The following is a 72089-nucleotide window of genomic DNA, read 5'->3' on the forward strand; positions in this document are numbered from 1 at the left end:
CTTGCTTATTGGAAGTAGCTTTGCCTGAGGCCAGTAGAATAGAGGAGATGACCTCTGGAAGTCCCTGTGAGAGCTCTGATTCTGAACGGTAGTACATGGAATACAGTAGAGATTCATCATAAAACTGTTCTGACATACCATGGGTGAAATTTCACTGTCCAAACTGTAATAATCACACACACACAAACCCATCATTGCACAGTTGATCTACAGAGTGGGTATTAATCTTGTTTCTGAAATACATCAGTAGTTAAGGAATATATGTGTATGTGTGTATATATGCATATACACAATCATCAACAATGTCTTTATACCTACAAGAATATTGAGATGATGAATAAAATCAGGCAGATAGGACTCCTCAGGGAGCTTAAATGTCATTTTAGTCAACAATGTCCTGTTTATGTTTCTCTAGCAACATATGTTGGAAGGGTTTAGTAATTCTACTTGCTGTTAATAAGCATTATCTTCCCCTTAGACTGCAAGTTCACAATTTCACGGACAATGTCTGATTTATCTTTGTATCCTCAACTCCTAGAGCAAGGCCTGTTGACTCTGAGAAAGATCTAGGCGTGAAGGTATGCAAGTGATCAGCCAATCAAACCTACCACTAAGATAAAGCAGGTAGAATGACTTTTCCTTTAATGTTTAGTTCAGCCTCTTAGGATGTCTTTTTCTGCTAGGCCCTAACATTTGTGTTTGTAGTGTATTTTAAAACATCAGGCTGCATGCAGAAAGTTCATGGAGGTAAGGGAAAGGACATTGAAGGGGCAGAAGATACGCTCGTCCTCTGACTTTGAACGAGTTACTTCAACTTTTAGAATCACATTTAAACATTTTGAAACAGAAGAATAGTTTGGCTGATCTCATAGGATTATAATATGTTTTAAATGAGGATGTATGTGAAATTATTTGAAAAATATAAAATGTTATTAAATGTGTTATTTTTTTCTCCCTTTGGAGAGATCCCAGCATGAAGGTCTTACAGGCATATAAGAAAATGTCACATAGTAACATAGAGCTGTTTGGTCATAAATAAGTTCTGCTATTACATTCTGCACGTGGGTTGTCTCATGATGTGATGTTCAATAACAAGAAACAGAATAAAATAAAGAATCTGGTATCCTTTGGAATAGGGTTGCCAAATGTAGCAGATAAAAATACAGATACAGTTAAACTTCAATTTCAGATAAACAATGATTTTCTTTTTTCTTAAGGGTAAGGGTGTCCTACGTACAATTCCAATTTAACTGGGTGTTCTGTGTTTTACCTGGCAAGCCTACACTGGCACCAGTAAACAATCTAACACCTTGACTAATTGTAACTCAGCTTTCTTCTAAAATTGTCTTCTTGATTCCCTTATTAAGTGAATATTATAATTTATGTTTATTTTAATTGTCTGATGGTATAGGTATCTTTTATAATAAACAACCTCAAAACATTTGGGGGGAAATAGAAATCATATGACTAAGAGATAAAAAGAAATGACAGTGTTCTATTTATGTCTGAAAATTCCTTCCTTCCATCAATTGTTTATTTGATGACTATCCCTAGGGCACAATAGGTAACAGGCATTGTGGTGGGCATTAGCTCGCCCTCAGACACACAGTTGGTGTTTCATACTGTCTTTTGCATCACTGGAGTTGGAACTCCGCAAACTTATGTTCCCAGTTCCTTTCACTTAGCTTGCTATTAGGTTTTGGCCAGTGTCTTGTACTTCCTCACTGAAGGTGAGGGGAAGGAAAAAGCTCTTCTTTTTTTCCATCAGTTTTCATCAGCGGCAGTGGCTGGTGACTGAGGAGTGATTGCAAATGGTTATGGGCTTCAGCAGCCTCCATGGGAGTTCAGATTCTTAGTTTCTTTCCCTGTGGCAGCAATGTGATTCCAGCAGCAGCAGTGGCAAAGGCCGTGCCTCCAGATACCTCAGCAGTGAGTGTGGACTCATGGCCGTCATCCCAGAGACGGTAGCAGCTTCCTAATCTTTAGGTAAAAACCGTCTTTTGCCTTGTACCTCCTCTAGTTCCTGCTCATATTCTCGTTCTTCCACTTCTTCCAATTAGTCCGTAATTCACTCCCTGTGTTAAAATCCTGGTAGTTGAAGTACCTAAAGTGGTTTCTTGTTTCTTAGCGAGACATTGACCGATACAAGAATTCATTGGTGGAAACTTTTGAGAATCCCTTTTCTACATCACTGCCAGCTTAGCTGATCTTTGGAATTGTGTGATTCAAGAATAATGAAAGACTCTGGAAAAACATGGCTCTTTTTAACTATAGAGACCTTTTAGCATGGGGATTTTAGGGAGGAGTTTACAATTACTGATAGGCTAAATGGAAATCAGAGACACATCAAAGGAGCCTCCACTTACATGACAAGCAGGGAAGCAAAACATTTATGGTCAAATTTTGAATCCTTACCCATGCATGAATAATAGTTTGGTCAGACTTTCAGTAACAGTAATGCATGTAATGCATGAGAGGAAAGAAAGACCTGTAGATATCATTAATATAAAACAAGAATATTTTCTCTCAGATCCTATTAGGAGGGAAACTTACTGGCAGATAATCTGTATTTTACGTAATTGTTTTGTTGACTTGTTTGTCTGGTTTACTTCTCTGCTCCTAAATGGATCAAGGCCTTAAGAAATAGAGTTTTCAAAATACCTCGTAATTTAATCTGTCATAGTATTTTATTATCCTACAACCAAGATATTATATCTGATCTCTAATTAAATTTTCTCTTTTGAAATTTCAGTCTATTTGCTCTTTATCTTTTCTTTACTTGAAAATAAGTATGCATCTGGATCCTTCCTTAACACTCTGCATATTCCTGAAGATAGTTAGTCATTAGCCCTCTTCCCCAGTTTTCTCCTTTTTTTCAGGTGAAGACATCTCAATTCCATTGGCCTTTCGGCATGGTTGTTTTCTTCAAGTTACATAGTTCTTTGCACTAAGTATAATTGGTGTAAGCTTGTCCATCTTTTAACTGCCACAATTAGAGCTAAGGTTTCTCTAATCCTGTTTAAAAGTGTCACCTAAGAAGTTATTTAAAGGAAAAATATTTGTTTTGCTTTCACAAGGACGCAAAAATTTGTGTGGAGAGCGTCTGACGAAAACATGGATAGAGCTAGAAATTAGGCAGCACTACTGGTCTGATTTTATAAAATTCTTTTTTAGTTAATAGTATCATGGGACAGATGTTCTAAAGTTATCTTAATTCAAACAGCATATTTCCTCTTTTAAAGGAAGCATTTCAAACTAAGTCTGTAACACCAAACAAGTTAAGTATACTCAATAAGAAACCTTTGTGAAAAGTCTGACTTGAGGTAAAGCCTGAACTGAAACAAATGCTAAATAATTGATTGCTAGTTTTGTCATTTTCTCCTTAAATCACTATAAATTTGAAACATTTAAAACTGTAAGAACCAGCAAATCAGCCCCCAAAGGAAAAAGGAAACTTAATATTGATTCTTGTGTCTGATTGTACTGTAGTTCCTGGCTCAGAGTCATGCACATAGTAGGTACTTAATGCAGAGTACAGAATTAATTATTAAATAATGGCAATAACCATGCATTTAAAAGTAGTAGTTTATTTAAGTTAAGATAATAACAATAATGAATTAGAGACCTGTTAGACAATTTTAAAATGCTTTATAAAGAAGATCTGTGGGGAGAAAAGCCCATTGTTGTTTGTGACAAAGTGTTCGTCAGTGCTCTGTATTGTAACAAAATCTTAATATATAATGTTATACAGCTTGTACCATGAAAAATTACTAGAAGAATCTGTGGATCTTGTTTATTTTTAAAGATTAATATATTACACTATTTCAAACATGTATACTAAACATTGAACAAAGTATTATTTTCAAAATAAACTAGTTAAAAAACAAAAATAAAAAAATGAATTTACCCACGCATAGAAATAGGCTCTTTAATACTTAAGCCAATGGGTTTTTCTTTAAAAACCTTTAGTTAATAAATTGTAATATTTATCCATTGTGAAGAAGATAATGTATTTGATTTGCAAAGTACATTTAGATTATTGAATTATAAAGTTTGTAATGTTTATATAGTTAGGCCTTTAATGTGATTTTTCTAGTGCCTGTTGAGATATCAGTATTAATACATTTAGATCAATATTAGGAAGCTTTTTATATTGCATAATAACTTTTATCCTATTGACCTGATACAGTTTACTTAATCTTCTGAGCTTACTAATTAAGAGTCATTGAATAATAATCTGGTAGAACATGGTTTTAAAAATTGCAATATTGGACTGAAAGCAAAGGATGGAAATTAGAAATCATGGAAGTTAAAGAACTCAAAATTTTGAACTGAGGTTTCCTTCTTCTATCCTCCCTCCCTCCCTCCCTCCCTCCCTCCCTCCCTCCCTCCCTCCCTCCCTCCCTCCTTCCCTCCCTCCCTCCCTCCCTCCCTCCCTCCCTCCCTCTTTCTTTCTGTGTTTATTAAGCCCATCAATCAGGGAGTTTAAATATTATAAATTCAACAATATTTACTTACACTGACTGGAAAATCATATACACCAGTAATAATGAGCGGGGACGGGAACTTAAGCTTTGGACTGAGATCTGTGTCATTGCTCTACTCTTTGCTGGCTGTGGGACCTGAACACATTACTGAACCTCTAAGTCTCAGTTTTCTCATCTGCAAAAACACAGAAATGAGTACCATCTCACTTTTTATGGTAAGAATGAGATAATGTGTACAAAATTCTTCACAAGATACTAGGCACAAAGTTTCTGATATTTATGATTACTTTACTGTGCTTCGAATACTGTAGATGAGTAAAATAAAGTGGCTTCTCTCCTTTGGCTTTTCTTTTATTAGAAGGAGATTGTTGAATGATCTTGAAATTTCCTTCCAGCTGCAAATATCTGTGGATTTATAATCCTTTCCTTCTTAAGGATGCTCATATCATGAGGGGTTTCTGAATGGTACCCTTAGTTGACGAACTTACAAGTGAACGTGTGAAATGAGAGCTACATGAGTTAAAGACTGATCAGGTGACCGAGGTTTCAGACCCTTTCACAACCCAGAGTGCAATAACAAGTCTGTAATTTTAAACTACTGAAAGTAGTTTTGCAATTTGAATACAAAGATTTTGGAGTATTCCGAAAATCCAGAAAACAAATTAAAAACAGCAGCAGCAGCGACAGCAAACTTGACCAGGAATATTGTGAAAAATGATTCAAGTGAGATGTTTTTAGTGGTGCACTGAGTGACAATAACTAGAATTTAAAAATACAATTAACATTTGTTGAATTCCTACTGTATATACAGCCTTACATCTTCAAGAACTTAAAGGATGAAAAAAGGATGTGATGCGATTGGGATACTAGTATGCAGGAGGCCCTTCCAGCTCCTCCAGTCTATCTGCGGTACTGTGTTTCCCTAATGGCTTATCATCAAGGGTCCCCACACATCTTGTGGAAGAGGGTCTAGGTCTGATTATTCCTTTGTACTGCTCATGTCTGGCCTAGTTTCCTGGATATGCAGGAACTCCAGTAATATTTGTTGATAGAATAACAACAAAAAGGTGAGTAAAATTTTGTCTGGAACATTCCAATAGTTTTTAGGTTAAATTTCGAGAAGTCATCATTTTCAATCACATGGGAAGCCCGAGGGGGCAAGAAGGATGATCATGTTATTTAGTACACCTTTTAAAAATAAATGGAGTATATTTTGCACATTCTCACAATACGAAAATGAATGAAAGGGATTTTTTTTTCAAGACTAAAAAGTCTTTGTTTGAAAGATGACATGAAAACTTTCAACAAGAGCATCTTTCCCCACCCCCCAGAAGTTAAATATTGAAAAAACCAACCAAACAAAAAAACCCCCAAAACCATGGAGTCTCTAGTTTCTGCTATAAATTAATATTGTACTGACCAATTTGAATTTTCAAACTCTGTAGGTTGAATGAATATTCTTGAAAAAAAGTCAGAATTTATTTAAATCATAATGTTAAAGATTAATTTTTGATTGTTATAAAAGAATATCCTTTGCTTTTTACCAGTCACATCTTAAAAATTCATAGATAAAGCTATCATGATCACTCATGTGAGTCTCAACATAGTTTTTTTTTTCTTTGATGATCCATTGTGATAACTGAACAGTATCTCCCAAATCAGAGAGCCTTTCTTTAAATGCCACCCTTCTCTCCCTCCTTGTCACCACATAACAAAACTACCTAGCATCAAATCAACTTTTGGGAAGACGCTGAAAACCCTCTAAATTTCTACCCAAGATATGAAGAGTGAGAATCAAGAATTAAGACAAATAAAAGTAAGATTAGAGTTACTTTCTGAGACACTGACAGCTAGAGATAGTTTTTAGTCTTTGTTAAGATGTGCTTTTGAGTTTAGGGTTTCCTCACTTCCTTTCACTTATCCAAAATGAATGAATACATATGTAAATAAAACAACTACAAGAATTCTTATGTAAATAAAAAATATAGCATTCAGAGAAAGAAAAGAGCAGTGATAAAGGAAAGCCAGTGCTGTGAGGCTTTGTGCACAGGGGAGGGAAGGATTTCTTTGTGCCACAACAAAACATAACCCTGCCCTTGAAAAGAAGGAGACAGAAGGCTAGTTTTTGCTAAAAGCCAGGCTGTATGTAACTGACCCAGCAGAGGAAATGCTGGTTCTAGCTCTAGGGCTCCTCAACTGTACAATATGAATCTTATGTGTATATACTGTTTTTAATAAAACAAAAAGGAAACCAATACTAATCAGAATCGTATTGAAGCTATTATTGTTTAAAAAGAAAGAAAAAACAAGCAAACAAATTAAGCCTTGAATAACTTTTTGGGTTTTTGTTCTAATGCTGCTGGTTGTTAACCAGAAGACAATGTACCTCCTTCTCTTCTATCCTCTCAGATTCGTGTCCTAAACGTACAATACCAAGATCCCCATGGAGATGGGCATTTTAAGTGTGAACAAAACCGGTACCACTTGAACAAACTATCAATCATCTTTTTAGGTTGGCAGCCTTTCACTAAAATGTTTTAATGGATGTTGCTTTACTTTATGACAATTCACATCCTGGCATAGCTATACTCAGTTACATAAGGGACACAAAGTTCTGGGAAATAGGCACAAACAATTAAGTCAATAATCTGCAATTATAGATATTGATGCTTTTTAGGTTCTGAGCAGTAAAGATAGCTAATCACCATCTTGTGTGCTTTTATAAAAAAATCTCAGATAGAATAAAAATTGCAAAGGTATTGCTTCCTTCTCATGCTACTGACCTGGCATTTGCTACACAGCTATTGTTAGGTTTAAGATAAGTGAATGAGACGTTTCTTTCATAGACTTAATGTTAGACCCTTAATTGAAAACACAAGTCAAATGTTTTACATTAATTTTGCTTCTTCTCTCCAGTAATACAGTATTAGATTTTTATGACCTGAAAGTTAAGCATATTTGCATAAATATTAGAGACTTGGAAAAAAAGGAACTTTATAGACATAAATCCCTATGATAATTATTTTATACATCACTTGTCTGCAATAAATGGTACTAATTTTTTGGTCACAGTTTGGAACACAAAAATACAAACCTGTTTTTACATGGCTTTAGATTTAGAAAAAAAAATTTCAACATGCCATTCAAATATAACATGAAAAATCTTTCATTTATCACACATTAATTAAAATGGTAAGGAAAACTTCAGTCGTTTAAAAAAGCCATTTTAAACAGGTGAAAACAACAATCAAGGTAAAACATAGTCTCACAAAGGGAAAAATACACACACACGTGCACACATGTACATATAAGACTCAACTACCACTCAACACACAGAAATAAGCAAGGATTCAAAGCCGCTATTAAGAGTAGCTTTTATCACAAAGGTAATTGTTACTAGTGCTTTCTGGGGTGGGGGGAAAGTCCTACAGTAACATTTAGTAGGAATCTTACTGACCCTTATAACAACTTAAATGTCTTCTCACTATAACTCAGTTAATAGAAAAGGCATCTTGTTTTCTAAATATCACACCTGCAGTCGTTCACCCTTGGCAATCATTCAATTCATTGGTAAACACAACCCACATACATCAGAAGTTTCCACTTTTTCCAGCTCTTTTTAACACCAAGTCCCTCCCCTCTCCCCAGGCTCCTTGCAGCTATCTAGGGAATCTTTCACTTTTTGTCCTTTCCCGACCCTTCTGGACCACATTTTCTTTTCTTATTCAGGCCATCTGCTCTCGAGGAAGGTAAAACTTCTGTCAGGAAAACAATCATCATCCTGAGCAATTAGTAGCTTTTGTGAACTACCCTTTCAGCCTCTACCTATGAAGACATACCGTGTGCAAATCACAAGTCAAATTATGATAGTAGTTTAAAAATAGTTTGTAATTGATACATTTCTGGCCACAGCCTCCCCCTTTATCCTGCTAGTGGTACAATCTTCTTGCTCTTGACAGAAGTCTTTCTAAAGATCTGCTCAAGCCTCACTAAGCAGCTGTGAGTTAGGTCATTTTCCCAGGAGTTTTACATGTGGAAAACTGGGCATTAGTAAGGCCTCAAAAAGGACACCATCTGGCCCTAGTGAAAAAAAGGATCATGACACTTCCTGTGGTACCAACAGACCCTGATGAACCAGAAAGGAATTCAGCCCTGGACTGTGATCCAATAGAGACCGGCCCCACAATCACCTCCGTGACAGCCAACTCCATTCATCTTAGCAGTTATCTCATAGCACAATGGACTTTTGTGCCATGCTGTTTACTGAAGGCGGAGTACAATCCATTTTGATTTTTGTGTTTAGTCTCAGTGCCTGTCCTCTTTCTCGGAACACATACCACATCAGGAGAGAGTGAGCTACACAATGAACAGTTCTTTCAGTTCCCATTCAAACTTCTCAATTTCCCTCCCACTGTACATGGGACGTAAGAATAAAATGCTGGACTCTTCAGAGGCTTCAAAAAAGACCTTTCCTTGACATGAAGAGCTGTCCCTCCCACTTGCAATAAAAATGATTTTAAACTATTCAGATCAACAGTGTTTGTTTGTTTTTTTCCTTTTCGTAGGAAAAAATTGAAATTTAAACATGTAAGCAAATCTCATATGAACACTTACTAGAAGTGCTCTGGTTCTATTGACCAGCTACATTAGGGGTTAGAATTTGAAAGATCTCGTTAAAAACTACGGCAACAACCTCAACCACAAACCCAGTTTTCTTTTTCAAAAAGAAAAGTGTCTGACCAAAGCAATAGGAGAGCGAATGCTGATGGCAGCTTTCATTGTCTTATGGTTTATTACAGCCTACGAAGTCTTCTCATGTTTCCTTGTAGAAATTGGGAAAGTCTGATCAACAGCAAATCCTTCATTCTTAATTGTTCTCTTTGGCTGAATATATGATAAAAACAGACAACAAAGAAGCCGCTTAATTAATTCATTATCAGCAACTATATATATATGTTTATGTGCTTTTTAAACCTAAAATATTATTTGCAGGAGGTGATTGGAAACCTCCAAACCGGTCATCCCAGAAATGAACCGTTGCGAGTCAGGATAAACAGGGGTTTCCATTGGAGGGCTTTTCTGCCATCTCACAGCAAAATGCAGAGGATTTGCATGTGATGGGAAGGTGCTTTCTTAAATCTGAGAGCTCCCGTCTCAATTCCAATCAGATTCTTCTTCATTATCCACTTTCTAACTTAAAATAAAAAAATGAATTCTTGTAGCTCTAAGATGTTAAACCTCATTTTGTCTGCCACTGGGGTCTTCATCTGTACACAGACTTGAATCCTCCCCCACTGTTGAACCCTTCAATAAAAAGCCATATTGTCACACAAAGGGACCTTGTCGTTAGAGAAAATGATTAAGGCCCATCATTTTTCCTATTCTCAGAATTTAGCTTGGGAAGGGGTGTAGAGAGGCTGCCCTTATTCCAAATCAATCTTCTGCTGCCTAGATTTTGAAGAACTTAAAAGCCAACACAGAATGAGTAGAATTTAATGAAGAAAAACATTTCTCTGACTCTGATTCCCTGATGGAAATGATGGGGCTCTATTGTGGGAAGACATAGCTGCAACTCATTTATTAACATGTGTGTCCAACCCTAATTATAAGCATTCTCCTTTAATGTAGAATAGTCACCACTGGTGTTATTCATAAAGTGTCCATTGAGACAAGTTCAAAACCACAACCTTTATCTATAGCCATCAGTGAAATTTCTCTGGATTCTGTAACCACTGGTAGCATATTATGACTATAAAGCCCAAGTTTTTGTGTATAATTCTCCCCATGTACTGTTGAAAATATCTGTAAGTAATGGCTTGATTGGAAATGAAACAGAGAGATTAAGGAAGAGAGAGTTTCTATTTTGAAAGATCTAAAAACAGGGTATGAAACAGCCAGCATCCCATTGCTGAAATGTTTGCACAATATGCACAGTTATTTATCCTGTTATGAATTCTAGTCATTAATAGGATGCGTCTAATGGCTTAAGTTAGAGAACTACTAAAGAAACTTTGAGGCAAGTTCCAGGAGTTAGGGCCACAGAGCTCAGTGCCTGAAAGCTGGCTACAGAGAGTGGGGGACACTGAGCTGGAAGCATCACCCAGGGAGGGCATGGGATGCAGACATTGGAAAACTACGGAGCAGAGATAATTCCATAAAACGAGGAGGGGAGGAAAAAGGAGGAAAAGGAGAAGGGGCCCCAGCAGGAAGAAGTAGGCCAGGTATCCTCAGTCTGCTGAACAGAAGAACCACTTCACCACCAGAAAAGGGGGTGAAATATCCAGGCCATCAGGGACATAAATGTTCAGTAATTTGGGACACATTCGTTCCTTAAAGATAGCTAATATTCCCTGTAAGAAGAATGAAGGACTTTTTTTTTTTTTTAAGCAAAAGAACAATAAAAAACCTGGTAGATCATAAAATAATTAATTTTACCTATTATCCCTTCTGACACTCTTCTTAGCATTGATTTTTGCAGCATTAACATATTTGCCTAGTATTAAATGATTTTAAAGGATTAAAATGTTAATTAAAAATATAAGTGCTGTCTCAGTTGCTGGGAAGACCTGCGTGAGCATTGTTTGAAACCCTCCTCTCCTCCCCTCTGCAAAAGGCTCTGTTTTCCGGCAACAGTTCCCTAGGAGGAAAACGACAGAACCAGAAACAATTTGCTCCTTTAAGGATTTGAGAATGCGTATGTTGAAATCTCACAAAAGCGGTGTTATGTCCTTGAACATTCTAAAGATCATTGTTAATAGGATCAATTTTGGTGTGTTATTCAACTGGATCCTTCGTAGCCTGTAAGAACCACATTTTAGTAGAGGGACGTGATGGCGATGGGGGTGGGGGCGGAGGGTAAAGGAAGGCCCAGCAAATTCTATGTGATCAGTTCAGCTGCAATAATCTCTTTTCTCCTTCTTGACGAAGCCACACATGAGAGCACTCTGGTGTCTTTCATCATTATTTGTCACCCTTTTGTGCGGAGCAACTTATATCCACAGCCATTCCAGCAATTAAAATGAAAAAGAACCAAACAGTATTCTTATTGAATAGGGGGGCCAGTGCCACCAAGTGCCATCCTACCTATTGAATGTCGGGTATCTAATGCCATTAGAGCTCTGTAAGTGTTCTGTGGAAAAAAAAAAAAATACAACAAATAAATTGTTACATGCAGAATGCAGAGAATGATTTAAAAAGATAAAATCTTTTAATGCCTTGGCAGTAGCTAGATGGCCTGTTAACAGGCTCTCTCGACTTGATAATGTGAAAGAGAACTAACCAACGGACAGAGATTCAGTCTCACATGGAATGGCTGAGAACTTCAAATTTGGTAGACAAGTAGTTATACAGTGAAGTAAATTCAACAGGAGTAAGTCATCTTGTTTTTGTTGAAATGCCTTCGGGAAATAACAATGAGCATTTTGATTATTTAAATACTTTCCCAAAACTATAATGTGTCACCACATTTCTGGGAAAGGTACGTTTTAATTTCTTTTTCCCAAAATGGGCAAGCTGAAAGAAAGTGAAGGTAAGTAAACCAAATTTTCCAAGAACACAGACAGAGTCAGGATTGAGGGATAATGACATTGATGATAATTTCAGATCACACACATACTCCAAAAAATGCACACTCAGTGAGTACCTTTCCTTATTCTACAAGCCACCCATTTTTATATGATTTCCATGGGAAAATTTTAGGGTCATTACAATACCATCAATTTTGGATCAATGTATTTGTTCTTCCATTTAGAGGGAACCTTTGGAAAATATCATTAACAAAGTTCTCTGAAATAGAACGAATGTATTATTCCAGGTGTTACAATACCAACCACCTATAGAACCTCTTTCTGTCATATAATTTAGTTGGGGAAAAAAAAAAAAAAGATTTATGCCTAAAATGGTGATTGGTGTAAATCTAGGTAACGTGCTGCTGAAATTCTGATGAGGCATCAGAATTGAATAGAAGGGTAAAGAACCTGAGTAGAGGATAAAGAACTTGAGTAGAGGATAAAGAACCTTCTAGAGAATGTCCTGAGATCTGAAGGAAAAGAAGGAGGGCCTGCTTGAGGAAAGGAGCAACAGCATGTTTGAAAATGGCAAAAGCAATTAAAATGTAGTAGGCACTTTATGTACAGACACACCCAAGGGCACTAGGGCATCTAGAAAGTGCTTCACACTCTTCTTGCAGTTTCAGTGCTGAGGAACCCTGTTTGTCTGATGCAGAAGGGTTGGAGCCAGAATTCCCAAACAGTGGTTCGTACTTTTGCTTTTATGCCTGGGCCAGTGTAACCACTGAAGGGTTGTCAGTCATGGGCTGGGTTTGGTTGCCTTTGACATGATCGGAAAAAGTGGGCAAGTGACTGAAGGCAGAAGTGAGGCATGTTGTGTAGTTCAGTTCAGAGGTGAAAATTGCCTGTCATCCCAACATGTGAGAGAAATGGCAGGAAGACCTGATCCCCAACAATGACCTTCAGGACCACATAGCCCTGGGAGTGGGTCTACACCTGGGGGACTGGCCACGTTGTGATCCAGAAACGGACTTCTGTGTAACACTCTTAGGATACATTATGACTGAAGAAAACAGCAGAGAAAGGATCTTGAAAAAACAGCAGAGAAAGAGATTTGATGACAATCTCTTTACAACCCTCTTGGGAATGGGAAATTCTAGAACTGGAAGAGTAAATAAACTCTTACATTTAACATTCTCCCCTATAATCGCATAAAGAAAGCTGTGTGGAGAGTCATTGTGGCTTTTACAGATCTCTTTGAAATAAATACATAATATTTTACAAATGACAAAAATTTCAGGTAAAGCCCCATTGAGGTTTTCCCAAATGTCTCTGTTTCTAACAATAATAACAACAAAAAAGAATTTTAATAAATAGCCAGCCTGGGTTGGTCCAGCTGGTTCTGCTGCTAAACAATGATTGAGTTTGTCCCTTTCAAGTGACCATATTTCCTTGGTGCAATTTTTGGCAAAATATGTGACTTTGATTTTATCAGTAGGGAGTGGCTGGCAATTTTGGCTTTAAATTTCGTAAACTTTCGTGAATGCTTAATTGTTTGCTACAATGTCAGCTGCAAGATTAGTGAGGCTGGAAAAAAAAAAAGCGTGCATTCACATTGGCCCTATGTCTATTTTCAGTGTGAAAGGAACTGGCTAGAGAGTGTTGCAAACACTTGAAGCTATGCATTCTGCATTACAATGAAGTGCTGCTGTATTACACAATACCGCTTTTTTTTTTTTTTAAAGGGCATCATATCCACACCCTTTGAATGCAAAGCAAGAGCAACAGATGATAAATACTGGGATGTGCTAAACGCCAGGACAATTACATTAAAATGGACTTCTTCCAGACTGAATCCTCTCCAATTTCTACTTGGTAAATAATTCGCTTAAAAACTATACAAGGACTCTTTAAAATACTGTAAGGAAGCTGTTAGAATTCAAAACCAAAAACAACTTTTTATCTCAAGAACATAGTGTCCGGCAATCTCATGCATGTCAAGTGTGTATAGGTCTGGTGATAGTTAAGACTGCGTCACTTGACTTAGTTTTCCACCTATCTGTGAGAAAGAAAAATGTCACAAAATACATTCACTGTTGGAATTCCTTTTCTGGTTCTGCTAATTGTTGTAACTACAGACCCTTTTAGTTTTGTTGCACTACAGAGACTCCTAAAAATGATGCTGTTACCTCCTCTCTCAATAATTCTCTTTTATCAAAGACTCATAAATGTCATTTTTTTTTTAACAACAAATAAATGAAATTTAGAAAAAGCTCTTAGCATTTTAGGGACAAATAATACTTACATCTATGATGCAGTTTTAAATTTCTGATCATATTTAATACTAAATGAAGGGTCTTAAACTCAGGTCTTTGGACAACTCCAAATTAACCAAAAACATATGTCTGCTATCTGACATATGGTAGAAAAGGGGCATAGAACTATTGAAATTTATATAGAGCCAATGTCAATATTCATGGAGTTAGAACTATGGTTTCCCATGGTATCTTTTCTCCCTTCAATTTAAAATGTCTTTGCTTCTGATCTTCCATAGCACTCTGGTCTATGAGACATTTGATAATTATAACACTTTGCTGTGTTAGCTACTTTATTTTGGTTGTTATTGTTAGGGTAGAGTCTGTCTGCTTTTTTTTTTGTTTTAACCTGGCACAGAGCCCAACACATAGTAGGTGCTCAATAAATGTTTGTAGGGCGAAGGAATGCTAGCAGGAAGGATATGTGCCCGCATTTGGTCTTCTAGATTAAGCTGCCAACTCCTGAAGGGCACAGAAGACATGCTTTGCTTGTGTTGCTATGACAGATTATGTGGGCTAGTGACAGGGAACATTTGATGGTGGTGATACAGAGGAGAGAGTGAGAGAAGGGATGAAACCAAGGAGGGAAAAAGAGAAAGGAGGGAGCAAAGTAAGCAGAAAGGAAAGTTTAGAGCAGAAAACCAAACTCCATTCCAGCCTCTCCCCTCAAATGACCTCAAACTTCTCCCTTGTTTTAGCCAAAGGGAAGACAGAAATTCAGAAAGCAGAAAAGTATAAATTATGGCTGTAATTGTGAGCAGCATTTCAAATTTACTAAATCATTTGCTAACACAGTAAATACAAAATTTTTCTAAAGTGTTACATAGTTAGTGAATTTAGACCCTTATCTTGTATTATAAAGTTGTTGAGAAATTGGAGTTTAGTGGAAATATGGAGAATTACAGAAAAATAATCCCTAAAACTTGAGAAATTATAATTATTTTTTCTAATGAATACACTTAGCAGGCTACAGACTCTCAAATGTGATACATTTGGCAAAGAATAGGCCCCGTCATAAAATCTGAAACAGTCTGTGACATTATTAATCTGCTACCCAGGCAACACTTTTGGGGCCTTAATGAATAGCCTCTAATTGGCTGAGATTGGCCCACATACCCAGGAGCTATTCACCAAATATAGTTTTTTTCAAGACTTCACATCTTTCCTACATCTGCAATATAGGAAGATCATCCTGCTCATATTATAGTATATTTTCACCAACTGTCATCATGACTCATATAAATAATTTGCTCCATTAAGATTTTAAAACTATATTTCCCAAATAAATATATATATAATAAAAGTATATAACCCCAAAATATAAATGAAAATAATAATTTCTAAATTAAAAATAACTAATGCTAAGGAACCTCTGTATTCAAAATATAGATTATTGATTCTTAGAGCCTATGAAACATTGCTACTCAGAAAAAAAACAACTTCCATTTTTAGTGTTAGAAAACCAAGATGCGAGAAGGTTCTATCTTTATGTGTTTAATAATTGACTAAAGGGTCATGGAGGGGATCCTTTGATCCATCTACCAGTGATATTAGAAGCACCCCAAGGGCAAGGACTGTGGCTTCCCCACCTCCCTGTCTCAGGATCTTGCATTGCAATGTTGAGTGCACTTCTAAGGACTCACCCCAGGGTGAGCTGGGTAAAGAAATGGGGTGCAGCAGAGGAGCAGATAGGGGAGAACGCCCTGACTTTCAGCCTCACCCCCATTCTTCAGGAGTCCACTAGGCAAGCTCTCATTAGCTCAGCAATTCCTCCTCTCCTCTCTTCTTCAACACCTCAAAGGCTTTTTTGAATAACTAGAATTATTATTTGTTTATTGCCTTTCACATGCATTTATATAAAGTGTTTGAAAGTACTTAAAAAAATAATCTTTGAGGAATGTAAGCACATTTGTGATAACATGTACAAGAATATGAGTAGGGACCTTTGGGAAATGGTGGTTATAATGACCCCACATTATAACCACCTGTCCATTCCCCTCCATGGGAAATAAAATTAATTCACTGACGTGGCCATAGTGCTTTTCCCATGACCATCGCCCTCTCCCTGTGTGAGGACTTTCTCTACCTCAGCATCAAGGCTTTATTGTCCACCCAGAACCCCAACCTGGGGTGTCCTGTTGAAGGACAAAGATGATGCTGCCTCAGAAAGAAGGGGTGGGCAGAAACAGAGACCTCCGTGAGCAAGTAGCATATGAGGCACAGAGGGGAAAATCAAAAGGAGAAAGGAAAAGAGGTAGGGCAAAGAGAGGGCTGGGTGAGTGATGGAGGAGATGAAAGTATTACAATTAAGGATGGGTCATACGGCAAGCTGCTGTTGTAAAAGATTTTGCATAGAGATGAGTCACATATGATCCTCCCGGCCATCCCAAGGGGTTTGCTGGAGTAGGGCAAAGAGGCATTAATATATGAGTAAAGGAAAAGTTGGATAAATGAAGATTCCATTCGACTTGATTATGATGAACTATGCAGTAAACTTAGACTCGTGCTGCAGTGCCCACTAAGAGTAGTTTTAATCCTCCTGAAGACCCTGGTAGCCGAATTCTTATTCTTAGAGTATCATTGTGACTAGGTCTCAGACCTCTAGAAGGTATAATTTTGTAACTACAGAATGCCCTGTCCCATGGCAGAAAATTTAGAAAGCACTTCCTTCATTTTTTGCAAAACCGTAAGTGTTCATAGCTCATCTAGGAAGGACATGAACTAACTCGACTTTTGTGCCTTTTTGTGAGTGCGAAGGGTGGGGAAACGGGATGGGCAGCAGGGATAGGTTGTGGTGCAGAAGAGGGGGAAGCATCACAGAGTAATTTGCAGAGATCAGAAGTCCACAGAGAAAGAGGCTCTGTTAGGAAATGGTGCCCTAACTTCACTTCATGACAAGATGCAAAGGTGCTTAGCAGCTGCGCACCTGGCAGCCTACTACAGGCTTGTCTGTTATTTTTCTTGCTCTTTAAAATGTCACATCACTTACACTATTTTTTAATTCTTTGTCAGTGGACAGATAATTGGCAGACAAAACCAAGAACAGAAATTTTATGAGAACATTCTGGTTATGATTTACAAGCTTCTGATTTTTTCTTGTCATGGCAAAAGGTACCTGAGAGCAGGAGCTGGGAAATGCTTAACTGGTATCAAAATTCCTTTCTTTGTATTGAAAACTGCAGCTTTCAATCATACCCAAGACTACTCAGGACCAAAATTGGCATAAAATTTGAGGTTGTTCCCATCTAAATATGATTTTTGGGATATTACCTCTAGAGCAATTAGAATTCACAAATTCTAAATCAGCCAAACTCTTCTGATTTGGGACTTTATTATAGACCCACAATACATAAGGCACCTATTTTCTTTTTAAATCATATTTATTATGTTATTTTATAATGAAAAGTAACATAATGATTATAGTATGTGAAATCATATATATATATATATATATATATATATATATATACACACACAGTATATATATATATATATATATATATATATATATATATATATATATATATAAAAGCTACCACCTTCTGCCCCATTGCCATTTCAATGAAAACAACCTTATAAATGCTTGGTGTGTTTCTTTGCAGATCTTTCTCCATGCTCATACCAGCATGTACAAACACATGTACGCATATATATTTTTGCTTTCCACAAATGATGCCACGTTGTACCAATTTCTCTGAAACATGGTTTTATTTTAACCTAATAGTAACACTATCACAAATACCTCCCTTTGTTAGGTACATACCCAAATCACTGTTTTTATAGCAGCTGAATAATAATATTCCACAGTGGAATCTATCCAATCTTTCCTTAGTTGTGGGCATTTAAGCTCATACCATTTTCCCCCCGAGTGCTGTGGTATACCTTTCTGATGCTATTTGTTACTTCTTCATATTAGAAGACATAGCTGAAGTCAGGCAAGCCTCACTAGTTTCTCCTTTATGTGTATTTGGGGTAGGAACGTGGTTTTCAATTTCCTATGTAAAAAGATGTGCATGGCCCTACATAAAGAGAAGCGCAAACATAAAATATATGGTTTGCATTATTGAAATAGGATTTTCATTGACTCAGGAAACCAGTGAACAAACATTAATAGGTAAGCATGATTCTATATTTTCATGGTGCCTTCATCCAAGAGAAACCACTGTAAAGTGTGTTCCCAGCACAAGTGTTGCTCCTTCTGGGCTATTCTCTACCCCTCCCACTACCATCAACACAACCCCTGCCTCATCTGAACGACCCATTCTCACCCTGCAGATTTCAGAGGCCACCCTGTTCCTCAATTTGAAGACAGCATCACCTGGTAAAAACAGTACTTTTCAACAGTCATCCTACTTGCTGTGCATTGGAAATGAGGCCACTTGTACATTAAAAAGAGTGGAGAAGAAAATAATTAAAAAACAAGTTTTCCAATACTCAAAGTAGAACATGTATATACACTGGCTGAAGAACACTAAATATCCTAAATTCTAAACATGAACTGAGACATGGTAATTCACACCCACAAAGGACTCTCCTTTACAAAAACACTTCAGTTCCGAGAGCAATCTACTCACAGTAAATGGCCCAGAAGGAGGGCTTCATGGCGTTGGTGTGTATGGTCCCAGGAGGGACTACACACCAACCTGCTCTGTATCTCAGCATCCACAAGCACCCATGCACGTTCAAAATGAGCAAACGATAACACCGACTCATCATTCTCTTGGCATAGCCAATAATTCTCATAAATAGAAAGCTGTGGAAGTGCACGTGGGATATAATTGATTTAGAACAAAAGAGATTTAAGGCAAAGTGAGGGACATCTTTATTCTGCATTATGAACCTGATAGAATAAGGGGAGATTTCTCTGAAAAGGGGAAACTGCAAATGTGGCAAATTACATAGAGTAATAAAATTAATAGTAGTCCATATTCAGTTAAATAGCCAATGCTGCTCAACTAGAATTTCATTTTTAACTTTAGGTTGGATTGATAATTTTGTTTTGGATTGATTTCCCCCTTATTTTTTTTGTTTCCTAATTTTTAATAAATGGGAGTGGGTGGCAACTATTATACTCCCCCTTTCTGTACAATGATGAAGAAATGTAAGAATCAGGCTTATATTTGCTGGTGCAGCTGAGGCGAGGTGGGCCATTCAAAAGTAGGTGAAGATACCTTGTATGGTTCTACATTCTGTAACTCTGCACGGGCTAGGATGGAATAAGGAAGAGAAAAAGGGACAAAAGTCTACTCTGAAGCTCTTCAGTGTTCCCATCCAGCCAGCTCTGCCTTTTCCCCCCAAGTCCCCAGGCACTTAGGGCGGGACCATGGAGCAGAAATGCATGTACAAAGGAGCAGAGAACTCCCACTTGCTGTTTTGTAGCCTTGATTTTAATTATAATCTTGCAAATGCTGTGTCTACTTCCAGCCTCTCTGACGCAGTTGAATCCAATGTACTGCTATTTCACTGCCCTTCACCCTGTCCCCAGGTCCTGCTGTGAAGGTAGCATAGCCGGTATTTCTCCTACTTTCTCCCTGCCCCCATCCAGTGCAGGCACATGATAGATGTTCAATATATTCCTCATAAGCAGTTGAGTAGCTTATCCTCCTCCTTTCCTTTTGGCCTCTCTTCTTATTGGAAACACTGGTGTTTTTATGTGTGAGGTAAACATGAAGAAAGGAAGCATTTTTGTTAAATTGTTCAGACATTTTTGCCTGTACTGTCTATCTAGTTAATATTTCCTCTCCTCCATGGCTGTCTATGTCTATTTATATTTTCTGAATGTGCCTGGAGCACTCCTAAGGCCTTGGGTCTGCCTTCTGCATCCCCTCCTCTCATCCAGGTCAGTGGTGACCTAGGGCTGGTCCCTAGATTTGAGCAAGTCCTTGCTGAAATTTTCTGAAGGGAACTGAGACACACACACACACACACACACACACACACACACACCAGGATGATTTATTTCTCATCTAAGCTAAATTCATCGAGTTTAAAGAACTATTTTTTATTTTGAGGTTTATTTTTCTTCTTCTGTTTTTAGCGTTAAAATATATCTTTCTAAACAAAATGATGGCTATTTCAGTTAGAATTATTTTGGGCTTTAATGGTATTACTTGGAAAAATCAAGAGTTCTGTAAGTCTCCATTAAAAAAAATTGTCCCATGTAATCTTAATGTCTGGAAATTACTTTTCTAAATGTCATATTTTACAGTATAACTCATGGTCTAGCTCCTTTGGCAGGAGAGGTCAACTCTCAATAACCACTCTGTATTCTGAATCTCTCCTGTATTTGCCACCTGTGTTACTCACTCATTCAAAGCATGTACGAAGAACTTACCAGAACATAGGCCCCAAGCTGAGCACTGTGGATACGGTGGTAAAGAGAATACATGTGATTCCTGTCCTCATAGAACTGAAAGTTTACCAGAGAAATGTAATTACAAACTGGGAAAAACTCTTTGAAGGGAAAAAAAAAAATGCATGTTTCATGAAAGAATATAACAGGTAAGGCTGCTTTCATATTGAAGAACAGGGTCTCTGAAATCTGCAAGGTGGGAGGGTGGAAATGGGTCATTCAGATGCAGCATGGATGTGTTGATGGTGGTGGGAGAAATAGAAAATAGCCCAGAAGGAACCGCACTTGAGCTGGGAACACACTTGGTGAACATTAGGTTCAATAGAGAGAAATGGAGCTAAAGAGGTAGCAGGGGCCAGATTTGCCTTATAGACCTTATAAGTCATTTTTAGGACTTGATATTTTATCTTAAGTTCAGTGGACAGCAGCCAATGAAGGGTTTAAGTAGGTAAGTGATGGTCCAAGTTACATTTGAAAATTGAATGGAAATTTTGGGGGCAGGATGGAAAGTGGGGGTACTAGTGAGGTCCCTAAAAAGTATGTATGAAGGTTTTAGAAAGAAAAAAGGTAGATGGATTTTAAGGAAATGTCTATGGCATACCGTTTTCTTTTTCTTTTTCTTTTTTTTTGGTATGTACCTTTAATGTCAAGGGTTGTTTTTCATGTCATTATATTTCCAAAGAAGCTAAAATTTGAATTGCTTGTTTGTATTGGTTCTAGGTGCTAAGAATGTATCATTAGTTAAGACATGCCTAGTGCTTGTCCTTTGGAGTTTATACTCCAGTGGAGAGATAGAGAAACAAAGAGGCTGTTCATTATCTAGTGATAAAAGCTATGATAAATATAAACACAGGGCATTGTGTAAGAAGAGACTAGTGACAATCTGCACAACTAATTAATTTAATGTTTGGGAGATAAAAAAGGCTTTGAAGTAATTCATGTCTGCCTTGAGACTAAAGATGAATTCTGAAATTAAATAAATTCATGCAATGGAATAAATTACGTATATTTGAAAGAAACCCAAGCCATGAGTAGTTAATATGAAGGTAAAGATGACAGAGACCAGGTGTGCAATGGTTATGTTCTGGATAGAGAGAACTGCATGTACAAAAGCCTGGAGACGACAGAGCTTGGTGTAGAATAGACATCTTTGATTATGACAATCTACTGCTTGTTGGTACTTCCCAAATCAATCCATTGAATTACACAATATGAAGATTTAGTGGTAAATGAAACATATACAACAGGTTTAATTACATGAAGTGAGGGAGGGTTAACTAGTTGTCCAGAACGGTACATTATGATCAACACACTCCAGTAAATTACCTGTAATTAGCTTGCTGCTGAATCATGTAGGAACTGTTTTCTGGTTGGCACTCATAGTGTTGATGAATTGCTACTTCTAATATTTTTGATACTCTGCACTGACTTGGGTGCCGTGTTTGAAACATTAGGTACATTGCTTGTACTCTATGAATTGCAAAGTGTTAATTTTGCAATGGTGACAGGGAAAGGTAATTTACTAGGCTGGACTACCTCAGAAGTAGCCTATGTTATTTTTCATGGACTCCCAAAGGAGTTTCTTCCAAAGAGGAAAAGCTGCAGCAAATGAATGAAAACCATGAAAAAGAGGCAAAGACATGAAGAACAGACAATGGGAATGCCAACTGAAAATTAAAGGCATTCAAAGGAAAAATAATAATTGGATTACCAAGCAGTTTTTATTATGGTAGATTTCTAATATGTTTTAATAGCTAGTAGAACAGATTAGACCACTGTCTTATTTTTCAAAATTTCCCTGGTTATTCTTTCATAAAACCACTATAATTCTTTTTTTTGGTAACAGCTTTATTGTTCACCATAAAATACAGCCATTTAAAGTGTACAATTTGTTGGTTTTTACTGTAATCACAGACTTATGCAACCATCAGCACAATCAATTTTAGAACATTTAATCGCCTCAAAAAATAAACACTGTACCATTTACTTATCAACCCCAATCCTCTAGCCTGTCATCACTCCCAAATCCTAAGTAACCACTAATCCACTTTCTGCCTCTGTAGAAGCCAGTTGCAATAGATTACATATTATATGATTCCACATGTGTGAAATATTCAGTATAGGTAAATCCATGAAAATTCTTAAAATTAGGTGCTTTTATTTTTGGGTAATGGCACTTAAAATATTTCTAGAGTTTCTTTTTTTATTTTTGAAACTGTTCTTCATAAAAACCTATCAGATGTATACTTAGACATTTACTTGCACTCATAAAATGGACAGGCTTAATAGTCATTAAATATGCATTACACAATAGGTTAACCCTTTTGGTTATTGCTTCTACTGAAAAATGTAAATATTTAACAATAAGTTAAATGCACTGACATGGAAACATTCTCGATGTTTTTAGTTTTCACATATTTAAGGCACAGGAAACACAGTTTTTACATAGAACGGGGACACAGATGAGATCAAGAATATATATTTAACTATAAGAATCTGAGAAATATTTTGACAGAGGGTACACATGACCTGCAATTGTTACACTTCACACTCTCCTTTTGTGGTAGGTAACTTCTATTAGCTAGAATAATGCAAGTTATGAACAGTTTCTTTGAAATTGAGCTCCATTTTTGGTGAGAAACAACGCCTCTTTCTCCATCTCCATGCAATTTATACACTCCAATCTTCAGGAAGAAGCCGATTTAAACCGGCAGTTTGGAGTTATAATAAACTTTACAGGTATGTTCAGTGAATTGGAACCTCAAATTGATCCCTAAATATTTCCAGAGTAGATCACAGACTTTTCATCTCCTTTTTCTCAGTTAATGCAGCAACATAATTCACTAGATAGACTTCAGCTATTTGATTACTAGTGAAATGATGTTAGCCTTATTTTATCTGTCTACAGATAGATTTTTGTATTAATTATGACTAATACTTTAAAATTGCGGTTTACTCAGAAAGCTATGCAAAAAGAGCTTCCTTCTGATCTAGCATCTTCCCAAAAATCTTCTCCACAAGGTGAAGCCTTTTTTCTCAGTATTCTAAGTCCTAGAGTGGGGGTTTGGCAGTAGCTTTGTCTATGGGTCATCTTGTCTCTTTCAGGCGTTGAAAAATAGCAGCTGCGGCTACAGATGAAAGGATGATATTTACTTGTGGACAGGATACTTAGCCTTTCAGTGGCCCTTTCACCTGACATTTGCACCCACCAGGAGCAATCAGTGTGGGCAGTTTCATCTTCACATATAAAAAGCATGTTTGTGTGTGTGTGTGTGTGTGTGTGTGTTCATATGCCCACATGCAAAAGATTTATCAAATATCACGTTAACTAATTTCAAGGTTAAGGTATTGATTTAAACTGCATATGTATTTGGTGGAGCATATTTCCCACAGGGTCAGATCACAATGGCTAAAGAAGCTTGTGTGTTTCCTTTCTTTTTTTTTTTTTTAATTTGTTTATTTTTTGCATAGTGTATTCATTCTTTATAATTGGATCACTAGGGGGTTATTAACATTGTTCTCATTGAGGAAATGGAACCCTGATAGCCTAAAAATGTCAAGATACTACTAAATTACCTAATGCGCAGTAACATTTCTTTGTGTCTCTTCTTATTGGGCATGGGTGTTACATGTTCACATGTATGTGTGTGTCTGCGCTGGGAAAGGTTTCAAAAATTGCTAAACAGGATACTTGGACAAATATTACTTTCTCTACCTCTCAGATGATTTTTAGAGCACCTGATATTTCCTTATTTTTCATAGAGACTTTGCTGCTCTGTCAAATCAGACTTTATACAGGAAGCCTTCCTGGCACACAGTCTACTGAGAGTTAAGGTAAGAATTTTGGCTTAGCACTGGGCAGAATCACGGATTCTTATCCCATCCATTTAACTAGCCCCCTTCCTTTCAGTGTAAATAGTGACTAACTTATGTTGTAGTATCAATAATAACAAAGGAAGAGCCGAGTGTCTGCCTCTTGTTACAAAGCCCCTGAAGAAAGGGAGTAGAGCACTAGTGCAGCAGCCTCTCTCCTGCTTTTCCCCCTGTCATCCGCAGACTATCTTGGCCTCTGCTACTGGTCACTTCTGTGATTTTAGGACCAGCTCCTCCCTCAAAACGATACTCTGGTCTTGGCAGAAAGATGGCATAGGGAAGGCCATACTTTATCTTCCTTTCTTTAACGGCCCCCCCCGCCCCCCACTACACCACTAGAACAAAGCTAGCGTCATCAGTAAAAGTATGGGAGGAAACTAGAGGTAATTATAGGGGAGAGGAGAAAAATAATGAAAAAAAAAATTTAATGTGATTTTTTTTTTGTAAGTAAAAGTGCCAAACCCTTCACAAGGATGTCCCTTTATGGGTACTTCAATTCTTAGCCTGTTTCCTTATCTGAGCATGCATTTTGAGAGAGAGGAGAGGAAGGAGAAGGGGAAAGGGAGGGGGAGAGAGGTAGAAAAATCACATAGAGCTCTCTAATCCAGCAGAATGGTCCAGGGTGAACCTTAGTGAGCTGAGTCAGATTTCCTTTTCATGTTTGTGACGGGAAAATGCATCCTTCATTTTTCCTGTGGTTTAGGTATCTTTAGGTTAAAACATATGCACAAGGATACACAGACATAAATATGCACATAGAAGCACCCAGTTACAGACATGGTATGTGGTTACTGAGTGCATGAATTGTAGCTAGTTCAAATTGAAATATGCCATAAGTGTAAAAAATATATGTGAGATTTTGAACATTTGACATTAAAAAATTTAAAATATCCCATTAATAATTTTTTATTTTGATTGCATGTTGAATAATATTTTGGATATATTGCCTTAAATAAAATAGATTATTAAAATTAATTTCATGTTAAAAGAACTTTTTCATGTGACTTCAAGAAAATTTAAGATTTCCTGCGTAGCTTGCATTATATTTCTATTGGACAGTGCTGGTCTAGAGCTAAATTATAGAACAGAAAGATTTATTTATTTATTTATTTATTTATTTATTTATTTATTTAAAATAAATTAAATTTATTGGATTGACAATGGTTAGTAAAATTACATAGGTTTCAAGTGTACAATTCTATAATACATCATCTATATATTACATTGTGTGCTCACTACCCAGAGTCAGTTCTCCTTCATCAGAAAAAAATTTTTTAACAGCAACATAATTGGGAGCAATTTCTCCTGTTTAACTTTATATAAAGTAGTTTTAGTTACTTTTTTCTCATTCTCCTGCTTTCAGACTTTGGGCAACACGGTACCTCAGATTAAGCTCTAAATTTATAATTTTATCTTTACTTTAGGTCAGCTTAAATTTTTAGGTAAATAGACCTTCTCTCAACATATTCGTGTAAGAAGAGGGATAATACATAATATATTTTACCTTCTCAGCAGTGTCAAAACAAACAAACAAACAAACAAAAAAAACGGAGCCACTTTAAAATGGAGTTGGAACTGCCATGCCAGAGGAACTGCTTTGTGGTATTATGCCTGAAATCTTTGCAATGTTAAAACAGGACAAAATAACTTTTGAACTGGGCCTGGGGCAACATTGTGCCCCAAAAGAACTATTTGCAAAGATAACAAGAAAGCAGTTACTGTGACTACTGGACTGATGATTACTGGGCTGAAAATTTAACATAATATTTAGAGTTAATATCGCTATGTTATGTTATCTGCACTGACAGACATGCCTTCCTTCTATTGTTCCCCTTCCTCTTCTCATAAATTCCCATTGTCTTTGTCTCCTAATTGGAAGACTTTTCGGGCTTCTGCCTGAATCAGTGTGTTCCAAATAGCTATTCTTATTGATCTCAAATAAATGCTTATTGCCTCTCCCTTTGAAAGGCCTTCCTATTTTTAACACCAGCAAATCCCTCAATGTTGGTTGGGTAGGATGGGTATAGGGAGAATTGCTGGCACTTTATTAACATTATCACTATTTATTCTTTGCCAGCTCCTCGTAATTTATCTCAAATTCTTACATCTATATTCAAAAAGGTATTGCCATCTCTATTTTAGGGATGAAAGTACTCAGGACAGTAGAGGTGACTTATCCAAAGCTAGGGTCTTGGAAGTGCTGGAATAGCAATGCAGGTGCCAAAGACTCCATTTTCACTGTGCTAAGCACTCTCAAGGCAGAAGAACTGCATTGTGCATTTAACCTCATGATCATAACATAATGATCAATTAATTGTTATTAATTTTTATATTATTGTGCATCAGATGGATGATACATTTGGCATGTTGGCCAGTGGAGGGAAAACTGATTCCTCAAACCATGCAAAATGGAAGAGGGCTTTTTGGGTTCAAAGGCAATAAATACAAATAAAACTTCATACATATTTTGAAACAACAATGATTTTATAAACAAATTAATTAAAAAATCTTCAAAGAAAAAAGTACTGTTATGTTTATTAGCTTGCTTTTGATGTTAACTCTTATTAACTTTTGAAATTATTGAATTAGTTGCATCTTCCCTAGATGAGGTTTTTATCCAAATCTGTGCTTGTTCTATTTTCTAATATGCAAAATGTCTGATTTATGCATACGAACTCTGTAGCATAAATATTTGACAAAACCTTGGTGAGCACCTACCTTATTCCAAGCTTTGAGTTATGTGCTAAGAAGACAAATATGACTGTGACGTGGTCCCTTCTCTCCTAGGATTCAATGTTTGGCAAAGTAGGAACAATGCATTGTGGGAAGTGCTGGAAAGCAGAGTCACTTTGGGAACTGTAAGAGGGACACTTGGTAGGAAGAACTCAGAGATGGCTTCCAAGATCTCCACCTTCTTGTGTACACACCCTGTATAAGCTCCTCCTTTTGAATGTGTGCAGAATTCATGAATATGATGGGATAGATAGCATTTGCATAGTTAGGTTACTAATCAGTTGACTTTGAATTAATCAAAGGTTGGTTATCGAGGTGGGCCTGGCCTAATCAGGTTAGCCCTTAACAAGGACCAGGCCCTTCCCGAAATCAGAGATATTGAGAGTGTGAGAGGTCCTATAGAAGAGGTCACATGGCAAGGACTTGAGAGCAGCCTCTAGAAGTCAACAGCAGTTCCTGTAAGCCAGTTTGCAAGACAATGGGAACCACAGTCCTACAACTGCAAGGTAATAATTTCTGCCAACAAGCTGAGGGAGCTTGGAAATAGATCTCACCCTATTTGAGACTCCAAATAAGGACACAATTGGTCAATATTTTGATTTCAACCTTGTGACACCCTGCCATGCTGTGCTTAGACTTCTAAACTACAAAACTGTGAGCTAATACACGAGTGCTGTCTTAGTTGTTAAGTTTGTGATAATGCTATACAGCTATAAAAAATCAATACATACCCCCATGCCAGCCTAGATAGTGGGTTGGCTCCAGGAAAGACTTCATAGGGAGAAAGCATAGCTGAGCTGTATGTTGCTGGATCAGTAGGAGGGAGGCAACAACGAGTGAGTTGTGAAGTAAGGGTGGTACATGCAGAGGAAGACTCTGGAGCAGACAGTCTCAACCTTGACTGCACATTAGAATTACCCAGGGATGTAAACATAATTGATGCTTTGGCCCCAGGTCTTGGGACTCTGATATAATTTCTCAGGGATGCAAGCTGAGTATCAAATTTTAAAAAATCTACCCAGCTGATTTCTAAAGTGCATCTAAAGTGGAGGACTATGTTTTAGACAAAATAAAAAGAGTGGAACTACCAGTAGCTCAGGTGTCTCGGTCAAAGCGTGGGGTGAATGAGAAGCTGGTTAAAAAACAAACAGAAAAAAAAAACAAAAGTAGACACCAGATAGTAAACGTTTTCTAAAAAATCCGAATCTAACTTCAGCTACTGACGAAAGCCTCGGATAGAGGCTTACTTGGTTAGAAAATGAGGGACGTGTGGTGTGCTAGAGAATGGGAGCGCTAGGACTCTGTGAGGGTAGGGAATGTTGGTAATGTTCACAGTTAAATCTCAAGCCTATTTCATGGCATCGGACAGAGCAGGGGCTCATTAAGTGTTTGTTGAATGAATGAAAATGATTGGGGTACTCAGGAAATAAGCTGGAAGTATCACATACATAGGCTGGAGAAGCTACCTATCTATCTTGTAATCTGGGTGATTGTATCCGTAACGTTCTTTCTTTCAAGGCACAGTACTTTCCCCCAAGATGACTCATTCCAATTGCTTGCCTCATTGCTATCATGTGGAATAGGAGCTGATCCTCCATCTTCATTACTACAAGCTTGATATGGCTAATTGTGCCAACACAAAAGGAAAGAAAAGTAGATCTTGGGTTGCTTTAATAGCTGTGTAATGTTCAGCTCAAATGACAGACCTGCGGTAAGATAGGTAGATGAGCTCAGGATATGTAAGGCATATTTGTGAAAGGGTATTTAAGCAAATTATGCCCAGGGCTCTAGAATGGATGAGGTTAGTTGAATGAACTCCATTCTCTTCCATTTATTAAGTGCTTCCTCTGTGCCCAGTATTGGGCAATACGCTCTGCATTCATTATGATACAACACTTCATTTAATGTTCACCAAACCCATTAAGGTAGAGGTTAATATCTCCATTTTACATATTAAAAAAGCTGAGATCACGTAACTTCTGAGTGATGGAGCCAGGGTTTAAAATGAAATCTGTCTCACTCCAAAATTGGGTCGTTGATTATGATGTTAGGAATAGTTCTGTTTGAAAAGGGTGATACTAAAGACTAGGGAATTCTTCTAATGCTACAAAACATATTCATTCTTTAGACATACTACAGTGAAGAATTCTATTTCTAGAAAATATATTGACTCATTGATTTCCATTTTGTATAAAATAACGATGTAAAATCAGTTTTGGAATTCAGGAGTTAATGTTTGGAGAAGTTTCTGAGCTGTATTAAAATATTTCCAGTAATTTTATAACTTCTGAAACAGGGACAAATAGGTAAGAGAGGTTCAAATGTAAATCATCTGAAAGTAAGTTAATTTTCCAACTCAGATGCTGTCATCCCTCATATCTTATATAAATATTAATAAATACATATGCATGATTTTATAAATACAAAAGATTATTAGATACATCCATTAAACAACTTTGCTCTGTACATAATGAGCAATGCTATTGTACATATTTTCTTTGATATTTAGGCTTTTGAATTTTGATTGTTCATTATATAAAATGGGAAAAAATAAACTAAAAAATGTTTTTGTCTGTCCGATCATCTCTTTTTAATATAAATTCCCCAAAGTGATCCTACTTTTTTATGTGTTGGCCATTTGATTCTTTGGGAAGTACATTTATTAATATGCTGAAAAATAATGACATGACTAGGTGCATTGCTTCAAAATTTGGATCATTTTATGTATTTATGATAGTCATGATATATGTAGCTATAATAATTTTGGTGCATATTAGAGTTATAATCATGTGATTATTATTTTCACTTCACTTTTTAAGTTTATTTGCAGTCTTATTTTCAGTTTGGATTTTGTCACAAACATTCTTTTGTTTAATTCCCACAAGCTGTAAAGTTTTGTCCTAAAAGTCACATGTGAATTGTGTAGAGGTGACTGGCAGAATATGATATTAATAGGTTATTGACTTCTTAGGTCTTAAAGAGCCAAAGGGAACATCCTTTGCAGCCCCTGCAATGCACTAGAGGTTTGTTTCATTGATTGGTCTGTTTAACCCATCATCTCCAGGCGTTTAAACAATGATATACGCTTGACAAACCTAATATTTCATTTTCTATCTGGGGACTGTGGAACAGAAATTAAAGGAAAGAAAGACAAATGGACATATATACAAGCAGAAAATGATGATAAATGTGAGAGAGAAGGAAAAGACAAATAAAAAAAAGTATAGAACAAAATATTTCTCAAGGACTGGTTATTCTGTGGACTTGGTCTGATTAAAATTCCATCCTGAACACACGGTGTCCCTGGAAACAGAGCAGTCACACCCTGCCGTGACTCGGGAACACAGGATGAGGAGGATCTTTCAGGATAACTGACAACACATTCCAGTCACTTTATCTTCTGGAAAAGGCAGGATATTGAGGAAGGAAAAATCTGGGGATCAAATATGCCACGTCTTTATTCATACCTTTCAGTACCTGGAAGTTTCTGTAATAAGTGACTTTTTAGCTTTTACAGTGCATGTCCTATTAAAAAAAACAGCTAGATTTCATCTGCTTCTGTTAACAACTACGCAGCAACAGTATTTAAATACTGAAAGTACGCCAACTATTTCTGAGCTCTTTTAAGAACTTCAGAGACATCATTCTATCAACAAATAGCTACATTTCTGTATGTGTTAGGTGCTGGCGGGTGGAGAAGTGGGGGTGGTGAGAGAATTATCAGAAAACAATGTTTTTGCCTCAAGAAGTGGAGAACTGAACAGAACTGTTTAAGTGGTAATGGCATAGTGTGCGTACATTTTTCAATACGGTGTGAGATAGGAGGCAGGGGTGATAAAATTACTGGGGGAATGGGAGAACATGAGGTGGGTCCTAGGTAGTGGGGTTTGGGTCAAAGGGGAGGAAGAGAAAGCAAATCTAGCTGAAAGAGGTGCTTCTAAAGGCAGAGGGGTTGAAACTAGTGTGAAGTCTGGCAGCATCATTCCCTGAAAGGCATTACAGCTCAGCACAATCCTTGTATCGGCTCTGGATTCAAATCTCTGCTCCACCAGCTGTCCAATTCTGGGAAAGCCGTTTCACACATGTAGATACCACAGGGTGACAGTGAGAAATACATCCTCAATAAATATTAGCTACTGTTGTTTTAGAAATAAATCATTTTAAGGTAGATCAATATAATGGGGGTGTATATGACTGTACCTGACTTTAGTCTTTTTCCTCTGAAGCATAGAGGAAGCACAGAGAAAACCTAACTTTCTAAGGCCATAAATTGACAAGCTTGCAAGCCTCTTGCCTGCCTACCTCTGGTCTTAATTCTTTTTTTTTATTTTTTATTATTATTTTATTTATTTATTTTTTTGGTCTTAATTCTTAATGTTACTTTTTCTTTATCACCTCCCAGTCAATTTGATAGGGATTATGTGAGTATATACACAGGCTTAAAGTCATGAGAGCAGAGGTTCTCTGTTAAGATACATAAAATCATAACGTTTTATCCACATCAATGTTCTGGGGCTTCATAATACAACACACCTAATCCATACACAAAAATCACCAAAATGGTTTATTAACTCGATGAGAAAATTAGACAAACATATTTGACTTCATTTACTTGCAGGAAATAAATTTAGATTTAGAAACTATTATTCAACTATTCATTTGTTCATTTATTCAAAATATTTACCATGTTCTGTATCAAGTGCTATCTCAACACTCAAACACTTCAATTAGGAAATGTACTTTTGTGTCGAAGTCAAAATAACAAAATAGAATTATGACTTTAGATACATGTTTTATGAGAGGAGTGAAATAATAAAATTATCTTCCAAGAATTTAAGATGGAGAAAATAGTCACTTTTCTTTATTAGATCTCTATCAGACAAACATATATTTTGGTTCAATTTCCAAAGTGAGATTTGTGCCGGCTTCCGTTGAATGTTAGGTCAGTTCTCATTAAGCAACACAGTGTCAAATAATGATAATAATATTGCAATACAAACTTTGACATCTGGAACTAAATAGTAAAATCATTGGTACTGAAGATAGAAACAAGGAGGGTATTAAGCCATAAACTTCACCTGGCATCTTTCATTAGAGTCTGAATAAAATTCTTCATTGGAATTTGCAACACTGCTTGTAGTTCATCTTATTACTTTTACAGTGGACAAACATCCATGTAATTAGAGTGTATTTGCAGTATTACACGCCTATTTGTAGCCTGAAGATTAGATACCAATTGGATATTATCATTTAATGGCAAGTATAATTACCATGAAGCTTGTTGTCTGCCTCTAAGAGTTTACATTTTAATACTGCTACAACTATACAGCTATTTTTCAGTGAACTTATATCTGTATTATTATTTAATAACCATATCCATACAGGATGTAATAAAATCATGTTTAAGTCACTGTTTAAAAAAAACGAATCAGCTATATAAAAAAATTACACGATAAATATTTAACATGGCGTTTTCTATTTTTACACTAATTTCCTATGCAAGTTATCATAACCATACTCGTATATCTAGTTTCTTGGGAGCATGCAAGAGTTGTGCCTTCAAGGATTTGAAGCTTACTATAATAATAGTAATACTGCCATATGGTTGTATGGCAGCACTTATTTTCAAAGTGCCTTCATGAAGATTAAACTTCACATTATCCTCAGGGGTTAGTAAAGAGAGGGGATTAAGAGTCTCTTTTAACCAGAAGGCAATTTGGGATCAGAACAGTTATGCTCAAAATCCTGGGAGCAAAGTTAATACTTCTGAGTCATAAATAGTGTCCTTTTTACCTGTCTATATGTTGTGAAGTTCAATAGTAGCATGATCATAGTCTGAACATAGTTTCTGAAGCATTCGTTCATTAATTAATTAATTAATTAATTAATTAATTCAGCCATTTATCTGTGCATTCATTCATACTGTGAGTGACAAGAGCTACGCAATGGGGCTCACCCAGGGCCAAGCTGGCTGTGCTGGGGAAACAGAATGAAGCCAAAGCCATCCAGTGGTCAGACAGACAGTAGAGATTTCAGAAGAATGGAGTAAAGAGGGACAAGAGAAACATTTCTGGTGTCAATTAAAGGAGGCAAATGTGGTACTGGATGGGTCACCGATATCTCTGGACCAGTGTTGGTAAATGTTTAACCACCAGTTCTCCAGGGTTTCAAAGCCCTGATTTGCTGAATTTCATGGTGTAAATTATCCCACTAGGGCTGATTTCAAGCTACCTCCATGATGTCCCTGATGGTGGAATTGGGCAGTCGCACATAATTATGTAGTATTTCCATCATACAGATACAATGGCTGTAAATAGCCTCAAAAGCATAGGTCCTAGTAAAATGTAAAATTATTAATTGGTGATGAGTTTTGAGTATTGATTATCTTTGTTTTATATAGCTTCTTTATAAGTTCATAAAATTTTATTTTGAATAATGGCTTTGTTTATTGGTTAGCTTGCAAAATATCTGAAAATTTAACAACTGTTTCTCTCCAGCTGGTGTTAATTAGTCTAGCACACCGCTTCTCTGGACCACCCTCCCCCCACTTTCTAAAACTTAGGGGGATCCAGAAGATTGGGGCCTGTATTAGTTTGCTAGGACTCCCATAATAAATACTGTAAACTGGATGGCTTGAAACAACAGAAATTTATTATCTCACAGTTCTGCAGGCCAGATGTCTGAAATCAAGTTGTCAGCAGTCAGTTCCTTCTGAGGGCTGTAAAGGCGAATCTGTGCCATGCCTCTCTCCTAGTGTCTGGTGGTTTGCTGGCAAGCTTTGACGTTCCTTTGCTCGCACAGGCATCACCCTGGTTTCTGCCTTCATGGGCACATGATGTTCTTCCTGCGTACATGTCAATCTCTCTGTCAAAATTTCCCCTTCATTTAAGGACACAGTAATATAAGGCCCACTTTAATGACCTCATCTTAACTGATTAATGCAATGTCCTAATTTCCAAATAAAGTCATATTCTGAAGTATTAGGGCTTAGGAGTTCAATACATGAATTTTTGGTGGACACCATTCAACTCATAACAGGCCCTGACTTTGAAAACTTTCCCTTCTCTCTTCTTATCACGTTACTGTTTCCCTCATGAAATAGATTGATCGTTCTAAACTCCTACTCACTTTGTAAAACCCAACTCAAATTGTGCCTCATCTTTAAATCTTTCCTGGCCCTTTTCTGTCCTTTCAACCCTCAAGCCATGGTGGCAGACTTGTGCTTCTCTGCCCTATGTGGTGTGTGGTACAGACTTCTGCTGTGGTGAAGTGCACAGGCTGCTCTGAAGTCACAGCTGCATTTAAACTACTGCTTCGTTCATTTCCTGAACGAACTGCACAACCTCTATGGCTTCTGTTTCTCCATCAAGAAAATGTGGGTTATAAAATTAACTTTCAAGGTTGTTAATGAGAAAATGAATGTAAACATGGGCGCATAACCTACTACAAACCAAGTGCTCAACAAATGCTAGCGGCTGCATTGTTAATGCTCCTTGCACTCTCCAAGGTACACTTGCAGCCGTGTGGTTTGATGTGTTCTTCATTCACTATGAGGCACTTAATTCCTGGTAGCCTGGAGCGTGCTATGCCCATCTTTACCTGCTCACAGGCGTATGGCTGCTACTCGATAAATGTTGGCAGACTGAAACCACATATTTTTAATAATATTTTATGTTTGTTAATGATGATGAAAGTCTCATCTTCTAACTCATAGTTATCTCTCCATTATATCCCAGGCTAATGAGGAAGTGTGTCTTTTAAAGCTGACCTGAGAGTTTAAATATTTCCGCTATATGTCTATCAGTATATCAATGTAAAGTACAAAACATGAAATGATATCATGCCATTTTTAAACTTTTTGAGATAATTGTAGATTTACATGAAGTTATAAGAGGTAACAGAGAGATCCTGTGTGTGTGTGTGTGTGTGTGTGTGTGTGTATATGTGTGTCTTTTACCCATTTTCCCCAAATGGCAACATCTTGCAAAACCATAATATAATATTATAACCAGGATGCTGACTTCAATACAGTTAAGATAATGACAGGTCCATCACCATAAGGATCCTTCAGGTAGCTCTATTAGCCACACCCATTTATCTGTCAACAAATTATGTTACAGAATGTCTACCATTTTATATTCCCATCAGCAATACATGCGATCCAGTTTCTCTGCATCCTCACCAACATTTGCTATTGCCAGTATTTTTTATTTCAGGCATTTTCATAGGTAAGTAGAGATATTTCATGTAGTTTTAATTTGCATTTCCATAATGGCTAGTGATGTTTAACATCTTTTCATGTCCTGTTTGCCCTCTTTGTACCCTCTTCAGTGAAATGTCTCTTCACGTTTTCTGCTCATTTTCTAATTGGATTGTTTTACTGCTGTTTAGGTTTGAGAGCTCATTATATATTCTAGCTACTAGTTCTTTTGTTGGATATGTGGTTTCCGAATATGTTCTCCCCATGTGTAGTCTATCTTTTCTTCTTAACAGGGTGTTAAGCAGAGCAAAAGTTCTTAATTTTGGTAAAGTTTAATTTATCACTTTTTCCTTTTATGGATTATGCTTTTCTTATCAAGTCTAGTAAACCTTTGCCCAGCCCTATATTCTGAAGATTTTTCTCCTATGTTTTGAATATAAGTGTTACAGATTTATATCTTACATTTAAGTTCATTATGCATTTTGAATGAATTTTTGTGTAAGATGAGAACCTTAGTTTGAGGTTTTTATTTATTTATTTCCCTATGGATGTTCAACTGCTTCACTACCATTTGTTGAAAGGCTATCTTTCCTTCATTGATGCTTTCAAATCTTTGTCAAAAATCAGCTGGACCTCCGATAAGGGGACAATATCCAAAATAAAAAGAACTCATATCACTCAACAACAAAAAAAGCAAACTGTCTAATTAAAAGATGGGCAGAGGACCTGAACATACACTTCTCCCAAGAAGATACATAAGTGGCCAACAAGTATATGAAAAAATGCTAAACTTCACTAGCTACTAGGGAAATGCACAGCAAAACCACAATGAGATACCACTTCACATCTGTTAGAATGGTTATTATCAACAAGGCAAGGAATAACAAATGTTGGAGAGGCTGTGGAGAAAAAGGAGCCCTCATACACTGCTGGTGGAATGTAAATTGGTACAATCACTATGGAAAACAGTATGGAGATTCCCCAAAAAGTTAAGAATAGAATTACCAAACAACCCAGCAATCCCTCTTCTGGGTATCTACCCGAAAAATCTGAAAACATTTATCCATAAAGATATATATATATATATATATATATATATATATATATATATATATATATATATATCCCTCTGTTCATTGCAGCATTATTCACAGTGGCCAAGACATGGAAACAACCAAAGTGTCCTTCAATAGATGATTGGATAAAGAAGATGTGGTATATATACACAATGGAATATTACTTTGCCATAAGAAAAGATGGAATACTGCTATTTGTGACATGAAATTATCACGTTAAATGAAATAAATCAGAGAGAAAAAGTTGAAAACCATATGACTTCAGTCATATGTGGGATATAAAACTGAAAACAACAAAGGAACAAAACAAACCAAAAAACAAATACTCATAGACAGAGACAATAGTTTAGCGGTTACCAAAGGGTAAGGGGGAGGGGAGATGGTAGAAGAGGGAAAATGGGGTCTAATATACGGTGATGGAAAGAGAACTGACTCTAGGTGGTAAACACACAATGCAATGTATAGATGACGTATTACAGAAATGTACCGTGTTTCCCCAAAAATAAGACTTAGTCGGACAATCAGCTCTAATGCATCTTTTGGAGCAAAAATTAATATAAGACCCGATCTTATTTTACTATAATATAAGATCGGATCTTATGTAATATAATATAATATAAGACCAAGTCTTATATTAATTTTTGCTCCAAAAGACGCATTAAAGCTGATTGTTGGGCTAGGTCTTATTTTCGGGGAAACACGGTACACTTGAAACCTATATAATTTTACTAACCACTGTCACCCCAATAAATTTAATTAAAAACCTAGACTGGAGACAGACTTTTATGAACTGCTTATATAATTGGGAGGGTCCCATCCCTGAAATGTTTTGTCTTCTCAATAAAATATGTCAAAGGTTAAAAAAAAAAAATCAGATGGGCATAATATGTTTCTGTTTTTTTTTAATTGATCTATGTGTCTATGCCTCTTTTACAGAGTTTTGATTACTGCAGAATCTTGAAATTGGATGAACTAATTCTTCCTACTTTATTCTTTTTCAAATTATTTTGGCTATTCTAGTTCCTTTGTTCTTCCATGTAAAATGTTAGATTAATCTTGTCTGTGTATAAACACAGAATTTTGGTAGGAATTGCATTAAATCTATATACAATATGGAGAGAATGAACATCTTTACTCGGTTGTCTTCTAATTCATGGACAAAATATGTATTTCTGTTCATTTAGAAATTATTCTTTGATGTCCTCCATCAGACTTTTGTAGTGTTCAATGTACAATTACTGTAAATGTTTTGTTAGGTTTACACCCAAGTATTTCATTTTTTTCTGAGTAATTGAAAATAGCATTGTATTTTTAATTTTGGTGTTCATAATATATGGAAATATAATTGATTTTTGAATGTTTTTCTGGTGGCCTTGTTGAACTAATTTATTAATTCTGGGAGGTTTTTTTTGCAGTGGGGGTAGATTCTTTGGGATTTCCTATATAGATATTCATGTAATGTACACGTAGGGAGAGTTGTATTTCTTGCTTTTTCTTTTTCTTTCCTTCTATTAGTTTCAGGTGTACAAAACAATGTAATAGCTAGACATTTCACCCCTCACAACGTGATAACCCTCCTCCCCCAATCTATTTCCCCTCTGACATTGTATATAACTATTGCAATTTCATTGACTATTCCTTATGCTGTACTCCATATTGCATATATATATATATATATATATATATATATAATTATAGTTGACATACATCATTATTCAGCTTCAGCTTCAGGTGTACACTGCAATGGGCACCTATACCACCGATGAAGTGGTCTCCCTAATTAGACATGTACCCATCTGACACCCTACAAAATCTTTACATTATTGATTATATTCCCCAAACTGTCTTTCATATCCCTGTAGCAATATTGTAGTTACCAATCTTTCCTTCTTTTTTTTGATCTGTATGCCTTTTATGTCATTTTCTTGCATTATTATACTGACTAGAATTCGGGCCAGAATTCCCAGGCTCACCACATGGTCTTCAGTAATACCATGGGCAGAATTGTATCACACCTTGGCAAGGTTGAAGTCTACATTTTCTATTCAGCATTTGCTAGTGAAGGTGGGAGTGGAGACATAGTTGTCTCTGTGGTGTTTTGCTGGAGCAGAACAGTTATTATCTAAAAGTTTTCTGTTTTGCTGGGCTGTCCATTTCCTTATCTTTTGGATAGAGACATCGTGTTGTTTTTGTGGATTTTTCTGTCTATACCTGTTGATATTTCAAGATTGCTGAGTTCTCCAGCACCTCACTTGGTAGGAATGATGCAGCAGAATTCCTGGTAGTAATTATGAGGTGGGATACATGAGGGAAAACAAAAGCCCAGTGAGCTATTGACATGGCGTTCCTCAGTTCTGAGGCTGCTAGCAGGTCTGTCTTTTCTCTTCACTTATCAGAGTCTCCTTATGTTTGTTTCATATATAATTTCCAGAGTTTTTAATTGTGCTTAGTGGGATAAATCGAGAAAAGTATGCTAATTCCTTCTTATGGGAAGTGGTAGTCCAACCTCACAGTTTTAAAGACAATGTGCTATGAAGACATTTTTAAAGGTTTAAAAAAATGCTCAATTTCTGTAAGTAGGTAATTTTTAATTCTTTTAATAAGTATGATAGTTTCAGAATTTTAAATTTTAATTAAGAGTGAAAAGCAACTACCAAGATTACCAATGACAAAATAGTAAGAACTTAAACGTTCTAAGTTTCTATAGTAAAAAATGCGATATAATGTGATATAATTAAGTGGGTAAGAAAGGGTAGGTAATAGCATGTAATGTTTTATCAACTAGAAATGCATTTATAAAGTACTTAAAAATTCATAGTTTTATGGACTATAAGAAAACCATTATGGGAAGGATAGTCTGGTTTTCATCCATACATTTCAAATACAGTTTCTTTGGAGATACAGAAGCAAAACATTTGGGATGAGACATAGGGTTTGAATTCTGAGTTCTGCTAATTACTAGCTTTTCAAGCTTAGGGAAGTTTTTAAATCTTTCTCATCTGTAAACCAAGACTATGGTGGTTGTGAGGATTAATTGAGACAATCTATGTACAACTTTTAGCTCATAGCAGCTACTCTACAAATGGTTCATCTCTGTCTTCCACAGGATTAGGAGTTCATGTTGATTCAGATGAATTACATTTCATACTCCTATGCACGAGTCTTTGTGATCTGTCATTGTAGAATAAAGTGTGCACTGAGGAAATACCAAAGGAAATTGCCTTTAAAAACTTGGAAAGAGAAGTGTGGCCGACATGGCAAACAATAAGCCTGATCCTTTCTATTTAAAAATAATTTCATTACTATCTAACACAGAGATGGAAAGAGAGGCAGGGCTCTTAGGTATCTATTGAGGCTGTTAGGTATCTATTGAGTAAGGCCACACAGAAAACTTTAAAACAAACAACGGTAATTCTATTCCAACTTCCTTTTAAAACAATGATAAAAATTCTTCACATTTGTATACGGCTTTTCAGTTGACAAAGAGCTTTCACATACATTATCTTGTTTCAAAGAGACTGGAAGGCGCCTTTCCTGCCCTGATTGATGCTTATGAATGTACTACTTTCCCCTGGGCTGCAGTCATCAATAGTCAATGAGAAGAAAGGCTAGCATTTTTGGAAATGCTTTGCTGCCAGGTAACTGCATTAACTCTGCTATTGTTGAATAGAGTTGTGTATTAACTGTGCCGTGGGATATCATCCATGTCAACTAATGAATATTTGAATCCTTGTTCCTCGTGGAGCAGTGTTGGAGACCCACTCCTCTTGGCTTGAGTGTGCTCCCTCAGGATCCAGATGCTCAATAATCTTCTGTCTGACGACTCGAGCCATTTCAGCAAAACCTACACGGAATCTATCTAAACCCTAAAGAAAAAAAATGCTGCAGGTACATAAACAGGTAAACCGTTGTGTGGAACAAGGATTATACTGTTCTGAGGACAGAAAGTGGTCCCATTTGTTGAAGTCACGGAAGGTATACTTTGCCTGCATAAAAAGGACTTTCCACAGTAGGACCTATGGCGTGTAAATGACCTCTTTGTCTGTGAAAGTATTTAACATCACTCTGGTAGGGGACAGACATCTCTTAGAAGGGCTTCCTATACTGTTTGGAAATCTGGGGAAGAGGATTTCTAAGGTCTCTTGATTCCAGATTCTCTGGTCCTGAGATTCCTATTTGTTTTCTCATGCTCTGTGGAACCACTCCTTAGATTCTCTGTTTCTCTTGATGTCAAGCAGTGTGCATAGCCTGTTGGTTGAAAACGGAAGCAAAACAAGCAAAACGTAAAACACATTATTCTTTCTAGGAAAATCAGTGGGAGCTGAGGTAGATATGAAACTGGCAAATCAGCACCTCTGAGCCAGGGACATTCTCAACTGTGTTTTGTTTTAGAGGTATACAGGATTTCTTCACTCTTATCCACCATTCTATTCTCTACAAATTATAGTGCTCTTGACACTTTTCCACTGAAATTCCTAAAGCTTCAGCTTGAGTTCCAGGTTTCAGCCGGCTAGTTTCAACCAGCTGCTTTAATACCACATTGTGAGGTCAGCCAACACTCCATGTGAGGACAAGGGATTCGTTCTGCGAATGAGCCACATCCACGCCTTAGGATCTGTCACCTGTAATGACCCATTTCCAGAAATTACTTTAAATATTATCTGTTTTTGTGGCAAATGGCAGTAACCCAGCCATAAGCAGCTAAAAGCTAGTCTTGTTACTAGCAAGTGCTGTGGTGGAGCTGACTTCAGTCACAAGTAGGTAAGAATTGTATGTAGACTATAACCTAGTTATTCTGACACCGTGTAGGTAGAAGGATTAAAGATAAGGACTAGGGAGAAGGGTTATTTTTAATATTCAAAAATGAAACAAAGTTAAAAATACTATTTCTTTTTAGGGATAGCTATCATAATATATCAGCATGTTTATCTCATAACATTCAGCTCAGTGCCATATACAATTATCCTAGTTTATTTCACTTGTAATTTATTGTTCAGTGTTTGCCTTCCTTGCTAGACTGGCATTTCCTTGAAATCAAGTCAGGTTTTGTCATTTACATAAAGCTTAGCACTATATAAACAAACTTGTTGAATGAATGAATGAATGAAAAGAGTGAAATCTAGCATGGCATGGCTGAAAGAATTTGGGTTCTAGAATCAGACAGAGTTTTGTTTAAATCTGAGCTCTGCCATCTTTTAATATGCTGTGAACTCAGTAAATTATTTAACTTTTAAACCTGAGTTTCTCAGCTGTAAAAGTTGAATATATACATATTTATTTGTCCACATTGTTGTGAGAATTAAAGATAATGTATTTAAAGGATCTGGTAGTGCTAAACATTCAATAAGTGATAGTTACTCTTAGTGTTATAACAAAAGACTATGATAATTGTTAAGGGTATTGAGGAAGGAAAGGCATGAACTTATCACTTTATACAAAATGGTAAGGTAAATTTTAGAGGCGGGTGTAGTGTGTCGTGCAATCACAGGGAAGGGCCATGCAGCAAGCAAAGCTGCCATATAGTACGACTTCAGAAATCTCATGCACATTGTCATCTGTATGAATGGAAAGCACTGCACAGCTGCCATTCACATAGCTTATTGATTGAACCATACGGAATTGCTGATATTCAACCATTTTGACATACAAGGATACAAATGGGAATGTGCCCCGGCACTGAGCCACATGATGGGTCCTTTAATGGGAAGAATCAGAGATTTCCTAGTGGTAGTCGTATCCCAGATGAACCGTGGAAGATAAAGAGGAGTCAGTCATTGTAGTGAAGAAGTGGGGCTGGCAAACACTAAGCAATAGAGGCTTGACACAGCATTGTGAAGGGCAAGAAATTCAATGTTTCTGAGGCTGGAGATTGAGGCCAGGTGAGAAGGACATAAATCTAGAGAGGTAGACAAGATTGGATTATTTATTACGCTGGTGTAAAAGTAATTGCGGTTTTTGCAATTATTTTTAACCTTTTACACCACATTGACTTTTGCACCAACCTAATAAATAGGCTACATAGACTATAGTCTTGAAGCAAAATTATAGAGTGGCTATTAGGGAAGATACTAATTCTAGAATCCCAAACAGTCCTGTTGGTCCCTAAATTAGATATCCCGTCCATCACTTCAGTCTAAATCAGGTCCACCCTTCAATCTCTCGTGGCACCTCATTCTTTTCTTTCACAGAACTGGCCACATTTTGAGATTGTGGAGTATATTTATTTGTTTGCTTACTAGGTCGTAAACTACGGGAGGGTGGAGACCTTGTCCAATTCGTTTAAAATGAGCTATTCTGTGCCTAGCACAGTGCCTGAAACTAAGTCGAGATTCAGTAAATAGTGGTTGAAGCAGTGAGCGGGTGACAAATTTTTCTTAGTCTCCTATCTCCATACCAATGTCTCCCTGCTGAAAATACTTCAGGAGAGTCCGTTTGAAGGAGCCTATAGGAGAGCCATCGCTAACACTTGTCCCAATTACCCAATTCACACAAAAGGGGCCCTTTAGCTCAAGTACCAGGTGTGTGAGGAGATGGCCTCCTTTGTTCCTGACTCCTGGGTATTCTGGACCCAAGTCTGTGTGACACCAGGTGACAAATCAGGGTTGGCTGCATGCCAAGACAGAGACGCACAGAGAAGTGTTGCATATTTTTCTTAACACACTAACTCAAGACCTCTTAGTTGGAGATGAAGAGGTTTGAGTGTTGAGGATAATAAATAGAGAAAGCATCTTAAATTTTTACTAAACCCAAGGCCATTTGTTGCAGAGTATCATCTGAGAGACATGTTAGTTATAAGAATGCAGCGAGCGATTCAATTTGGCAGGTGTTTGGATATTGTAAGCACTTGAATTAGGGCTTGTACTACATCGTTAGCCTCCAAAGGGAGTGGTTCTGTGCCTGTTGTTTGGTTCTGGCCTATCAAGATCAAGTATATCAGGGCTATATTATAGTGGCTAGTTTTTTGCCTTAAAACCATAAGACAAATCCAGAACATTTCCCTCTTGTATCCAGTATTGTAAATTATGTTGAATGTACTTTAATAAAAAAAAGAAAAAGTGAAACAGGCTTGATAGAAGTACGGAACATGACCATCCTTATTCCTCTGAAATGCTCACCTCACTGTGAACAGGACTTGATCTAAGTTCTTTTAAAACTACATAAACAATTGTATAATATACCAACGGCATCTTCCTCCCCCGAAACGCAGAAATCCACTTTCAATGAAAACATGTAATATTTAGTATTAAGTATGTGATGATGTGAAAGATAAACTACTTAACTGTAGAGAGATAAGATCCATTCAAATAAAAATGCTTTCGGAAGCCTGATGCTGGTGGAGTATTTTAAGTCTAATCTTTGAACACCCACAATGTCTTCCTTTCTCTCCCAATGATAAAGTCTATTCCTTGTCTTGGGTAGTTAAAACAAAACATTTAATGCTAATCTTAAAATGAGCAAAATTTTCGTATTGAGCAAAGATTTTGGAGAAGAACCTTATATTTGAAATCTCTGATAGTCCTTAAATATTGCTGCTTATAAGAGACATCCCTTAAGTGTTTCTTTTAAGGGGCTTCTTCTTTAGAGTTTCCGTGAAATTAGCTTTGGCTCTCATAGAATTGGGTTAAGTTGGATGTTATATGAAGACATAATAGTGGAAAACCAGCTAGATTTGGGAATGACAATTCCTAAAACTATTTAAAACAATGTTAGTTTGTACTTACAGAGTTATGCGGAGAGCATTACTGTCAGTGCTCAGCCAAACCAGAAAGCCTGGTGGAAAAGAGCCTATTGGTGCAAGATTCTACCAACAGAAATCCTACTCTGGGCTAGAGACTATTGTGAGATTTAAGGACTGGGGGAAAAAAGTAGTTGTTTTATCAGACAGTCATTAGTGGTGGATGTTATTTTAGTCACCTGCGAAAGCTAAGGTGGCTCCTTACACAGTCAACTGAACAATTGATGATTATTCGGGCACCCAAGGAGAAAGTCCACTAAACAAACCTTTAAGAAGCAGGCATTTTTCTCTAGGAATTCAAAAATTACAGCCTCATCAACAGAGCTGGAGTGATCCATCACTGCCCTGGAGACTGAATAATAATTTAAACACACACACACACACACACACACACACACACACACACACACACACACAGAAACAGTAAAGCATCCAGTACGAAGGCATGTTTGCAGAAGAAGAAGCCCTGAGATACAAGATGCATCTCGTTAGGAAGCAACCAGTTAGCCCACACTTCACTTGCACTGCAGTTAATTGCAAGGTGTGTTTCAACCCAATACATGGAAATGTTTACTTTTTTCTTCTCTTCTGAAAAGCTTCTGGTTTTAGAGTTAACTCCACCTGTTGAAGGGAAGAAGCCCAAACTAAAGACTGGCTTCCTGCAGAAAGGTGTTAGGGATTCTGCAGTTTTTGCTTTACATGAGGTTAAACAGTGGCTTGGAGGTTTCTACTCTCGTACTCTCTGAACTCAGTTGGGCAGCTCTACAGAGCTAGGACCCTTCCTTCTGTAATAGTGATAACCCTTGGAGGGAAGAGAAAGAAGCCAGTGCTGATGTGAAGGCAGGCAGGATGGCGAGGGGGCTTTTGGCAAGGGCAGAGCAATTAACTACCGTCCTCCACTGTAGAGAACCTCATTTCTCTTGATCTCACAGTAGACTTCAGCCAGTGGCCGGGATTCTTTACAGTGAGTGAAACAGAGAATGACGCTACAATACCAAAGAGGAGATCTGCCCTGGTCCAGCGTTCATAGTGAGAGAACTTTCCTAATGAGGCTTGTGGATAAAGGACTGAGATCCTTTATAGAAGAGGGAAGTGCAAATCGGGTGCGTCTGAGCTGATCTCTCTGAGCCCTGTCACCTCTGAACAGGTTTGGAGCTTTCAAGCCCCTTGAAGTTTTAAAAAGGCACTGATTTCAGCATGAGATGTTTGCTGCACTGTGCTCAGCTGGAATGAAACGAAGGGGAGGAAAAGTAGCTTCTTTCTTGCATTCAGAAAGCAGAGGCCAATTGAATGGATTCTACTTAAACTGATTGCGTTTGTAGTTTTTTGAAAAAAAAAAAAAAAAAAAAGAAAGCTAAGAAGTTTAAATCCTATTCACTAAGTTCACAAAAACAAAACCCCGTCACAGAAGGACTCTGAGAAGTGCACGTATCCTTACAAGAGATGGAGAATTTAAAACAAGCTTCATTAAATAAGTCCCTTTCAAACTGGCTTCTTAGTATAATTCAGTATCTCATACTTTTCTGCCTTGTTTTAAGGGCTTTCTTTACTGGAGGCTAGTTTAAGTCAAATGTTCTGCACAATTTTTAAGATTACAAGGGTTTATTGATTCATTGAGTAAAACCCCAAAACTCTTCTTCCATTTTCTCCTTAAAGAATAAAATATATTTCTGTATTTCCCTCCCACTTGGCGATTACTATGTGCTCTACAGCATGGAAGCCAATAAAAGTGCTGAAAAGAGAAATCTGGTTATTTTTGGTTTGTTTGCTCATCCTGCTCATCTGACAACTCCACTTGGTTGAAATGTGCAGAACACCGACAGGGGCTCATACTTGCTTCTCTTTTGCTTACTTATCCTTTGCTTATGCAAAATGTTATACATTTATCCATTTGCTTAATTTATACAAAGCTTTCTTGGCCTTGGTCTGAAGGCCTCCAGAGGTCAGGAAATTGGATATTACCTCACTTTTTATAGGACCCAGGAGAACACCATCTCTAGCCCTCCACTTAACAAATGCTTTTAGATGATGATGACAGTGATGAGCAGATGCCATCTCACAGGTATGAGGAACCTCTTAAAGGAATGGGTCAAATGTGTATGATACTCTCTGTTAGAATTTGCAAGGTGATGCACTGACTAGTTCAGGCTACTGAAGTACTATAGGTGTCTAAGAACAGGACTGCGTTTAGTTAAGTAATCGGAGTGTCATGAGGTTGCTTAATTAATGTACAGTTATTTTTTTAAAGCCATGTACTATAAACTATACATGGAACTGTACTTTACAATATTTGTCAATATTTTAGAGGTTTATATTTTATAAATCACATTTAAACAAATTTTTATACCCAATAGTTCATGATGTATGAGTGTGCAGTGGTGGTGGTTTTTCATTTTTATCTCCATTTCGCAGATTAGGAAAATTGCTTCTAAGGAAGTGAATGAAGCTGGAAACATCTCAGGCTAAAATCACCCAGGGAGGTAAGATTAGAGGTGCGCTAAGAGCTCACATTTCATAAACACTGAGCCACTAGTTAAATTATTGAATAGTAACCATGATACTTGGTTACTTCAGTTGTTTATCCCCATCAGCTTTACATTCTATTTAGATAATGCTAATATCTAATATGCATGTTTTTGCACGGGCCTTGAGCCAGCTTAAGGAGAATAGCGTAGCTCTCCATAAACAGTGATCTATGTGCTGTAGGAGTGGGTATGTCCTTTGTAACATGCTTCAGGAAATGTCTTCATAGTAAACAGTGAATGGCTGGTGAAAATCAGAGTTGTTGTAATACTTATGATACCGAAATATGAGCAACATAGGGATATAGGTGATGCATACCAGTTCCCTACCTGAGCTAAGCTGGCGCTGGCTCTCTTTTTCAAAATTTATGGAAATTGATTACCGATATAAGATGCTGCTGTTGCCTCTCTCCTTCTCCTTTTCCTTTTCCTCCTCCTCCTTCTTCATATTATTATTATTAAAGTGATTGAATTTCAGACCCAGGTGTAGAAGAAACCTTAGACGTCTGCATCTCTAGATCTACCTTACCAAAATCTTTCTGCCTGTCACTCTTACTTGGCCCCAATAAATGGAAGTTGATGCTCTTCTTAAGGAAAATGGTGAAGGTTTTGTTATAGATTTGTTTTTTTTTTCTTTTTCAGCCCTTTCTTTTTTTCTGGTGATTAATCCAAACCCCAAATAATTGTCCGAGTTAATTTTTACTTTTTGATCAAAGTCATTTAACAAGGGTGAAATCTCTGATACTAAACATTTTACTTCAATTAGGTGCTTAAATCTATTTTTTCTGGTGGCAGAATAATTATTTCTCCCACTCCTTTAGGTATAAATAATTAGCATTGAGTTTTGGCTTTGGAGTGGAGGTGGGAGAGGGCAGTGGAAATAAAGCTACAAAATTGGCCTTGATGGAGTGTTAGATTTAACTTTTCAGGCAAAACAGGTGTACAAAAAGGGATAGATCACTGGAATCTGTCCATTTCTATCTACCCTGTGGGCTCCCTGTTCTCCTGGGGAAGGTGAATCCTGAGTTGGTTCCACTGAACTGTTGGAGGGTGTGAATTTGGCAGGCTTCTATTTTTCTGTGGACCATGGGTTTCTTTTGGCTGTTAGATCGGAAGCTAACGCTGTGGCGTGGGATCCTTTGACGTGCATACGATAAAAGAAGTTAACTGTGGTCTTAGTAGGGAAGTTCCCAGGTCAATTGGTCTTTTAAGCCATCCAGGCTAGAAATGTTTCATTCAAATAATGACAAGTATATAGGAAATTCTGTGCATTGTGCTCAAACTGGATATAAGAAAATTCCTTTAACCCTAGTGCATTTACCCAAGAAGTCTGAAAGGATTGAAAAGGACTTTAGTCTGGAGCAATGGTAGCTGACACTTGATTAGAGATGATAAAATCATATAGGAAAGATTCCCATTAATCATAAAATTAAAAAAAAACACAAGAACAATTTTCTTACAATATTCTTTGCCCCTAGAGAATGAGTATGTACTTTGAGACATTAAATTTATCTTCATGCTTTCTTTGAGATTTTGGTGTAGGGTTGATGAGTTATCTAATTTATTTTGCTGGGTAGCTTCCACCATTAAACAAGCTTTCTCATCTGTTTTTAAAACAAAATTGTTATTGTTTTTATATTTTAAACAAAGGAACGTGTGTACCTAATTGAAAAAAATCAAATGTACTTCTGGGTTTAAGATGACAGATTTGAGCTTTTTCACAGAATTTTCCCCCTAATACCTAAGACAAAGCAAAACTATATCATAGAAATCTCTTACCTACATGATTGCAATAGCTTTCTAATTCGTCTCCCCACTTTTACCCTTGTCCACCTACATTCTCAACAAAATAGCCAAAATAACACTTTCAGAATGTTAGATCATGCCAGTCCTTGGCGAAAACCATGAAACGCAGTAAAAGCCTTCATATGGTCTACAAAGCCATGAATATCTGGCCCACCGTTAGCTCCCTGATCTTAGCACACACCGCCTTTTGCTTCCTTGCCTCCATTCCAGCAATGCTGGCTTCCTAACTGTTCACTGTTTTTCTCAGATGCACCTGAGAGGCTCTTGCCTTGGAACCTTTGCATTGGTTGTTCCCTCTGGCTCTCTCTTCCCCTACAGATCTGTAAGGCTCGTTTCTTGTATTCATTGCTCAAATATCACCTTCTGAATGAGGCCTTCCGTAACTGCCTTGTTTGAAACTGAAATTTGGCCTTTCCACTCTCCCTTCCCTGAGCCCCCCACTCATCCTTATTCTGATCTGGTTTTCCTTTTTTACCCATAGAACTTGCTACCTCTATCATACTATGTTACTATGTAAGTTTTTAAGTTTGTTTCATTTTGTTTAATTTTCTACATACTTATTTCTATTTTCTCCCAATGTTCTAATCAATTAATCTAATGCTTAGCAATAATTATTCCAAAATTCTCTAACGTATTATCTATCAATTACATCTCTCACTTTTCCCCTATCTTGTTTAATTAATTAATTAATTAATTATTAATTAATTTACTGGAGGCCTTTATTCCTTAGTCCTCCAACTTCTTGCTCCAAGATGGACTATTTGTTCTCAGAAAAATTTCTTCATTGTTTGCCCTTTTCCCCAGCTCTTATGTTACCCTTTCTTGGTGTTCTCTTAAATTGTAGTAATACATAGTACTTACTTCAGTTGCTTACTGAGAAAAGGTAATGTTTTTGAGAGCTTGCATGGTTGAAATTACCTTTAGTCTGCTGTCATTCTTGCTTAGTGGTCTGATGGGGCATAAATTCTAGAAGAAAAATCATTTGATTCAGAATTCTGAGGGCAAGGTTCCAATGATTTCTGGCCTCCAAGGGGGATATTGAAAGTTAGATGTGAGTCACATGACTGATCCTTTATAAATGACCAGTCCTGTCTCTCCAGGAGATCTTAGGATCTTCCCTTTATTCTCATTCTGTTGAAATTACGTGATGATGTGCCATGTATGTTCTTTGTTTTAGAGAATTTGCTAAGTAGTGGCCCCCTTTAATTGTGATGTCCATGTCTTTCCATTTGGAGAAACTTCCTTGCATTTTTCTTCCATTTCATCTTTTCTCTCTTTCTGGAACTCCTAGTTTCCAGTGTTGGACTTCCTGAGTTGATTGTCTGAATTTTTTATTTATTTTTCCCTCTTCAACTGCACAGTTCTTTTTGTTATTGTTTGTGCTTTATCCTGCTTTTTGAAAGATTTTTTTCAACACTATCTTCCATTCATTCACTGACTTTTTAATTTTTTCCACATATTTAAGGCTCAGGATTACAGTCATATTCATTGATTTTTCCTATAAAAATAATATACCATTCTTAGTTCTTAAATGCATATGTTTTGTTTATATATTAATTATAGATTTTAATGCGTTCTTTCTTCTTTCTCTATTGCCTCTGATTCTTCTGGATTTCTTTTTTCCTATTTCTGTGTTTTGGCCCTGTCATTTTGGGAGGATATCTCAAATGTTTAGTGGTCCTTGGCTTTCGTAAACATTTAAAATTGAGGCTCAAGCTGATAAGAGACTCTAATTGTGTAAGTTTCCTTTAATGTAGAGTGATCAGCTGGTGAGTATCATGTGGAAGCTCCAAGTAGAAGTATCTCCAGGACCCAAATACAGAAGGTGCCCAAAAAATGTATACACATTTTAGGAAAGGAAAACTATTAAAATTGTAATACTCAATATATACTGATAACAAAAAATGAATACAAGTCACGTTTGACTTCTGCAATTACAAGAGGTGCTCAAAGTGGTTACCATCAGCATCCAGATACTTCTAATTATGGCGAACTACTGCTTGGGCAATGCTGACCAAAGTGTCCACTTGTATATATATTTTTTGGCACCCCCAGAACAAGTATCTTTCCCAGGATCTTAGCTTCTCCAGAGAAAATTGTTTTAATTCTTGATTAAATGTTTGTGCATACCTAGCTAATGACAGAATAGTGGAAAGGAAGGGAGCTGGGACTTTACCTTTTGGGATGCATACGTTCATATACTCCTTTAGTTTATCATATGATGTTTCATCCTGCCTTCCACTATACTTGGTATTTCTGAGTCCAGACCATCTGAGGTGCAATTTCTCTAAATAATATACTTCTAGGATCCTGTAGTGAGGAGTCTGGCTGCTCAGGAACCCTGAGGTCTACATGTTCTTCAAACAGATCTCTATTGATGCCCCTTTCCCCAGTATCTGGTACCTCTAATTCCTCAGATTTTCTGAGGTAAAGGGGGGAAAATCTTCTTGCTTCTTATAAACATTTCCCTCTTTAGCTCAAGGTTTGGCTTCCCCCATTCAGATACAATTCTTTCCATTCTTTCCTCTGCTTCCTGTCTTTCAAAATTTGTTGACACCTAGTTCCCCATTCCTTCCTTTCCCTTTATTTTTGCAACCCATGTGTTTAGTTTTTATTCCTGTTCTGTGACTTTAGTAATGTTTCAGAAGGGAGTACAAACCTTTATATATAACCTGGATGTCATATATATATATATATATATACACACACACACATATATATGTATTAATTTAAAAGTGATCTACTAACCTTCTATTAAATTTGAGGAGCCTTAAAATTACAACACAATTATAATAAGATTAGCTAAAATACATAGAAAGGAAGAAAAAAAGCAAAACTGGAAGCTAATTTGACTGAAGAAAGCTGTGGCAATTGACCAAACAACTTGGTTCCAGGCTGTTAGTAACCAGTGCAGAGAGAAAAAAATCACCATCACCATTTGCACATCTTTCATTGTTCAAAGGAAGGAGGAACACTCTGCCACTAGGAGGTAAGACACTTCCATTCCTGAACTTTGAGAGTAATTTGTTTATATCTAATCTATTCATCATTTTTCTGGTAGAATAATCTTTCATTCCCACATATATATTTATACCATTCTTTTGCTTAAAACCCTTTTCATAGCTCCCTTTGATTTGACAGGAAATCTAAGCAGCCTATGCTCCCTGTGTGTTCTCATGCCTACTTCTCTAGCCTCATCTCCTGCTATTTCACTGGATATAACCCATGTGCAGTCACAGGAGACTCTTGTCTCTCAGTGAGTCAGGCTCATCTCCTCTTCCAGGCCTTTGAACACACCCTTCCTTCCCTCAGCTCATCCACCCTTTAAACCTCACTTAAGATTTCGTTCTTTTTTATAACTGAGTAATATTCCATTGTAGATTTGTACCACAGAGAACGAATTGATGGCTGACAGATGGGAGGGGGTTTGAAGGTTTGGGTGAAAAAGGTAAGGGGATTAAGAAGTACGAATTGGCATTTACAAAAACAGTCACAGCGATGTAAAGTACAGCATAGGGAATATAGTTAATATTGTTCTGTTAATATTATTATTAATATGTAATAATATTAATATTAATAACTATGTATGGTGTCAGATGGGTACTAGACTTATTGAGGTGATCACTTTTTAAGTTGTATAAATGTCTAATCACTATGTTGTACACCTGCAAGTAACATAATATTGTATGTCAACTGTAATTGAAAAAAAACCCTAAAAAACAGTGACTTACTCAAGCTTCCCGTCCTCTCCCTTTGCCCCCCCTTCTCCCACATTGGTCTCACTGCTTCCCTGGCACCTTGTGCACACCTTATCAGAGCACTTATCGCACTCTATTGAAACTCTTGGTTTACTGCTCTGTTTCTTTCTCCTTGGTCCACAAACTCATGAAGTCCAGGGATTATATTTATTTATTGTAGAGTCCACATTGTCTCCCACATTGCTTCGTGGCACATGGTCGGCATTACTGAAAATATTTGAATACACTAAAAATAAATGGGATCTAAGTATGTAACTTTCTTTAGTTTTACTTCATGAATAAATCTTAGAAGATCTTCGGGGTAGAATAGGTCACATGTCACAGGGAAACCATCTCAAATATCAGCTATCACAGACAGACCTTGGACAGCAGCTAAAGAGCAGAGAATTGTGGGCTGCGGTTGCCAGTGAGAACCTGAAAAGAATGTATTTAGCATTGTTGGCTGAAAGCAGAGCATGTGCTCAAGATGCCAGCTCATGTATTACTGGGGGAAGCTGGGGCCTTCCTAGACTCTGTGCCTGATTGAGGGACACACGACTCATGTCGCAACAATTGCTTCTTGCTCTTTATATACTCCAGACTCTCTGAGTTGCCAGGCTCTCGGCATCTCCTGTCACCCAGCACACCCACCCCTGCTATGGCAGCAGAGGCTGACTGTCCTTCTGCCAGTTCTCTGGTTCTCTAATTCTTTGAATGAACAACTATTTGCGTTTGTCATATATTCTTCAGATATCTTTCGAAAGAAATAAAATATTTCCACTGTGTCAGAAGCTCCCTTTGTAGCTACCCCCAATCCCATGTCCCTTTCTTCCTCTACCCACCCAGGGGTCCATTTAAAACAATTGTAAGACTTTTACAGATTGACAAGGTAGCAGGGAATCTGATCAAGGAAGTTTCTGTTCAATAGCACACTACGGAGGGAACTAGATAGGTGACTATCACTAAAGCACCACTAGTTAAGATAGAGCAGATTTATGAGCCTGAGTTTGTACCTTAGGCCTGTCATATTTTTTCACCTTTATGTTAGTTAATTGTAGAATAACATAAATTAACTTTGGAACACAAGCAAAAATGGGAACTTTATTTATGAATTTCTTGGATTTCTTTACCTCAAGCCAAACAACTAAATTGCTACTTAGCATAAATTATTTATGGGCCCTGGCTCAATACCATCCAGCACCAGCCCCCGGAGGTATGGGAGATATAAAAGATTTAAAGCATCGCTGCGACAGTGTTCGGGCCGCCACAGAGCCGTGTTTCTTTCCAGAAGGGTCCACTTTATTTTGTTGTAAATAAATAGAGGCTGGGATTCCAGGGAGGGAAGTTAGCTTCCAGCAGGACCATGGTGGTGTTTTACATATGTTAATTACACAACCCTTTAATGACAGATAGACACAAGGTTTGCGGAGATATTTCTCAAAAGACCAGGAGGCCAATATGGATCTTTTATTTCCTGGCATGGAGTCATTTCTCTCATTTGATCTCACTTCAAAATCTGAAGTTTTCAAAGCTTGCCACCCTAACCAGTCAATAAAAAATAATCCCATCAACACAATTTTAGCAGGAATAAATACACATCATCTGCAAAGTCGATTCAATTTTCTTTAAATTGAAGCTTGACAATGCCATGTTGACACCCGTGACAAACCCATTGTCACTTCCTAGGTTGTCTTTCCATAGTTCTAACATCAGTGTGTCACCCTTTGCTCCAAAATACCCTTATATACCTTGTTTCTCAGACACAGTCTGTTTCCAAGACAAGGTCATTACCTTCTTTTTCTTTGGGTCAGACATATTTCATTTGATTTACACAGTGTTTAAGATCAGAAAACTTCACATAAAAGTGTAAATTTCCAGTTTTTCATTCCTTTTCCAAAATTAGAAAGTCTGGTAATTTTAGGTCCTTTTTTTTTACTGGACAGCTGTTGGCGTAAGCTGAGTATTTCCTGCCTCTTCTCCGCTCTCCAGCTCGTCAAAGTCCCCACTGCACCCAGAGCTTTTCACCAAGTTAAGTTTTCACCCATGAAGGCATTTAGATTTTTGATCCCTGATTTGGGACCATAGTTCATGTATTGATAACTTTTATGTTGATTTTAAGTAACATTACATATTATAAATTACTAAATTCGAAACAAAAGATGGTCTTGACAATTTATAGCAATGGGCTCCTCGATGTGACTACCATTTTTAAAGATGCAAATATGCTGATATATTTCCACTTAAATGAAACCTAGATGAGGCAGATTTGCTCAATTTTGTTTTAGAAACCATGGCACGTGTAACCACATTCCTTAAGCAACAGAAAATGCCTCCATATCATTAGTTTTCCTAAATGTTTGGTCTAATATTTGAAATGCCACTTTGACTTAATCACTTGCCCAACACAACACTAGTCAGGCTATGTTCACAGTCAGGCTATGTTCACAGTCAGGCATTGCAAGCACAGGCAGGCCTTGGGCCCGTGGCGCCTGGTCTGCATTGCCGCCTTCTCCCTGGATCCCAGCTCTGGCAGTGCTTCCTTTATCCTCCCAAGCACCACCCCTGAGGCTCTCTCTGACGGGCCTTGAATTTGGTTGCATCACTGTTTTCCTTTAACATATTTAGTGATTTCTGCCTAAGTTTCTGCTCATAATCAGATCCTAGGTGTCACCCAAAAATACTGTGAGCAGCTTAACTTGGAAAGCTTAACTCTACCTTCCTTCCCACTCTTCTTTTTAAGGGGAATTTGTAGGGTAGAGAGGAATGAGTGGAGACTTTGGAGTTGAATAGACTCAAATTCTAAATCTGACCCTGCCTGTATTAGACCTGCCTTGGCCTCAGCTTTCTTATCTGTAAAATGGGGACAATAGTATCTATCTTGTAGAGTTCTTGGAAATATAATTGCTAGTATGTATTTTAAAGACATTCAGTGAATTCCTCCTATGGGTCAGTGTCATGGTGTCTACTCCCCTGTCTCAGCTCACCGAACTTTCCTTGTCTTCATTGCTGATGAAAAGAGAAAGTCCTATCTTCATCTTCTCATCTTTCTTTCTGCCACCATTTATGAAGAAGAATCATCTGTGCCTAAAGATTCCTATCCCAGCTCCACCCCCAGAAGCTATTACACATCAGGGAAAGTAAAAAGATGCTTCTGCAGAGCTGGGTTCTAGCAGAGCCTGGGCTAAGGCCAAAGGAGAGATCATCCTCCTTCAAGAACACGGAGGAGGTCCCTCCCTGTGAGACCTGAGAAAGCTTGTTCTCCTATCTCCCTTTTCCTTTCACCCCCAAGGAAAGGAGAATAAGATTTCACATGAGTGACCATTCCCCAAACTGGTCATACCGCATATTTTTATAGCCAAAATATATGTGTAGATATTATAATAAGTAATCTGAATGTATTGTATACATCCTACATAAAATGTAAAGGCTTGCTGTCTCTGTCTCGCATGCATTTAAAAAGCTAATTTTAATATGTGATGGCCCTAATGTCATCTAAATCTCAAAAAGTAAGTGGGGGAAATACCACATAAAAGACTCAGAGTCTAAGACAAAAGTTACTGATACAATCTGGAATTTACCTCCTTCCCTACACACCGTAAACACACCAACTCTGGTCATTCTAGCTTCTAACGAGCACAAATATAGGAAACGTGGCCCCCTGTGGCTCCTTTAGAGCCCAATGAAGCACCGTAGAAATGGGAGTTATAAAAAGATACAAGGAATATCCACAGTCTTATAACCCAGTATTCATAAATAACTCTTTTTAAATTCTACCGTTTATATTCTGTTTTTAAAAAATGTGTTGTAAAATTTTAAAAGTATAATAGAAATCCTAATATATTAGGCAAAACTCATCACTCAGCCAGTCAGTCTAATAACTTCTGGGACTGGGGTACATCCATTCGTGGTGGCACCTCGGACTGCTCTCTATAGCAGCTGGTATGCTGGGCAATTCTTTGGCACACTTGCTAAATCCACTGGCTGGCACAGCTCTAGGTTAGACTGTTTACTTGAGTCCTGGATGATTCCTCAGCAAAATGAATAGAATCCCTGTTAGCAGAGATTGGGTCACTCAGATCGTTCACTTAAGCTGTAAATATCTGAAAATACTGGGGCCTTTTACTGTATTGATCGCGATGAGTGTTATAGACTGAATGTTTTTGTCCCCACAAAATTCTTATGTTGAAGCCCTAGCCCCCAATCTGTGGCCTTTGGGATACCTAACTTAGGAGTTAGATGAGGTCATGAGTGTAAAGCCCCCTGCCCCCCACCCACCCATTGATCAGTTTCCCTGTATGTAAGAAAAGGAAGAGACTGGATCCCTCTCCCTCTCTCTGTCCCTCTCCCCCTCCACTCCCCCTTCCCCTCCTCCCATGTGAAGATATAGCAAGAAGTCATTGTCTGTAAGCCAAGAAGAGGCCCTCACCAGAACCCAACTATGGTAACACCCTGACCTTGGACTTCCCATCCTGCAGAACTGTGAGAGATAAACGCGTATTGTTTAAGCCACCCAGTCTATGGTCTTTTTTTATGGCAGCCCCTGCTGACTAAGATAATGAGTATTTCTGTGTCTTTTTCATGTATGTGCATGTTTGGGTGTATGTGTGTAGAATCTGGCCTGCTGGGCCATTGGAAACTCTCTCTTAGTCTACTTTCTTACTGTATATGATACTGTGGCTTCTGGAGGGAAAACTATCGCCTTGCTGTGTTGCAAAGAGCCAGAGAATGGGAAGCAAGAGAAAGGTGAGATAGCAGAACACTTAAAGAAGGAAAAAGCATTACTTTCTCCCCTGTTTAGTGAAGAATTAACCCTTAGAGATAACCAGGAATACCAAAAGATTGCCTGAATTCTTCAAGCTCATGATATAGACTGGACCTCAATTTCTTTCAGCTTTTTTAAAAAAATAGCCTTTTCTTTGCTTAGAATCATGTTGAGGTTGCTATGATTGGTCTGAACTCAAGTTTAGTGGGAGGCAGTGGGCAGGCAAGTGAAGACAGAACATGATCAAGTGAAGTTTTTAAAAACGCACTTTTTTTTTTTGCTATAAAAGCAATTTCAAAGGCCCCGCCTCCCTCCTCCCCCAACCAACCCTTGATTCAAAATGTGTGAACTTTGCATTTTAACTTTGTATGTGCCTAGGGAACAGTATGGGAAGCTCTCCTGGGTAATTTGGGGAAATATATGTATTAAAAATGAAGTTATGGAAAACTGAAAATTGCTTTTGAACATCTATGGCACTAAAACCCACATATAGCTATTTTCCTTACTATTTTAATATGGAATTTTTGCATGAGAGTTAAGTAGCCATGCCTTTTAGCTTCTGAGAAGAGATAAATCATGCCATCTGTGTATGGTTATTTTATTTTTGTACATAGGTGCCAGCTCCTTATAATTTGTGCTCTGACTTCTATTTTTATTTTTATTTTATTTAAAAAGCAAAAAAAAAAAAAAAAAAAGTTCTTAAATGCCTTTTAAAGGGTGCTGGTATTTAAAAACGTATAAAGAAAGCTAGTTGTGAGTCTCAATTTCAAATGAAATCAAGCCTATTTAGCAGATATGAAATTTGAATTTTTTTTATAGGAAGCAGGGAGAGGGGAAATACACATTTTTTTCTTTCACAGTTCCCTCTGAGGTACAGCAAGGGACATACCTCTCTATTACTTGCCTTCATTCTTCATTTTGAGTAAATTAACTCTTGCATGTGACCTTCATATTGAGAGGTGGCCCTTAAAAGGGACTTCTCTCTCTGTCCTCCCTTTGCCCACACAGGAATAAGCATGAGCCTGGAGACACCACCCCCCCACCTTACCCCAGGGGCAAAAGTCATTTAAAAACGATTCTTGGGAGACCTGCGTTCCAATAGCCCATTTGCTCTTCTCTCAAGGTTCTTCCTCTCCATCTATGTGTATTTATGCAAGTCTTTCTTTTGTCTTTCAGAATTTATTTAAAAAAATAAAACAAACAAAGAAAGCAGTGTGTGTGTGGGGGGGAACCCAGAAAAATATTTACCAGTTTCAATGACAGTGTTAACCATCTAATACTATACACTTTCAGCTTCCGACTTTTCTGAAATTACCTTTCTCGTATGAAATCTCTAAAATAACTGGATATGTGCTTTCATAATTTTTTTGACCCCTCTTTGCTGAAATGAGGTAAGAAGCAGAAATAACAGGTTACCAGATGCTGCAGAATAGGCCCTCAGGAGCCTAAGCTCACCCTTGGAGTGGAGAGTAGAAGGGGAAGAAGCGTAAAGAGAAGGGATGGTTTTTCTGGGTGAGGGAAAATCAGGGGCCGGTGGAAACAGAAGAGGCACTGAGAGGAAGAGACAGCGCTGTACAGGGAGGAAGACCACTGGGTTTAGAGTCATGAGACTGGAATCCCAGCCTCTGCCCTGCCATTCACCGGTGGCAAAACTTGGAGTCACTAGGTCTCTGTGTTCTGTGCCTTCTAGAACCCTTCAAGACAGGCTTCTCATCTATCAGGGGCTACTGCTGTTTCCAGAATATGGGAAAGTCTAAAACATTAATTAACCCAACTGTTTGTCCACCTGGCTGGATCCCCTTGGGGTCTGAATCAATCTAGGGCATAGTTAATTCTTCTCAGAGAGGTCTGAATCCCCCCAAGCATGAGGGTTTGCTAAACTAAGTCTGTGGGAAACTGAGGCCAGGTAATGCCACCCTGCCTCACACCCTGACAGCTTTGTTACTGCCCTTTGGCCATTTGTCCACTACCACAAACTGGCTCTCCCCAGAGGGCCATGCTTCCTCTCTACAGAGGCTGCTCATCTTTCCACACTCGGTGTTGAGCTGGGAGGTGACGTCTGTGTCCTCCTCATTCTCCAGTGTTGTCCAGGTTATTACACTTCTACCCTTGGACAAAAACATTCTCTGAGGCTTTGTGCTTTCCCTCCCCTCACAACCTCTACTGACTCCTAGTTGATAACTTCAATTAGTCTCCTGGTCATGACTCGTCCTTCTCCGATGACTTTGAGGCCTGGTTCTCTTTCCTCCACTCCAATTCTGACATTATTCTGGCACCTCAGTGCTGTGTGGACATACTATTAGGTTGGTGCAATAGTCATTGTGGTTTTTGCAATTATTTTTAGCCTTTTAAACCTCAATAGCTTTTGCATCAACCTAATAGCATGCTAGACTTCATTTGTTCATTTCCACATTAACTCAGCTACTATGTCTCCTCACTGCCCCTGACTTTTCTAGGAACTACTTCATCTCTGGACCCCTGAACTTGGCACTTTAACCACAACCACCTCTCCTTCCATTGCTTCCAATCTACTTTATCATCAATCCTCAAGGTCACTTCCAAGTGCCATACTAAAATTATCTGTAATGAGGCTGGAGACTATGCATAAGAGAAATGGGACTTTCCCCCTTGATCCTAAAGTGGGACAGTGTGGTAGTTTCTTATGAAGTTAGGAAGTGTGAGTATTTGTTGGTAGGAGTGGAGTTTGGGTAGCAGGAAATGAGAGTAGAGTCATATTTTATTTATCAAGTGACTTTGCAGTAAAAGTTTGGTCAATGATTCTGAGGCAGGACTCAGCAGCTGGCTCATTTGGAGTTGTTTTGGACTGCCTAATGAACAAAACATGTTGTAATTTAATTTACTTTATAACAAATGTATTTCTGGTAAGTTTTTGATTATCAAATTTGATTTTGTGGTTTTTGACTAATAAATCAAGAATTCTATATGTATAAAGGATCCCGATTTCTTCAAAACATTTGACAATATTTTTTATGGTATGCTTGTAAAAAAGATGAAGATGAATGTTTTGCTCTAATTTCTCCAGATTCACCCTTCATGGTGTTCCATTTGCACACAAGTGATAAACTAAGGAAGAACACATGGCTTATACACTCTTTTTTTTCCTATTCACTCATTAATTCTACAGATGTTTATCAGATACCTCCAATGCACCTGGTACTATACTGGGCTTATTTATGTCTGAATGTAAATCATCAGATAAACTCTTGACTTGCCTTGTCAACTATTTCATTGTTCACAAATTTAAGGAAGTAACAAGGGAAACCATGATTCTGGAGGTAATTTGTACCAATAAGGAAGGTTTGTTTAGTGGCAAGAACTGTAGGATAAAGTGAAATTGTCACCTTAGAGTCCACAAAGCCAAGGGAGGAATAATCAGACATTCATTCGTCTTCAGGATTTGAAAAATAAATTTCAGTACCTCTTCAGGGAGAAGAGAAATATGTCCTCAGGGCTTGAGACCCTAATAGATAAAACCCTAAGAGGGGTGGGAGGGGTGTGAGGAGAGGAAGTGATCTGAATGTAAATGGCAAGTGGCCCTGATTAATACAAAAAAAACCCGAGCATTGTGTGGCTCGTGAAGAGCCCAGGTGGATGTTAGTTAGAGATGGGAACGTATGCAAAGATGAACACACAAAAATGCAACCTCACTAGAGAAAAAGCTCCTTGGAAAAAAAATGCCTTTATATTCTAATATACTTAGTAAGAAGAACAAGAAAATCATTAGTCAACTACTCGGGAGTGGTAGGAACAGCCTAACAAATAACAGAGTAAAAGTAAAGATTTCTAAGCAGAATTTTGCTTTTTTATTCTCTGTCAGGAAACATGGGACTTTCAAGTGAAGATGCTTGGGAGATAACCAAATATACAGATGTGGAAGTCAAGAAAGGGCTCTGGTCCAGAAATAAATATTTTAGAATTTCTCTCCTACAGAGATGATAATTGTTAATTATCAATTAATATTTATCATTTGTCAATTATTATCAAGGGCTCAATATATTCGTATGAATATCCATGCTAACCTTAACATTTATTTAACTCAAACCTGCAGCTTGGTTGCCACTTTCTAGCTTACCGGAGTGTGCACCAATGTACTCCCCAGGATGTTCACACATAGATCTTGCCCCCCATATCAGTAATCAAATTGTAAGGTCCTCAAACACAAAGACTCGACTTTTTGATTCTTGGGTCCTTGGTGCCAATTCAATGATTGGTAAAGAATGGGAACTCAGTAAATGCTTGTTGAATCAGTAAATGAATGGGCAAGACAAACATGGCAGCACATAACTACGATACATCCTGCGGAATGAATGAATGGTAGTATTAACAAAGTGCTCTGCAATGCTGAGGAGAGGACCCTGCCTAGGTAAACCTAGGAAAGTATCACGGCAGAGTTGACATTGGACCTAATTCTTTAGAGATGAGTCATTTGCCACATAGAGAAGATGGGAAAAGGCACTCTGGGAATTGGGAGATCTGTGCAAAAGTGAGAAGGAATACAATGCAATCCAAAAATTTCCAGTGGCTGGAAAAGTCCATGTGCGCGTGTGTGCATGTGTGAGTGGGGCTGGTCCAGAGCTTTGAGTCTTTTAGGGATTTGGAAGAACAGAAGAAAATAAGGGCAGGGCAGGGACAGGAGACATGTGGGGCCCTCTGATGAGGGGGCCCACCAAGGCAAAACCAACCAGGTGTTTGCCCTGTCTGTAGTGGTCTGGATTAGGCCAGGTTGATCGAGGCACAAAGTGGCATTTGCCTGGATGGAGGAGCAGTGGTTAGTATTTTTAAAGTGGTAAAAGAACCTAAGTCAAATATGTACCTGTGATTTTAAGTAGGTGGAAAAGCCTTAATGCAGAAGTGGTAAAAGCAAAGTGCCCTGAGCAGGAGCTCAGGAGATGAGGAGTCTATTGATTTTATTCGTAGTTCTTAAGCCCTTAGCTGTATCACCTTGGGCAAATGCTTCCTGCTCCTGGATCTTAACTGGACACTCCTCTAGGGAATCCCTGTTAATCAACTTTGTTTTCCATCTTCAGCACAGAGTCTGCCTCATAGTAAAGCTCAGTAAAGGATTGTTAACTTGAATAGGAGTTTGACTCATTTATAAAATGAATCAACTAGATAAAACAAGACAATCAACAATGAATATTGTAGTCTTGACATCTTATGACTTCATGGCCTTAATTTCTAATTTTTAATAGCATCGACAAACCCATAAAAATAGCAACATGGTGTTTGTGTATTGCTTAACTATTTACAAAACACTGTCACATATTTTATCGTGATAAAATGAATAATCCTGAAATCTAAGTTGAATTGCTCACATTTTAAGGAAGAAACTGAAGCTGGAGACAGGAGTTAATTAATAGAGTAACAGAGCCTGGATTTAAATCCAAACCACCTGATTACAAATTGAGTGTTTTCCCCACTCACCACATGTCTTCTCCCACCATTTTGAGAACCATGTTTTTCTTGTTTATGTCACATCTCTGTTTGGCATTTACCCCTCCTCCCCCTGTAGTGTGACACTGCGACATAGCCTGTTGTGGAATTTTAAATGAGAGAATGCAGCTTATTTGAGAAATCTGAGACAGAGCCAACACTGCTAGCAATAAAAATAATAATGACATTTTGAAACCTCTGGCCTTTTAATTATCAGCTGTGACAGTAACCACACATTTGCAAGGGTCCAGTCTTTTCCCTGAAGAGCATGACTAGCCAATAGCACAGAATCACTTGCAGAGATAACCAGACTCGTCCATTCTGCTTTCTACGGCGCCTGCCTTGAGTTTCTTGAGGACGTTTAATGTTAACATTGGGATCAGCTTTACTGACGTGAGGCATTAAAAAAGTTGAATGTAAATGAATCCAAATTCTGAGAAAGCACAGGGAAGTCCAGTTTTAAACATTCTATCAGAGTTCTCAGGTAAAGGCTCAATTACATTAAATTAAGCAGCTAGCTAGCAAGGTTCAGAGTTAGTAGGCAAATACAATGCGCTCTTTTACAATAGCTCCGAGAACTGTAGGTCAGCTTCTACTCCTGTTGGGAAAATAACATTAGGGGGACATTTGTAAAGGGCCTATCATTGTCTTGATAAGTTGATACTGAAACTGGTAATAGTGAAATTGGAGGCATCCTATTTCCTGTTTGAATAGCAGTGAGGCAGAGACACAAAGAAGGAGTCCCTCTCAATTTGTCCTAGTATTTCCTGATTCAGATCTCTCAAGCTGGTGTCTCTTACTTAGTCATACCTTAGGTGTAGCTTCCAGGGAAAGTCAATGATACAGTACATGATAAGAAGTAATTATAGGAGATTGGATTAACTGATTTTTCCTGTACAAAAGCAGGCACACACAATAGAAGTTCTTATTGCATAAACAAATGGAAAAATCTTTAAGTGGATTCCTGAAATACATCTTTTGGAACAGGGAAATTTTGTTTGCAGTGCAGTGCAGTGCAGTATCTTTCAATTACTAAAACCACAGGCACTCTGCTGTTTCTAAGAGTTTCTAGACGGGAAAAGCTAGAAACTCTTCAGAATCATGTTCAATCCTTGATTTTGGACAAGGGATGAAAAACCATTACCCTGCGCTGTTTGAAGTGTCAGGATATACAAATATTCAGTTACAGAAACATTTTGGTTCACAGCTTCCTGGGCACACTATAGTTAAGAATGAGACTTAGGTGCCTTTCTCTTTGCCATTTTTGGTGCCTTTCTTTAGTGAACAAGTATTTCTGTGGTGAGACCTGGGAGCGGAGCACACACACCAAAGCTGCAGTGAATTGTCTCCTCCTTCCACCACAAGGCACGATGGTCTGTGTTCGACTGAGTAAAGGCCATACACTGACATTAATTTTTCCCCTAGATTTCCTGCTTATTGCAAAGGGAATACTGCTCCCAAATTGATGGCAGAGAATGTCCCCAGGTACCTGGAGGTTTGCAAGCCGTGGTTCTCAAAGCCATGAATTAGGCAGCCACAATATATGGGCACGAGTGATATCTGAAGGCATTTTAACCCTCTAGCTTCCAAAGTTATGGTCAAAGATGCCTCAAAGTGGTTATCATTTATTGTCTGCCTGAAATTTCTTCTTCCTTATAACTTTGTGTTCTGAATTTCATATTGCACTATTATGTTTCTCTGAGGATATGTTGTATATACTGTTGAATAACTATGAATTTCATCGTGCAGTCTCTGATTAGGCAATCATTTCTTTCTTACCTGCAGAGCCTCCTGTAATACCTGGCTAGGCAGGAACCTGGGAGCCTCTCTCTTCCTGACCTGGCTTATCTGTGATACATTGTAGCCCCAAATACTCACTCAAGCCCTCAGATTCTTCGGCTAAAAGCAATTCTAAAACAATTGATGATTTCTCATATTTATGTAGTTATTGCGTTTCTTTTACATATCAGTCTTTCTCTGATTATTACAGAAATCTTGATGGTGGGCTGGCCAAGTATTGTAAGGAATTTTCCGTAGATGGGTGTAAGTAATGTATTCTCATGTTCATTGGTACACCTGCTCATCTGATACTATTTTATTTTAATGGTGTGTTTAAATTCCAGCTCTACCATTCAGTGGCAATGTAACCAATATAACCCTCTTGTTTAAATAATTGGGAAAATGCTCTCTCTTTATTTATCTCTAGATTCAAATTAGGTTTAGTTTCATTGGGGAATAATTTTCTAGTCACTAGAAACCCTCATAGCTGGTGGCAAAACAATTGGCTTTATGTTACTTCCAAGGTTAGGTTAAGAAATCTTTTTATATAATTAGTGGTCATTTGGATTTGTGTGTGTGTGTGTGTGTGTGTGTGTGTGTGTGAATTCTCTGTTCAGGTCATTAGACTTTTTTTTTTTATTGGATTCTCTAGTTTTTCTTTTTTTCTAATTAAATGTGTAGTTTCCTTGCACCTGAAACTAATATGATGTTATACGTCGATTATACCTCAATAAAATTGCAGTTTATTTGTAATCTTCATTAGATGAGAACTGTTACACAATATTTATGTATTAATTCTTGTAAAATAACAGTTATAAACCCACACATGTAACGCAATATATTTAATGAAAAATACCTATATTTTCAAGAACAAATATCAACGTAAAGAGTGGCATAGTTTTACATTTTTTGTAAATCTCTTTAATAGCTACATAATGGAAGATAACTAAATGGGTATACCTGCTTCTTCATTCAATTTGCTGTTATATATATATTTTTATTTGCCTGATATTCCATGGTGGATGTACCTGAGTTTATTCAGCCATTATCCCCATGATGGGCATTCACTTTGTTTCTGGTTTTGTGTTTTTTGTATTTACCACCGTAAATAAGGCTGCAATAAACATCCTTGTTCATATTTTAAAAAGGATCAGATAAAAACTTTCAAAATCGACTAATATTTATTAAAAGATTAACATAAATTAGATCTTTCCACATATGTCATCTCATTTGATCCCATAACATACTATGCAGAAGTTAGGCTCAGACAGTTTGAGTGAATTACTCTCCGTTACATCTTTAGATGCAGACCAGGGAGGCAGAGGCAGGACTGCTGGCTCCAATCTTTCCTAAATATGTCTGGTGGACAGGACGCAGGCAGGCACGTCCAGGACCCTGTCCAACAGCTTTTCTGGACCACAGTGTCTGTCTCCTGTTGGAGGCCAATGACCACTGGCTCTATGTCCACTGAGAGCCTGACTACCTCCCCTTTAATAGGAACAGCTTGTATAGGGCTGCACCACCGCATGAAAGAGACTGAGTAACATTTCCTTCCTTCAATCCCAAGTCCGCAGGGCTCTCCATTCCATGGATTTGTGATGGTGTGTCTCCAGGGCCCTAGGCCAGAATATACTGTCTAGTGCTGAGAAATTCTGATCTGTGCTTTATAAGAATCAAAATGACATTCCTGTGAGATTGGCAAGGGAGTACTCCTTTCCCTTTCATGGATGATGAAATCAGTTTATAGGAACAGTAAGAAAAATGCTTAAGATTACCCAAGTAGTACACACTATCTGTGTGAGTAAGAAAGTACGTGGAATCAAAAGTGCCACTAATGCTCCTGGGGCCATTTCTTTTATCTGTCTTGACTTTCGTGGAGCAGAGCATGCTACTGAACATAGGCTTTCGTGTTCTGATTGGTCTAAAAATGCAGATTTGATTAAGACTTACTTTCCTACTCTTCAGAACTGCTCTTAAATTCTTCCAACTAAAACTTTCATTTTCATCATTTTATGTGGTTTATACCTTTTAAGTAGGACATAAGGCAGTTGATGACATACAGACACACACACATATATATATATATATGCACATATATACGTATATGGATATGGATATACATATATACACATATACATGTTAAAACTATTAAAATAAGAACAAAACCCACAATAAAATCCAAGTAAAAAGGAAGCCCCAGTTGCCAAATGGATAAGGCATTGGCCTCCTAAAATCTAAGTAAAAGGGCAAGGGGATCTTTTCTTTCTACCTGTCTGCCTTCCTGCCTTCTTTGCCTCTTGAGTAATTCAGTCCAAAAATCTATCATTATCATGTGGGGCTGACCAGAGTATCCATGAGGGGTGTGGGGATGGGAGGGTGGTGGCAGAAGCAGCCGGGTGTGAGTTGTCTGAATCTGTGTGGACTGATAACGATGTCCCTTTGGTGGATGAAGGCTGTGGCCCAGAATGAGGTGGTGGATTCTGGGTAAGGAGATATTTAGATAAAAAAGAGATTAGAGTAATAAATATAATAAGGATAACATATTAGTTATATTGGCTAATATAATAAGAGTAATAGAAACTAGGTTTCTCATTACAGGAGAATGGAGTTAAATATATGGAAAAGGAAAACACTAGAAAACACTGTGATGTTGGATTGGACTCAGATGTATATGGATGAATCTGTGAGCAATGACACCCAACAACAAGGAGCACATTTAGTGCTTAGATCTTGGTTTTTTAAATACAATTCATCACTAAAAGGAACCAGGGCTCCTTGGAAGCATAGCGGGTTTTATTGTCGAGGCTGAGCAAATAGACGATAACCCTGGAACATCTTTTTGTGCCAGAAACTAAAGAATGATTAGGAAATGACAAAAGGCCACTGATGACAGTTTGAAAGGGCTCTCATTGGCCAAATCTGGGATAATTTGAGGCTCACAATAACCAATATATGAAAAAACGGTGAAAAGGGAGAGCTTTCCCAACTAGTAAATGCAGAAGGAATGATTGAATTTGATAATCACCATTTGTCAAACATCAATGGATACTAACATCAGTGAGTAAAAATGTGATTAAGAATGGAATATTTACCTCATCTCAGAGTATCTCCCCTTAAATAGTTACTAATTACAAAGAGGAACTTCATAGAGGAGAAATTTGGCCAACTCTACCTTGATCAAATAACAAAGATAACATCATCAATAATGGAACAGTTCAAAATCATGTACCACCTGGTAAGATGCAAAAAGAATATAATATACTTTCAGTAACATTTGTTCCCTGAACTAAAAGAAAAAAAACACAAACAAACAAAAGCCCCGAATCTAATCATAAAGAAATAGCAGAGAAACCCAACGTGGGGGACATCGTAGAAACTGGCATGTGTTATTCACAAGTGCCAAGGTTATGTAAGTCAAGAAAGAAATGAAGAACTCTTTGAGACTGAAGGAGACTAAAGACACATAACAACTAATGTAATGCACAATTTTTGACGTGCTTTTGTTACTGAAGACGTTATGGGAACAACGGGTGAAACTTGAGTGGAATTTGTGGATTTAATGATGATAATGAATTAATGTAATTTCCTGATTTTGACGGTTTTATTGGGGTTCCATAGGAGAATGTCATTGTTTGTAGGAATTATATACTGAAATATTCTGAAGTGATGAGGAATCTTGTTGGTAAACTTACTGTCAGATGGCTCAGAGGGAAATGTTTATTTTTTGGGGGGGGTGGGGGGCTATTGTACTTGCAAATTTTCTATGGTTTAAAAATTTTCCAAACAAAAACCAATTTAAATGAAAGGGCAAGAGGAGAATTGTATCAGTGTCTTAGTTAAAATTGTACTCAGATTGAACATATGATTTAGCGTTGCATTCCAGTAGTCAATGCAACAAGGTGAGCAATGTCAGGAAGCAGAATAGTCTCTTAAAAGCAATCAAAGTCCATGAGAAATTATTGGTGTGGAGTTTTATATTGATAATTCCTATTAGCTATAATTTTTCTTTATGATGACTCAATTTGCACAAGCAGTTACTTCCTGTTATTATACTTTCTTTTCAGATAATTTTCCTACTAGTTTTAGTCATATTCTGAAGTAGTTTAAATTTCAGATAAACATTTTCTACAGCAGGTTGAAGCCATTGCTTTTATATGCCCTGTCATGCAAGGTGGTTCTGTTTCTTTTTGTTCTAGAGAAGGGTATGGGGTAACAGAGTATGTAGAAGGTAGACATTTAGATAAGAAAGAACAATTTTTGGTATTTCTACATAAAGCTAATAAATATTTCTTTTTGAAAGATACACTGTGCCATGACATATATTTGGGGGAACTGAATGATTATTTGTGGATAATTATAAAATTGGACCAATGACGTAGGAAGGATTAGTTGCATTACACAAATATTAAGCCTTTTTCATGACATATCAAACCCATACATACCTAATTATCAATAAGAGCTGTGCTCTATTAAATACCTATTATGTACTGGGCAGCCTCCCAACATTGCCTCCAACGCTACAAAGCAGGAATAATTTGTGCCCTCCTTACAGATGAGGAAGCTGATGGTCAGAGTGTTTAAGTGATATGTCTAAGCATGTAGATAGCATGCAATGGAGTTGGGATTCAATCCCAGTGTGACTGGATATAGAGCCTGTCCTCTTTCCACCATGTCTGCAGTCTCTGTAATCAGTTTTATTTTACACAGTGACAGGAAATTAAGCTTAAGTCAGATCCTGAAATATAAAGCTTAGCCTCTGTAAAGTTTTTAAGCTAAATATTAGAGGTGAGGTGTTGCTTTCAGTCCTTACTACTTGAGCACATGGGAAATGAGATATTCCAAGGACCCAAGTTACTTACTGTTTTCAAATTAGACATAGTCAGAGCTACTACATTAGCTTTTCCAATCCACCAAGGCATTTTAAAGTAGCGTGTACATATTGAAACAGTTATTCACATGTAGCCTTTAGTTTTGAAGGTATTGTTATCCTTCCTGCGGGTTAAAATCCATATGAGGTTCTTGACAGATCCAGAGGCACATGATTCCTAGTGGATATTTCAGTCCTGACGGAGAACATGGCGTTATCTTGGGAATCACATGCAACCTGTATGACAGAGGAACCTGTATTCCAAGTAATCCTTAGATTTGGACCATTAGCCAATCTTTGGCATTAGGAGAGGAACTGGAACCTTGGATTTGGACTTAGATAGACTCTAATTTTAGCTGTAATCTGTGTTTCAGTAATTATATACGCATGTATGCGTGCATGCATATTGTCCCACCTCATTAAAAAAATAATAAAAGAAAGGCAAAAAAGAAAAAAGATACGGAAAGGAGATTTGAGGCGGCTAGCTCTGATTCTAGCCCTGTATGATTATTTTATTTATTTATTTATTTATTTATTTATTTATTTATTTATTTATTTAGGCGGGCGCAGCTCACAGTGGCCCATGTGGGGATCAAACCGGCAACCTTGCTGTTATTAGCACCACACTCTAACCAACTGAGCTAACCTGTCTCCCCGAGCCCTGTATGCTTTAAATTCCCTAGTCTTTTATTTTTTTCTTCGGTTGTAAAATTGACAGTGATAATAATATTTGCCTTATAGGGTTGATAATAGTACTTAACGCATAGTTCTTAGGTTTCAATGAGTTAGTACATATAAAGTATTTGTAGCAATGTTTGGATCATAGGAAGGCTTTATGAGTATTTGTTATCACTATTGATATATTTCAAGGGATTGCCACGTACTAGGTATTCGTAAATGATAGTTTTCCTTCTATTTCTTTAAGAAAAATAGAACGAATATACAGAATTTTTATTTATCTTTGCTTCCAAGGATCAGTATAGCTATTAGTGAGTAGAGATGTATCCACTCCCATTACTGCAGAAGATTGGAGGCTACACTGGGCATTTATTTGCCTTTCACTTTGGGACGTTGCCAGCGTTGATGTAAGGTACTGTTGATATACTGGTGAGCTGATCTTGCAAGCTGTATTTGACACATGCATTGCTTTCGTCTTGTTATATTGTTTCTGTACAAATAATATTTATCCCTCAGGATAAGAAATCATCCATGTGGAATAAATAATGCCTTCTCTGTGTAGGTGTACAATTATCTGAAATGTAAGGATTGACAAATGTTTGCTTGATTGAAGTTCTGCAGTAATTTGAGAGTTTGAAACATGCTTGAGATGGTGTTGACATTTTCTTGTTTTGGTCACCGGGCTTCCCTGGCATTAACATTGGGCATCATCTGTGGAAGAGTGATTTGAAGCCATGGTTAATCAGAGCATCATTAAATTTCAGATCTATGAAAAATATTGTTATCCTCTAGTCCAGGGATCAGCAAACATTGGCCTGCAGGCCAAAACCAGCGTGCCGCCTGTTTTTGTATGGCCTGTAAACTAAGAATAATTTTTTATACTTTTGGAAAAAAAAAAAAAGCAAAAAACATGTGACAGAAATCAAGTGACTTGCAAGGCCTGAAATATTTACTGTGTAGCTCTTTATAGAAAAAAATGTTTGCTGATACCTGATCTAACCCAACTCTCTCATTAAAAAAAAAAAAAAAAAAAAGAGGAAATTGAGGCCAAAGGAAGTTTAGTTTTACTCAGGGTAATCTCAAAGGAGATAGATCTGAAGCTTGAACCAACTCTCCTGACTCCCATCCTCAAACTCCAGCAGGGACACTGTTTTCTCACTTAGCTCTTCTCTTCTTCAGGGTCTTTGCCTAGCTAATAAGAATAATTGCATTTAAAGAGATAATACTAATATTTTCAACTGATGTGACATTTCCTCTCTGAAAACCTTAAAGCATCTTCACCTGGGTTGAACTAATTCTGCCAGTGTAGGAATTGCTTCTGGGTGATAAACTGAGCCCTTGGTAGCAAGAGCAATCATATATTACATAAGGTATTACATGTTATCGGGAGTAATAAAGTCTTCAAAAGGTAAGAAATAAACATAGTTAACCTATTTATAAGAAGCAATAAGATTCTTAATAAAAGAATCATGTTATGTATTTTATAAATTTTTATTAAAATATAGCTAGCATACAAAAATATTATATTAGTTTCAGGTGTACACCATAGTTATTCAACATTTATATACTTAAAGAAGTGATCACCATGATAAGTCCAGCAACCATCTGACACTGTACCATGCTGTCACTGTATTATTGACTGTATTCCCCATGCTGTACATTACATCAGGTGTACAACATAGTGGTTAGACATTTATATAATTTAAGAAGAGATCCCCCTAACTAGCTAGTACCCACCTGGCACTATACATAGTTATTATCATATTATTGATTATATTGCCCGTGGTTTACTTCACATCCCATTAGTTATTTTGTAACTTCCAATTTGTATTTCTTAATCCCTTCACCTTTTCACCCTACCACCAACCTCCCTTCCATCTATCCATCACCTTGATAGATTTAGTACCCATCTGACACCATACATATTATTACAATATTATTGACTATATTCCTTATACTATACCCTACACTTGTTACTGTGTAACAACCAATTTGTGCTTTTTAATTCCTCCCTCTTTTTCACCCCCTCCCAACACCCCTCCCATCTGGCAACCATCAAAATGTTCTCTGTATCTATTTGTTTCTGTTTCATTTGTTTGTTTATTTTGTTCTTTAGATTCTACTTATAAGTGAAATCATATGACATTTGTCATTCTCTGTCTGACTTACTACACTTGGCACAATCCCCTCTAGGTCCTTCCATGT

Source organism: Rhinolophus sinicus, chromosome 2 (assembly GCF_057876585.1).
Source record: "Rhinolophus sinicus isolate RSI-liver-muscle chromosome 2, RSI-T2T, whole genome shotgun sequence".
NCBI lineage: Eukaryota > Metazoa > Chordata > Mammalia > Chiroptera > Rhinolophidae > Rhinolophus > Rhinolophus sinicus.